The 72,089-nt window shown below is 36.5% G+C and overlaps 4 protein-coding genes across 6 annotated transcripts in view; all 4 read left to right on the top strand.

Annotated features, from left to right (window-relative positions):
• LOC127968568 (tether containing UBX domain for GLUT4) overlaps positions 1 to 10,142 on the top strand; it is a 15,128-nt gene extending 4,986 nt beyond the window's left edge. Inside the window, exons 5-17 of the mRNA XM_052569856.1 lie at positions 1,017 to 1,074; positions 1,645 to 1,718; positions 1,801 to 2,284; positions 2,894 to 2,953; positions 4,499 to 4,635; positions 5,149 to 5,230; positions 5,299 to 5,365; positions 5,505 to 5,567; positions 6,555 to 6,607; positions 7,153 to 7,204; positions 7,487 to 7,556; positions 8,932 to 9,110; positions 10,037 to 10,142. Coding sequence (XP_052425816.1) covers positions 1,017 to 1,074; positions 1,645 to 1,718; positions 1,801 to 2,284; positions 2,894 to 2,953; positions 4,499 to 4,635; positions 5,149 to 5,230; positions 5,299 to 5,365; positions 5,505 to 5,567; positions 6,555 to 6,607; positions 7,153 to 7,204; positions 7,487 to 7,556; positions 8,932 to 9,110; positions 10,037 to 10,047 — 1,390 coding nt within the window. The 3' untranslated portion in view covers positions 10,048 to 10,142. The remainder of the gene's footprint in view (positions 1 to 1,016; positions 1,075 to 1,644; positions 1,719 to 1,800; positions 2,285 to 2,893; positions 2,954 to 4,498; positions 4,636 to 5,148; positions 5,231 to 5,298; positions 5,366 to 5,504; positions 5,568 to 6,554; positions 6,608 to 7,152; positions 7,205 to 7,486; positions 7,557 to 8,931; positions 9,111 to 10,036) is intronic.
• A 6,187-nt stretch (positions 10,143 to 16,329) lies between these two features.
• LOC127968558 (myeloid-associated differentiation marker-like protein 2) lies at positions 16,330 to 17,493 on the top strand. The gene has a single exon (XM_052569839.1). The coding sequence runs from the start codon at positions 16,409 to 16,411 to the stop codon at positions 17,333 to 17,335; it is 927 nt and encodes a 308-aa protein (XP_052425799.1). The 5' UTR covers positions 16,330 to 16,408; the 3' UTR covers positions 17,336 to 17,493.
• Positions 17,494 to 28,664: 11,171 nt separating this feature from the next.
• On the top strand, positions 28,665 to 34,776 carry LOC127968596 (pyrroline-5-carboxylate reductase 2). Its single transcript, XM_052569895.1, has 8 exons — positions 28,665 to 28,823; positions 29,210 to 29,295; positions 29,824 to 29,894; positions 29,992 to 30,171; positions 31,208 to 31,429; positions 32,374 to 32,466; positions 32,831 to 32,994; positions 33,949 to 34,776. The coding sequence occupies exons 2-8, from the start codon at positions 29,229 to 29,231 to the stop codon at positions 34,106 to 34,108; spliced, it is 957 nt and encodes a 318-aa protein (XP_052425855.1). The 5' UTR covers positions 28,665 to 28,823; positions 29,210 to 29,228; the 3' UTR covers positions 34,109 to 34,776.
• A 6,087-nt stretch (positions 34,777 to 40,863) lies between these two features.
• LOC127968269 (transcription factor MafG-like) lies at positions 40,864 to 65,465 on the top strand. 3 transcript variants are annotated; one of them, XM_052569346.1, is made up of 3 exons: positions 40,864 to 40,996; positions 58,125 to 58,192; positions 59,809 to 65,465. In XM_052569346.1, the coding sequence occupies exons 2-3, from the start codon at positions 58,157 to 58,159 to the stop codon at positions 60,268 to 60,270; spliced, it is 498 nt and encodes a 165-aa protein (XP_052425306.1). In that variant the 5' UTR covers positions 40,864 to 40,996; positions 58,125 to 58,156; the 3' UTR covers positions 60,271 to 65,465. The 3 variants fall into 3 exon arrangements, with proteins under 3 accessions (XP_052425306.1, XP_052425307.1, XP_052425308.1); XM_052569347.1 differs by lacking the exon at positions 40,864 to 40,996 and adding an exon at positions 41,278 to 42,225; XM_052569348.1 differs by lacking the exon at positions 40,864 to 40,996 and adding an exon at positions 57,161 to 57,899.
• The last annotated feature ends 6,624 nt before the right edge of the window (positions 65,466 to 72,089 follow it).

The raw sequence follows: 72,089 nt of genomic DNA, 5'->3' as shown, positions 1-72,089 counted from the left end.
TTGAAGCTATATTAGTGTCAAAAAACTTGCAGAAAACATTGCAGCATGAAAAATACACAGATTTTTTCATCTAAAATAAATATGCAAGTAAAATGAATTGATTTCTAGGGTTGCCTCCTAAAAGTTGACTAATCATTAGTTGTTTAAAATTTTATTAGTTACTTAGTTGCAGAAAAAATGAGTAAAGACTCTTGTGTGCACTCACAATAACATCAGAACATTGTGCTTTTGTAAAATACTGAAAACAATCAGGTCTCGGTCTCTGTTGTGCGTCAAACTCTGTGTATATCTTTGCCTTGCAGGCATTAAAAATATATCTACTTTCAAATAAACCAATTCAAAGGGAAGATTTATATTCTCAGATTATGTAATCTGTATGAAACATGCGAACAGGTGCATCCTGCGGCAATGATGCGTTGTCTAGTTCATCTCTTAAACCGAAAGCAAAAAAAACATACATTCTCAGACTATATATTCTTATAAATGTAATGCAATGATATATTCAAATACAATTTATTAATATTTAAAAAGTTTCAAAGAATTTCTAAATTTATTTATAAAAAATGGGTAAATTAATTTATAAATGTAAATGCACAGTTAATGCATTAACATGGTGAAAACATGGTTAAATTTAGTTTAACTTGAAAAATATAAAGTTATAAAATAGCGATTCTTTGGCTTCAAATGGAATCCTGGAATGGATTAAACACCTGCTCATGTTCTCACAGGCTCCTCCCACTGCTGCAACAGGCCACTCCCTCTTTCTCACTGGCCACTCCCCCTGCTCGCACACATACAGTGGGACTCCATGTTTTATTCCCATAAAAATTCATAGGAGTTTTCCCAAAAACGTAGAGAAATCTCGGCCCAATAACCTGCTGATCTCAGTCCTGGAGCTCAGAGTATATACAGTATATCTGACACACGTGTTTGTGTTCAGAGTCAGCCCTGTGTGTGTGTGTGTGTGTGTGTGTGTTCTCTCCTGACAGATACTGTGATGTGTTTCCTCCTCACAGGACGTCTGATCTGGACGCATCTGGACACACACCAGTGTGTGTTTACATGAGAGACGAGGTGAGACCAGCATCAGATCAGAATGACTTCATTTACTGACGTATTGCACGTTCCCACAGACATCTTCTTGAGAAAGAAGTATGAATATAAATAGTCTAAATATCTAAATCTTGAGAAAATCGCCTTTAAAGTTCTTCAAATGAAGTTCTTAGCAATGCATATTACTAATCAGAATTTCAGTTTTGCTTCATTTATTGTAAGAAATTTACAAAATATCTTCATGGATCATGATCTTTACTTAATATCCTAATGAGTTTTGGCATAATAGAGAAATGTATAATTTTGACCCATTCAGTGTTGGGGTATCTGCTAAATACAGCAGTGTCTATTAACAGTCAGAGGCGGGGCTTGTGAAATGTGACATCACATTGCACAGATTCAGGGAATGGCTTGTTCCGAGACGCTGTTTATGATTTATGGGGATTAAAAAAAATCGGCCGTTGTATGTTTATCATTATAAGGTGGTTGTGTACACACTATCAACACACATTTATGTTTAAACAACATGTAAAAGTGAATTTTGCATAATAGATGCCCTTTAAATTGCAGTTTCATGTCTTGTTGTTGTAGGTCAGCGGTGAGGATGCGCTGAAGAAGACGACTCTGAAGTCTCTGGGTCTCACCGGAGGAAGTGCCATCATACGGTGAGCTGTTCGCCTCAGCGGTGACATCACATCACTCTCACGTGATTATGATGATGATAACGATGGTGTATCTGTTCGTTAGTTATGTGCTGAAAGGCTCGGTCTCCTCGGGTCCTGCTGCCTCTGTGGATGCGGTCGCTATGCCAACGAATGTTGTTGTCAAGACAACCGTATCACAACCGCCTCCAGAACCACCCAAGGAGCCCGCCCCCATTCCCATGGAAACCCCAGCTCCTCCCACTGAGGTCACCGCCGCGCCGAAACATCATCCTGTCAAACCGGAAGAGGAGGAGCCAAGCTCGAGCCAAGAGCAGGGGGTGCGGCCCAAAACTGACCAGCCTCCTCAAGCCAAACTGATGCCACAGGAGGATGACGAGCGCCCTGGGACGTCCCAACAGTGCCCTGGCTCCGCCCCCTCAGCCACGCCCACTGACTTTGTGCCATTTTCTGGAAGCGGTCAGCGTCTTGGAGAAACTGCTGGACTGAAGACGTCCACGTCATGGTCATCATGTGTGTCCGGCAGTCCTCCGAAAGCCAAGAAACCCAAACCCAGCCATGCACTCAAGGTCCGTTTACTTCCTGTTTCTTCGTTTGCTGTCACACATTTTGTCTTTTTCATCATGTGAAAAAATTTCATTTTAAAACACACAAATATGTGACAAAAGTGATGTTCCTGAAAGAAGTGTTTTCTGCTCCTCAAGGCTGCATTTGATTTGATATGATCTTCAGAAATCATTCTAAGATGACACTGAAGACTGGAGTAATGATGCTGAAAATTCAGCTTTGATCTCAGAAATAAATTAAAGTTTAATAGATATTCACATAGAAAACAGCTGTTTTGTATTGCAATCAAATTTCATAATTTTTATTGTTTTCCTTTTGATCAAATAAATTCGTCCTTGGTGAGCAGAAGACACTCCTTTCAGAAACAAAACCCTGATCATTCCAAACTTTTAAAGGTGTTTTTTCCTGCACATCTTCTCATGTGTTTTGTGTTCATCTTTCCTGCGTGTCGTTCTGTTCTGTTGTTGATTCTCTGAGAAGTGGAGCCTGTGTTTTTGTTGTGTCTGAGTTCAATCGTGCATCACCGTGTTTAGATTCGATCACACAAACACCAACACAAGCTCGTCTGGTGTTTGCTGTCTCTCAGACTGGATGTTTCTTCTATGTTTCAGCGATCAGTCAGTGCCAAACAAGCGACGAGGGATGAAGAGGAAACAGATGAATTTCTGGAGGTAAAAACACATTGTGTCCCTCACAGGATCATATAGTCAGACATCAGTATACAACTTTTTTTTTTCATTAAATTCGCATTTGTGTTTTGTTTTCTAATCAGCCTGTATGCAGATCATATGTTAGTCAGTAGGTGGTGCTAATTTTATGCTTAGGGTTAAAGATATAATACTTAATAAGTTTTGTTTTATTGTCTCATTAATGTATTTTTCTTTATTACTCTAAACGTCTCAATAACTTTAAGCAATACTGCAATGTGTAGCTATATTTCCCAACAGATATACATGATACAGTATAATCTTTATTGATACACACTTTATATTATTGATCAAACATATTCATAGAATTTCCTACAGATCAGCTAAGAATGAATCGAGAGATGAACACTGATTCCACAACTTGATTCACTCGTGATGAATCAGTGACTTGTGATGAATCAGTGACTTGTGATGAATCGATCAGAGAATCATGATGAATCAGTAACTTGTGATGAATCAGTGACTCATGATGAATCAGTGAATCATGGTGAATCAGTGAATCATGATGAATCAGTGAATCATGATGAATCAGTGACTCGTGATGAATCAGTGACTCATGATTAGTCAGTATACGTGATGAATCGATCAGAGAATCATGATGAATCAGTGACTCGTGATGAATCAGTGAATCATGGTGAATCAGTGACTCGTGATGAATCAGTGACTCGTGATGAATCAGTGACTCGTGATGAATCAGTGACTCGTGATGAGTTAGTGAATCATGATGAATCAGTGACACGTGATGAATCAGTGACACGTGATGAATCAGTGACCCGTGATGAATCAGTGACTCGTGATGAATCAGTGACTCGTGATGAATCCGTGATGAATCGATCAGAGAATCATGATGAATCAGTGACTCGTGATGAATCCGTGACTCGTGATGAATCAGTGACTCATGATGAATCAGTGAATCATGATGAATCAGTGAATCGTGATGAATCAGTGACTCGTGATGAATCAGTGACTCGTGATGAATCAGTGAATCGTGATGAATCAGTGAATCGTGGTGAATCAGTGACTCATGAGGAGTTAGTGAATCGTGGTGAATCAGTGTAAGTGATGAATCAGTGACTTGTGATGAATCAGTGACTCGTGATGAATCAGTGAATCGTGATGAATCAGTGAATCGTGGTGAATCAGTGACTCATGAGGAGTTAGTGAATCGTGGTGAATCAGTGTAAGTGATGAATCAGTGACTTGTGATGAATCAGTGAATCGTGATGAATCAGTAACTTGTGATGAGTTAGTGAATCATGATAAATCAGTGTAAGTGATGGATCAGAGAATTATGATGAATTGATCAGAGAATCATGATGAATCAGTGACTCGTGATGAATCAGTGACTCGTGATGAATCAGTGACTCGTGATGAATCAGAGAATCGTGATGAATCAGTGACTCGTGATTAATGTTAATCATGATGAACCAGTCAATCATGATGAATCAGTTACTTGTGATGAATCAGTGACTCATAATGAATAGGTGAAACGTTTGTGTGTTTGTGCAGCCGGTCGACAGGGAACCGCTGGTCTTCCATCTGGACTCCGTAGCACGTCCCAATGACGACGCAGAACTCCCTGATGAGTTCTTTGAAGTCACTGTTGACGACATTCGGAAGAGATTCGCGCAGCTGAAGAGTGAGAGGTGAGAACACATGTTTGATTGACATGTGAAGTGACCAATCACAATTCACTTCTGCTGTCACAGTGCTGTTATTGTCAATAAAAACGAATACACATTATTTTCATCAACTGAAGTAACGCTGAAATAAAGTATAATATTCAATATAAAGCTTAAACTTAAAATCTTTCCTTTCCTTATATATGTGTGTGTTTGTGTTTATATTTTGTCTTCTGGGAAGCATGTAAATATCCTATGTCATGACCTTTGCCCTCTGACTCCTCAGACGGTCTCATTTCTGAGCATCAGTTATTGTGATTAAATGACTGTTCTGATGTATGTAATTAAAGCCCGCCGCAGACGCAGACAGTCTGTCTCTCTCTGTCTGTCTCTTCTGTTTCTGTCTTCCTTCAGTGACGACCTGAGCTGGATAATGAGTTTTTAACGAGTACATCATCACGTGTGTGTTTGGCGGATGTGTGTGTGTATCAGACAGTTCAGACTGGTTCAGATGGATTTGATCTTGGTGTGTTTTAGGAAGGCGCTGGAGGAAGCTCCTCTCGTGACTAAATCTCTGCGAGAGTCTCAGATGAAGGAGAAGTTGGACAGGTATCCGAAGGTGAGTGTGATCATGTGATCGGTCATGTGACTGGATTCCCGCGGTTGATTCATCACTGTGTTCATCAGGTGGCGCTGAGGGTCCAGTTTCCTGACCGCTCTGTTCTTCAGGGCTTCTTCAGACCTCTAGAAACAGGTGACATTCAATATTTTATCTAAATATATTAAATATTGTCTTTATTTTGTGTTGTGCTCTATTCTGTTGTGTGTGTGTGTGTGTGTGGTGTCTTAACATGAGACTGCATATGTTAGTGGGATCTTTCTCTGTTTTTCAGTCGCTGCTCTGAGGAGGTTTGTACAGTCTCACCTGCAGGACCCACAGATGCAGTTTTACCTGTGTGAGTCACACACACACACATACACACACACACACACTTATGCTCACACACACACACACACACACACACACATACACTTACGCTCACACACACACACACACACACACTTATGCTCACACACACAAACACACACACACACACACACACACTTACGCTCACACACACACACACACACACTTATGCTCACACACACAAACACACACACACACACACACACACTTACGCTCACACACACACACACACACACTTACGCTCACACACATACAAACACACACACACACTTACGCTCACACACACACACACACACACACACACTTACGCTCACACACATACACACACACACACACACACACACTTATGCTCACACACACACACTTACGCTCACACACATACACACACACACACACACACACACACTTATGCTCACACACACACATACACACACACTTACGCTCACACACACACATACACACACACTTACGCTCACACACACACACACACACACACACTTACGCTCACACACACACACACACACTTACGCTCACACACACACACACTTACGCTCACACACATACACATACACACACACACACTTACACTTACGCTCACACACACACACACACACACACACACACACTTACGCTCACACACATACACACACACACACACACACACACTTACGCTCACACACACACTTACGCACACACACACACACACACACACAAACACAAAGGAGAGTATATAACACACATTCTCACTCTCACTCACACATACACATGCACACACACACACACACACACACACATACATTCACAAACATGCACACGCTCACACACACACACACACACACACACAAGGGAGAGTAAAAAACACTCACACACACATAGGCACTCACACACACACACACACACACACACAAGGGAGAGTAAAAAACACTCACACACACACACTGATATGTTTTTTATCAGAGTGTTTTTTGTTTTCTAGTTGTTGCGCCTCCCAAAACCATCCTAGACGAGCCGAATGTCACTCTATTCCAGGTCAGACCGACTGTGTGTGAGAGTTTGTATGTGTGTGTGTGTGTGTGTGAGAGAGAGAGTGTGTTTAGTGTTTTTAGTTTGATTCACCCATCTATCTGTGTGTGTGTTGTTCTCTCAGGACGGAAACAAACAGGATGTGTTACTCGCTCACTTTCCGTCATGTAATGGAAAGAATGTTTTACACACACACACACACACACACACACACACACACACACACACACACACACACACACACACACACACACACACACACACACAGTGTCTCTGAGGACAGACGGCCCTCGGCCCTTTCAAACACATCGTTTTCTGTTCAAAGAGCTCTAAGAATAGAAATCAACACAGAGACGCCCCACTATAGAGACAGAGAAACAACTGACCACTGCCTGTGTGTGTGTGTGTGTGTGTGTGTGTGTGTGCGAGAGTGTGTGTGCGAGAGTGTGTGTGCGTGTGTGTGTGTGCGTGTGTGTGAGTGTGTGTGTGTGTGAGTATGTGTTTATCGTTCTCTCTCTCTCTCTCTCTCTCTCTCTCTCTCTCTCTCTCAGGCGAGTCTCTTCCCTGCTGCGCTCGTGTACTTTGGCTCAGACGTGAGGACAGGTTTGTTAACATCTCTTTCATCGTCTGTCCAAACCAATGACATCAATTTAATCTGCTTTACTGGAAGCACACAGTGCATTCTGGGTAACGGGAGCGTTGAGCCCTGCTGGTCATCTGATCGATCTGTTCCACTCACACACTTACTGAAGCTATTCTGGTGAAGTGTGTTTCTGTATGACCGACGCTCCTCACATTCACTCACTGGAACCTAGAGGACAGGAAGTGAGCTGCAATCATATCCTGTGTGTGTGTGTGTGTGTGTGTGTGTGTGTGATTCCACAGATGGTTACTTGCGCTCTGATCTTCTGGACGTCAGTGTCTCCGCCCTGCAGGCTGATGAGCTCATAGCAGGGTGAATATTTCACTGGATTACTCTTTTTTTCTTTTTTTATTGAACTGTTAAATATCAATAATAATACGATAAAACAATCATAATATATATTATAAGAATATATGCAAGAAATTATCTTCAAATAGGTAAAGATAACACTAAGACATGCAGCGGGTAAAGTATTTAACACGTCATAATTTTTCTCAGTAAATATATTTCTAAAGATCCTGTTGACATGAAATTTTCAGCAGATGTTGGTAAGAACCCCAGATATCATACATGCAAAGAAAACAAATCATGACAAATAAGTTCAGAAATTAAGTTATGTGTAATAAAATGGAATGACCCAGGGGAAAAGTGTTGAACACGTGAAGACACGCACTTACTCACTCTCACACACACACACACACACACACACACACACACACACACACACACACACACACAATCTCATGCAAGAATACTCAAAGCATACACTCAGTAGCTCACTTACTCATGCACACACTTATGCACACACATGCTCACTAACACACACGCTCACACTTACACACACTCATGCACACACACACATGCATGTACTCACATGCTCTTACACACACAAATGTCCATGCACATACTAATGCTCACACACACACACACCTGCACATTCAAGCACACACTCACACGCTCGCTTACACACACTCATGCATTCACATACATGCACACACTTAAACGTGCGCACACTGACATACACACACACACATTCCCTGTTTTCCAGAGAGGAGTGTTTCTCTCCTGCTGGAATTCCTTTGAGGTTCCATCCGATGTGAGATTCCAGCGGCTGTTTCCCCTCACATCCGCTCTAAAGATAGTGGCAGCTTTCCTAGAAACCCCCCCCAGCACACACACACACACACACACCTGTCTCCTGCTCTCCTTCATCACACACACGCACACACATCAAAGCAGATGCTTTCCTGCTGGGATCGTCACGGCAGCTCACGGTGATGTCTTCATACGAGACACACACACACACACACACACACACACACTGTACTGAAGAGGTCCAGAGTTTATCATTGTATAGATCTCAGGTCTCGTGTAAGTTTAACTCTAAGTATTAGTCATATTACATTTATTGTCATGCTGTCACACACACAGTTATTTTAGAATGATTAAATACTTTTATTAATATAGATTTTATATAAAATATAATTTTAGTAATCATTTAACTCATATTTTGGTTTAGCTTTTTATTTTTTCTATTCAAATTTTATTCAGACATTTCACTGATGCAGGAAGTCTATAAGACCTGCAGCCTCTCAGGAGGTCATGACCTCTGACCTCAGTCAGTCACATGAAAGGGGTCAGAGAGACGCACTTATCTCCACTAAACACTTCCTGTTCCTGTGTCCAGCTGTATGCCACACTCTCCTCCTCCTCCTGTCTCTGAAGACGACCCCCCTCACGCTCCCGAGTCATGTGACTCCTCCGGCCAGCGGGGGGCGACGGAGGACGGCTGTGATGCTCAGACGGCTGCGGTCAGACCAGTACAGACCGACCCCAGCAAAGTGCCTAAATGGCTCAAACTGCCAGGTGTGTTCGAGGGTTTATTCAATATTTCATACGTTTGATTTCAGACAAACTAGAGCTCTAGAGCTCAATCGTCTGGAGTCGTGAGATATTATAATATGCACGGTATTATCAGAATGATATCGGAATCGGCCGATGATGTCTAAAATTGTAAATGTTTATAAATTCCACACAGGAGAGACTTGGCGTAGTTCTCAAGCAGAATATATCGGCTATCGGCCAAAAACGTTGAAAAATATCGGCATGTCAGATATCGGTAAAAATCAAATACAGTGCATCCCTAATTCTAATGTTTTTGCTCAACAAGGCTGCATTTATTTGATTAAAAAACAGTAATAGTGTACTATACTGTAGTAATATTGTATAATAATTATAATAATAATTTATAATAATTTACAATTTAAAATATTAATTTATATTTTGATGGCAATTCTGACTTAATATTCTGAAATTCTGACTTTAGATCTTGCAATTCTGAACTGTATTTATTTTATTTAAAAGTTCAGAATTTATATTTCACAATTATGAATACATTTTTCTAAATGCAAAACCCTAACTTTATATTTAGAAATTCTGCCTTTATATTTAAGTTTATATCTCATCTAGAACTCAACTATATAACCTATAACTCCGTTCTGAGTTTATATCTTAATTATGACCTTATTTTGAAATTTCTACTGTGTATTTTGAAATATTGAATGACTTTTATTGAAATTCTGATGTTATTATGCAATTCTGACTTTATATTTCAAAATTCTGACTTTATACCTCATGAAAAAAAAAACTTAATTATGTGATCAGTTACAATTATCTTTTTTATTTTTTTATCTGGTTTAATATAGGAAAAATATATTAAAAAAATATATATGATTTTCATATATCATTTTTGATTCCTGTTTTTGTTGTTGTTTTTTCCTGTGTTTTTTTAGGTAAGAAGTGAAGAGGATGAGAGCGATCAGATTCTCCATCAGTAGATCAATAGTTTGACAGTAATCATGCAAACCTGCATCAATTAAACACATGATGATAATTGCCCATTGAGTTCTTCTCTTTATTTCTGACATCAAGTATTCCTGGTTAAATTCTGAAAAAAAATATATATATGTATATGTATTAAAAAGAAAACAAGTGAACTAATCCAGTTTTTTTTTTTTACGTCGTCTGACCCTGAGGTCACGTTTAGTTTTTGAATGAACATCTTTAGGTGTGTTTCTCCAAGCGATGGTTTTCGGCATCTGAAGGAACTTTAAAGTGTCCAGAACTTGGTCTGTTAACTAGCTGCTGACCGGGTTAATGACGTCCAGCTGTGCTCGTGTTTAACCTACAAAACACTTAATCCTCATCCTTGTCCTCGTCATCATCCTTGTCCTCATCCTCGTCCTTGTCCTTGTCCTCATCCTTGTCCTCATCCTCGTCCTTGTCCTCATCCTCGTCCTCATCCTTGTCCTCATCCTCGTCCTTGTCCTCATCCTTGTCCTCATCCTCGTCCTTGTCCTCATCCTCGTCCTCATCCTTGTCCTCATCCTCGTCCTTGTCCTCATCCTTGTCCTCATCCTCATCCCCTCATCCTTGTCCTCATCCCCTCATCCTCATCCCCTCATCCTCGTCCTCATCCTTGTCCTCATCCCCTCATCCTCGTCCTCATCCTCATCATTGTCCTCATCCTTTTCCTAATCCTTGTCCTCGTCCTCATCTTTGTCCTCGTCCTCATCCTTGTCCTCATTCTCATTCTTGTCCTCATCCTCGTCCTCATTCTTGTCCTCATTCTTGTCCTCGTCCTCATTCTTGTCCTCGTCCTCGTCCTTGTCCTCGTACTTGTCCTCATTCTTGTCCTCATCCTTGTCCTCATCATTGTCCTTGTCCTCAGTCTAGTCTCGGTACACTGCACTGAAAATACACTTCAGCTTTATTACTGTTAACTGTTTATTACTGTTGCAAACTATTCATCACTTTTTTCGTTCAGGGAAATAAAATAAAATACAAATATTAGATAAAAATGAGAAACATTGCCATGCCAGCTCACTGAAATAAAATGAAATAAAAAAAATTAATTTCTAACCATTTTATATTTTTTGTTCAACCCCTTTAATTGTAGCTTAGAGTCTGTTCTTCAATTTCATCTCCATTGTTTCATTTTTATTCTATTATTTTGAAATACAGAGCCAAAATTATGAAAACTGTAACTGTGTCCAAATTTGGACTTGTGTGTGTGTGTGTGTGTGTGTGTGTATACTGTATATAAAAGTCAAAATAATAGACTCTGAGTACTTTAATGTGTTTCTTATGTCTTATGAATAATTCATTACCACACCATACAAGGGCTATTACTGTAAACTAAAATCATAAAAAAAACATAATTACTTGAATTGAAATAAACATGAAATGAAATATATATGTAATATACTTTATATGTAAGCTTTATTTTTATTTTAGCGAGTTGCCATTGAGTAGCCTTGATTGAGTTTGAGGTTCTTCTGATGGATTTTTGTGGCTGTTTGTGTCCCTCTGCTGGACGTTTCCAGCTTTTTAAAGTGTGTGTGTGTGTGTGTGTGTGTGTGTGTGTGTGCGTGGGGGTATGTTCTTTGATGAAGTGTTTTCTTAAGATGGCAGAACAAATCCAGCTGAACTACAGCATGTGAATACACCGATCCTTCAGCTGGTGGCGCTGTTGTGTTAAAAACATCAGTTATTGGACCAGGGTTAATTATAGGGATCTAAAAATGAAACCAGAAAATCTAAGATAATATGAAATATATATTATTTTATTTATTTACCTTTTTAATTAAACAATTTTTTTTTACTTATTTTATTTCAGAGAGTTTCCAGTTGGTTTAATGTAATGTTGTTATTTTTTATTTCGTTTTTTCTAAAGATATTTATTTATTTTAAAACTATTTTTATACTCAAAAAACAAATGATTAAAAACAACCAGGGGATTTGAAAATTATTTATAATTTTTTTTGTTTCTGTTTTTTACTGCATACTTTATACTATAAAGTATATAAAAAATTATGTATTTAAAAAGTATTTAAAAATGCTGTGAGTTTTTACGGGAGGGGTTGAAAATTATTTATTAATTAATGTATGTATGTATTTATTGTTTGTTAACTCTATTTATTTAGATTTTAATTATTATTTTATTATTGAAAAACCTAAAAGTAAGTCACATTCGACTGGAGCTGCAGATACTAAAGTTCAGCTAAATACATTGCTGTCCCACATTCATCTGAATTATTTAGTCTAATTAAAATGTGTGCGCATGAATTTGGACAACAATAATGATGTAATAGCTTTGCAATGCGAGCATGAGATAAATACACTAATATTGTAGCCTACTGTGTGTGTAATGTTATTTTAATGGTTCAAGCTTAAAATGCAGCACCCAGATTAATATAAAACATAACAGGGTTCATCTGTCCGTCTCTCCATCCTTACAGCGTCCTTCTGTGTATCATGAGAAACCTGGACGTGAATGGACTTCATGTTCAGTAAGGGATTTTATCAGACTGGTGTGTTTTCCTTCAACAGAATGTTTTTGTCAAATAAACGTAAAGTTCAAAATGACGCTGGACCCCACTGACTTTCATTGTATGGACAAAAATAAATGAACACATTTTAAGAATATTTTCTTTTGTGTTTAAAAGAATAAAAAAAGTCATTCAGATCAGTGCTTTAAGTCGGCAGGTACACACCACTCAGTACCGTCACTTCCAAATATAGCTCTTGAATGTACCGCCACCTCTCCGTGTGCCCAGAACGTGTTTTTATCACACCGGTACCTTCATTTGTACATCTGTTTTAATAGAGGATTTAATCATTTGCCTGCGCTGCCGCTTTTCAGAGCGCCCTTCACAATGCATGCTTCCTAATTCTTCCTAGTTCGGAGTATGGAGCTTGAATCATTTGAGTCAGTTCGGAGCGGGTTCGCGAATCATTTGAGTCAGTTTGGGGATCGCGAATCATTTGAGTCAGTTCGAGAGTTTGTAGCGGGTTCGCGAATCATTTGAGTCAATTCGAGAGTTTGTAGAGGGTTCGCGAATCATTTGAGTCAGTTTGGGGATCGCAAATCATTTGAATCAGTTCGGGAGTTCGTAGCGGGTTCGCGAATCATTTGAATCAGTTCGGGAGTTCGTAGCGGGTTCGCGAATCATTTGAGTCAGTTCGGGAGTTCGTAGCGGGTTCGCGAATCATTTGAGTCAATTCGAGAGTTTGTAGAGGGTTCGCGAATCATTTGAGTCAGTTTGGGGATCGCAAATCATTTGAATCAGTTCGGGAGTTCGTAGCGGGTTCGCGAATCATTTGAATCAGTTCGGGAGTTCGTAGCGGGTTCGCGAATCATTTGAATCAGTTCGGGAGTTCGGAGCGCGTTCGCGAATCTTTTGAGTCAATTCGAGAGTTTGTAGAGGGTTCGCGAATCATTTGAGTCAGTTTGGGGATCGCAAATCATTTGAATCAGTTCGGGAGTTCGGAGCGGGTTCGCGAATCATTTGAGTCAGTTCGGGAGTTTGAATGCAGTAATGCAGTAGCTCTTCTTTCTTTTTCAAAATCCTTTTGCGCATTTTATTTATGTTCAGTAGTTCTTTCTAGCTGAAGCAAATCCACAAACTAATAAAAGGATTTATTATTAAGGTCGCCTGTTGACTGCTGAAAAGCCCTTTCTTTGGGAACATGCTGCACAACTCCTTGTTCAAGCTCTTGTTCTGTCCAGGCTGGACTATTGCAATGCTCTCTCTGCAGGTCTTCCAGCCAATTCTATCAAACCTTTACAATTAATTCAGAACGTGGCAGCAAGATTAATTTTTAATGAGCCAAAAAGATTACACGTCACACCTCTGTTTATCAATTTGCACTGGCTTCCATTAGCTGCTCGCATAAAATTCAAGGCATTGATGTTTGCCTACAGAACTACCACTGGCTCTGCACTCATTTACCTAAATTCGTTACTTCAGACTTATGTGTCCTCTAGAAGCTTGTGTTCTGCAAGTGAACGTCGCTTGATTGTTCATCCCAAAGAAGCACAAAGTCACTTTTACGGACTTTTAAATTAAATGTTCCCTTCTGGTGGAATGACCTCCCCAACTCAATCCCAGCAGCTGAGTCCTTAACCATCTTCAAGAATCGGCTTAAAACACATCTCTTCCATCTTTATTTGACCCTCGAACTTTAACACTCACTATTCTAATTCTATTCTTAAAAAAATCATGACAAATTATGACATTTTGGGCTGAACGATCCATTTAACATATAAATGAGCCTAAAAGATTCCTTTAAAGCAATAGTTCACCAAAAATGGATGCTCTGCAGTGAATGGGTGCCGTCAGAATGAGAGTCCAAACAGCTGATAAAAAAAGCATCTCCTGTTGTCTCTCACAGATTAGTTTAGATCTGTTTAAACGCTGCTTGATCTGTGCAGATTTCTCTCCTGATTCAGACCAGAACACTTTTTCACTGGAGGAAGTGTTATTCTGGATTATAGACTCTATGTGTTTGAGTTAAAATCATCTTAATGCTGGATGTGTTTCAGGTTTTGTCTTCTCCAGATGTTCACTGATGGACTGGAGTGCTGTGGATTATTGGGATGTTTATCAGACTCTCATTCTGACGGCACCCATTCACTGCAGAGCATCCATTGATGAGACACTGATGCAGTGCTGCATTTCTACAAACCTGATGAAGACACAAACTCATCGTAATCCTGGATGACCTGAGGGTCAGTGATTTGTGTGTGTATGTGTGTGCACTGTTCCTTTAAGAGCAGAGACTGTAGTTGTCTCACATATTTAGAGTTCATTCTTCAGAAACTCTGAGTGTCTGCATGTGTTTATATATAGAATAACTGTGTTCTTCTCACAGGTGGCATCTGACACACATTCCAGCTTCATATCTGCTCTGACACTCCCACATTCCCATAGCTCTCTCCTCTGGACGTCCACGACTGGAGACAGATCTGATCTTCTCTGTAGACTGATTCTGGTTTCTGCTTCCAGATTCTGCTGAATCACTGAGTCTGGATCTGGAAGGTAATTGATCTGATGTTAATGATGTCGCTGAGACTCTCAACAGGTTTTCTGTCTGTCTCTGGGAGAATCGAATGAGTTTGACGTGTTTGCTTTCTGACAGATTGTGAGTCAGACACTCCAAAATAGAGTCAGAAATACTTCATGCACGCCTGAGGAGGAACGTCTCGAGGAAGGAGCAGCCTCGACTCGAGCAAGACAGACAAAACTCAACATCAACCTCCTGCTGCCGGATCCACGGGTCTAGAAATACTCCATCATAATAATACATTAAATACAGTAGCGTCTGGGGTCAGTAAGAGTTTACACCAATACTTTTATTCAACAAGGCTGCATTAAATTGATCAAAAGTGACAGCGAAGACATTTATAATGTTAGAAAAGGTTTCTATTTCAAATAAATGAAAGTTCCTGAAAAAAAGAATCAGGAATTTCACCCCTTTAGTGTTTTGTTTTGATTGGTTGATTTTAACATAATTTGTTAAATTTTTTTTTTTAATTGTTAGTTTTTTATTATTATTAATTTATTTAAATATTGTATTTTAATGTTTTCTAATGTTTTATTTTGACTTATTTTAATTTTGACGTTTTTATGATTTAAATAATTTTAAGTAAGAGCTTTACTTTGATTTGTTTTCATTTTTAAATCATTTTAATTTTCAATTTTTATAATTTATTGTTTAGTGAGTGCTTTATTTAGATTTGTTTTCATTTTTAAATTATTTTAATTTTACATTTTTAATGATTTAATTAATTTTTATTAAGTATTTTTTACATTTGGTTTCATTCTAAAACTATATTAATTTGCCATTTATACAAAATAATGCATAATTCTAGTCAGTTTTATAATGTTTTCCTTTTTAATGAATTACTTTACATATTTTAAAATTTTTGTGATTTGATCATTTTTTTACTTAATATTTTTTACCAAAAAGTTCTAATCAGTTTTATTTAATTTGTTTTTTAATTATTAATAAAATTTTTACATTTCTATGATTTGATTATTATGTTTCAAGTTTTATTTTAATTGAACTGAATTATTTTATTATTTTAAGTATTTACATTTTACAATTTTATAAATAAATATATTTTTAGTAAGTGATTTATTTTTACTGGATGCTTTTGTTTCCGCAAAAAGATTATGCAGCACTTTCAACATCGTTTATAATATTTCACAAAAATAAATAAATACAATTTAAACTATTTTTGATCAAATAAATGCAGCCTTTCTGAGCAGAGAAGACCTTTGACCCCAAACATTGGACCGCTAGTGTCCCCTCTCATCATGAGCGTCTCCTCTGGATATCATCTGGACGTTTCGGCTGTGTTTTCTCCCAGAGGTGTGGCCCGTGTGTGTCAGCTGACACTGGGCTGCACGATCGTCTCATTAGTGATCCACGGCGCTGGTTACAGCGCCACCTATGGGACCTTCTGCATGGCGGTCTGGACGAGCTGCTTCGCCCTCAGTGCGGTGGTGCTGATGCTGGAGGTGACCCGTCTGCAGACGAGTCTCCCGGTGTCCTGGGAGAACCTGACGGTGACGTTAGCATCTCTCGCCACACTGCTGCTGCTCACAGCATCTGTCGCATATCCTGCATTCTTCGTGCGCGCTAACGACTGTCCATACAACAACTGCGAGGTCAGAAACTTCCGGATTGCTGTGAGCGTGTGCTCGTGGGTGGCATGTATTGCGTATGGGACAGAGGTGTTCCTGTCACGAGCCAAAGCGGGACGCAGCGGGAGCTACATGGCGACGACACCTGGCATCCTGAAGGTGGCGCAGATCTTCGTAGGATGCGTTATTTTCGCGTTGCTCACCGACAGGACAGATTTCAAATGGCATGCAGCGACGCTGTACTGCGCAGCGGTGTTCGGCGTGTGTTTGTCCGGGACCGTCCTGCTGGTGGCGCTGGTGGTGTCCGGGCGGAGCGCAGCGATACGGATGCTCCGGATGCCGTTCGAGCGGCTCGCTGTGATCTACACGTTCGCCGCGGTGCTGCTGTATGTGAGCGCTGCGGTGCTTTGGCCCGTCTTCTGCTTCGACAGGAAGTACGGCGCCCCGCTGCGGCCGCAGGGCTGCCCGAGGGGCAAGTGCTCATGGGATGTGAAACTCGCCGTCGCTGTGATGAGCTTCGTAAACCTCGCGCTTTACATCGCAGACCTGGTCTGTTCCCACAGGAGCCGTCCAGCGGCGCAGCCATCCCGGGTCTGAGCATCATGACACTGACGATGAAACTGCCGGATTACTGTATACATGATAACAACATGGAACATCAAGTCGTGGTACAACATTTCTGTGCAACTAAATAAAAACAACTGCCAGTAAAGTGTGTTGTTATAAACTCGCATTTCTGATAAAAATGTCCAAATTGTGAGAAATAAAATTCAGATTTTATAATGCGCAATTGCAAATTTTTTCTCTCATAATTGCGACTTTATATTTCACTATTCTGACTTTCTTTTTTCTCATAATTGCGACTTTTTATTTCTCAATTCAGGCTTTTTTTTCATAATTGCGACTTTATATTTCACTATTCTGACTTTCTTTTTTCTCATAATTGCGACTTTATATCCTGCAATTCTGAAATTTTTTCTCGTAATTGCGACTTTACTGTATATTTCGCAATTCAGATTTTTTTTCTCGTAACTGTGACTTTATAATTCGCCATTCTGACTTTCTCTTATATTTCATAATTGTGACTTTATAACTCGCAATTCAGGCTTTTTTTCTCGTAATTGCGACTTTTTATTTCTCAATTCAGGCTTTTTATTCATAATTGTGACTTTATATCTCGCAATTCTGACTTTTTTTTGTAATTGTGACTTTATATTTAGCAATTCTGATCTTTTTTTTCTCGTAATTGTGACTTTATTATTCGCAATTCTGACGTTTTTTACTCATAATTGTGACTATATCTTCCAATTCTGACTTTTTCTGGTAATTGCAAAATGTATATCTCGCAATTGACTTTAATTCTCGTAATTGTGACTTTATATTTCGCAGTTCTGACTTTACAACTCGCAATTCTGAGGAATAAAGTAACAGATAATATATGTATAGTTAAAATTGTGAGATTCAAACTTGTTTTATTTTTTATTTAGTTGCGGAAACATCTTCCATAGATGTGCAACAGTGCAACTCCAGCTCAATGTGTCATCTCTTAATTTTTTTATATTAATATTTTCAATTGGTTTGATTTTTTAGTTTTTTTATTTGATTTTAAATTTAGTTTTTAATTATTTTAGTTTCAGTAGTTTTAGTGCTTTAACTTAATGTATCACAAACACATTTCAAAAAGCAAACATTTGCAAACACCTTTGCCATAATATGAACTCCTGTTAGATTTGTGAGTGTTATAGAATTGTGTGCTGCATTTTGCTAAAAGTGTTTTATGAAATTGAAAACTAAGTCGAAGTCTGATGATTAGTGTATGTTTTGTAGATTTGGTTTGTGCTTCTGTTGTTGAGTGTCAGCTTTCAGAAACAAGTCACAAGTAAAGATCTTGTGTATAAGCAAGCAGTTGAAAAAGCTAATTTGTTTTTCATGTAATAGTTTATTTAATTTTGGATATTTAAATTGTGTGCATTTGTCATTTTAATAATTTTTTAGTGTTACTATTTGTTTATTTTTATTTTTGTTTTAGTTTTTATTTTCAGTTGGTACATTTTGCTTCAAATTGTTTACATTTTTCATCTAATATTTATATTTATTTGAGATTTTTGTCATTTCTGTAATGCTAATTCTTTTTTATATTTTATACACATTTTTTTATAAATATTATTCATTTTTAATTTATTTTATTTTTATTTCACTTTTAGTTTTTATTTATATTTCATTTAGTTAGTTTATTTAGTGTTTAACTGATTTCAGGTTGTTGCCAAAGAAAGATTTCTCAATTTTATTGAAAGCGTTACATTTTTATTTAATTCCAGATTTATTTACATTTTCCTTAAAGTTTCAGTGATTGTGTTATGAGCTTTGGTCATTTTTATTATTATTCTTTTAATATATATTACTATTCAGGTTTAAATTATTTTTATTTCAGTTTTGGTTTTTATGTATATCCAATTAATAATTGTAGTCCTTTAACTAAAATTAGGCAGCATTTAAAAATTTTCTTTGAAGTTTTACTTTTTTTTTATTTTATTTGAGTTTTATTTCAACTAAAAATGTGTTTTAATAGCTGTGTAGCTGGAGCAAATATTTCAGCCTGATTGATGATGCTTTCAGATGCACTGATGTTCAGCTCAGTTTATAACACTTGACCATGTTTAAATCCGTTCAGCAGATTATCTTCTGAAATAAGAGCACAAAGCATTCCTGCATTCTGCCTGGTTGACATGAATGTTGATTAACAAACCCATGGAAGCCCTGGAACTCATGAGCGGTGTGCAGCAGCTGGAGGGGTTTTGTCCGTCAGCAGATCTGAATCTGAATCTCCTGCAGGACGTGAGGCTGAAAGCAGCAAACTCAGCACATCAGCGCTGCATCTGCAGATCCTCCTTCACGCCTTCATCCTCAAACACTTCTCATCCGTTTGTCATCTAGGCACGGCTATTATTCATCCGTCCTCGACATTCATCTTTCCTGGAAAACTATAGAGGAGCAGGAGCATCAATGCTGTTGGGAGACGGAGAACAATAAAACATTCACATCAGATAAAACACTGAATCACACTGCGTTTTACACACTCGTCTTGCACAAAAGAACTATTTATTTTGCATCAGGGTTATTGTAGTTAAATGAAACTTAAACCATAAAACAATGTTTGATGCTTAACATAAAATAAACTTGAACTGAAAAATTATACATTTCATTATATGATGTTGTTTCTCCTGGGAAATGCGTAAACGAGTGTTATCAGTGTGTGTGTGTGTGTGTGTGTGTGAGAGAGAGAGAGAGAGAGAGAGAGAATGTGTGTGTGTGTGTGTGTGAGAGAGAGAGAGAGAGAGAGAGAGAGAGAAAATGTGTGTGTGTGTGTGTGAGAGAGAGAGAGAGAGAGAGAATGAGTGTGTGTGTGTGTGTGAGAGAGAGAGAGAGAGAGAATGAGTGTGTGTGTGTGTGTGTGAGAGAGAGAGAGAATGAGTGTGTGTGTGTGTGTGTGTGTGTGTGTGTGAGAGAGAGAGACAGAGAGAATGTGTGTGTGTGTGTGTGTGTGTGAGAGAGAGAGAGAGAGAGAATGAGTGTGTGTGTGTGTGTGTGTGAGAGAGAGAGAGAGAATGAGTGTGTGTGTGTGTGTGTGTGTGTGTGTGAGAGAGAGAGAGAGAGAGAGAATGTGTGTGTGTGTGTGTGAGAGAGAGAGAGAGAGAGAGAGAATGAGTGTGTGTGTGTGTGTGTGTGTGTGAGAGAGAGAGAGAGAGAGTGTGTGTGTGTGTGTGTGTGTGTGTGTGTGTGTGTGTGTGTGTGTGTGTGTGTGTGTGTGTGTGTGGTCGTCCTGAAGTACATCCCCTTCAAAAGGTGCTTACTGATAACACGCTCAGAGACTGCTGACTCTGTGATGTAGATAATCACACTCATTTTTTTTTAAGGCTGTCGTAGATTTTTCTGCTTATCTCATCTCTCTCTCTCTCTCTCTCTCTCTCTCTCTCTCTCTCGGTTTGTTCTTGTCACAGACAGATGGGTCTATGTGCGTCTCAGGTGATGTTGCTGTAATGTGTGTTTTTCTATCATCATGAGGACCTCACAGTGACTTCTGTTGGTTTCATACAGAGCTGATCATATTTTATGAGCCAAACACCAGGGGTTTGTGCCTGAACCACAGGGAGTTAATGAGAATTTAATAGAAATGCCAGTGATCAAGTAAATTAAAATTTTAATTCATAATTAGCATGATATTGTGTAAAATTGAATCTTACAACATAATGCACTGAAAGAATTATGCCTAAATTATCATGAATTGTTTCATGGGAAGGCGGTGTTCACAGAGGACGTGTCAGAATGTCGACTGATTTCAGGTTTTCTTGTCTTTGTAAGGAACGCTTGATTATAAAGATATTCAGACCTGATCCTCTCTGTTATCTCTGAGTGTGCCACAGTCTTCCTGTTTCCCATCATCCTCTGGGTGGCTTAAGGCCAGTGACATCAGCGTCATTCGTTTGTCTGAGACATCGACAGTCTGGCAGGAATGTGTGTAAGAGTATGTGTGTGTGTGTGAGAGAGAGGGAGAGAGAGTGTGTGTGTGTGTGTGTGTGTGTTCCTCAGGGTGTCTCGTTCGTCTTCAGATTCAGTGGAGCCGAACACCGCTGAGGTTTCCTTCTCCGTATCCATGACCAGTGTCTAGATCACGTTATGGTCTCTGCCTGCATCTTCTCAGCGGGAAACATCACAGTCTGAGTGAGATCAGCAGTGACAGCTGTCAATCATTAGCTAGAGACGCGTGTGGCTGCGGGGAGCTGCGCTTTACTGTGTAAAGAACCTTCCTGTCAGGAGAGATCAGTGTGTGATGTGCAGAGATGTAGCCAACCATCCCTGCTACTTCACTCTCATCAACTAACCACTGTTTAACTACAGTATTTGCAGTAAAACCATAGTACCAGCTGATGAAGTCACGGTGAATCAGAAATAGCAACAGATCCTTTCTTTCAATCATTATTGCTCTTAAATTCTACTCCTGCAAGCTCATGCTCATCTGCAGACACTTTTGACAGCCACGCCCACATCTCAACATCCAATCAACAAGTGATGCACAAAACCAAGCCACGCCCTGAATTTTTTATTTTTTATTTCTAATCCATTTCACTCATAAACTTTTCATGTTACAAAAGAAATGTCTGGCAGGATGAGAAATTAACTCACAATTCTGAGAAAGTTAAGACGGCAAGATATTATCCCGCAATTCTGAGAAATAAAGATAAAACAAGCTATTATCTTGCAATTCTGAAAAATAAAGTTAAAACAAGCTATTATCTCGCAGTTCTGAGAAATAAAGTTAAAACAAGATATTATCTCGCAGTTCTGAGAAATAAAGTTAAAACAAGCTATTATCTCGCGGTTCTGAAAAATGAAGTTAAAACAAGCTATTATCTCACAGTTCTGAAAAATAAAGTTAAAACAAGCTATTATCTCGCAGTTCTGAGAAATAAAGTTAAAACAAGATATTATCTCGCGGTTCTGAAAAATGAAGTTAAATCAAGCTATTATCTCACGGTTCTGAAAAATAAAGTTAAAACAAGATATTATCTTGCGGTTCTGAAAAATAAAGTTAAAACAAGATATTATCTTGCGGTTCTGAGATATAAAGTTAAAACAAGATATTATCTTGCAATTCTGAGATATAAAGTTAAAACAAGATATTATCTCGCGGTTCTGAGATATAAAGTTAAAACAAGATATTATCCTGCAATTCTGATAAATAAAGTTAAAACAAGATATTATTTTGCGGTTCTGAGAAATAAAGTTAAAACAAGATATTATCTTGCAATTCTGAGAAATAAAGTTAAAACAAGATATTATTTTGCGGTTCTGAGAAATAAAGTTAAAACAAGATATTATCTCCTCGGTTCTAAGAAGTAAAGTTAAAACAAGATATTATCTTGCGGTTCTGAGAAATAAAGTTAAAACAAGATATTATCTTGCAGTTCTGAGAAATAAAGTTAAATCAAGATATTATCTCGCAGTTCTGAGAAATAAAGTTAAAACAAGATATTATCTCCTCGGTTCTAAGAAGTAAAGTTAAAACAAGATATTATCTTGCGGTTCTGAGAAATAAAGTTAAAACAAGATATTATCTTGCAGTTCTGAGAAATAAAGTTAAAACAAGATATTATCTTGCGGTTCTGAGAAATAAAGTTAAAACAAGATATTATCTTGCAATTCTGAAAAATAAAGTTAAAACAAGCTATTATCTCGCGGTTCTGAAAAATAAAGTTAAAACAAGCTATTATCTCGCAGTTCTGAGAAATAAAGTTAAAACAAGATATTATCTCGCAGTTCTGAGAAATAAAGTTAAAACAAGCTATTATCTCGCGGTTCTGAAAAATGAAGTTAAAACAAGCTATTATCTCACAGTTCTGAAAAATAAAGTTAAAACAAGCTATTATCTCGCAGTTCTGAGAAATAAAGTTAAAACAAGATATTATCTCGCGGTTCTGAAAAATAAAGTTAAAACAAGCTATTATCTCGCAGTTCTGAGAAATAAAGTTAAAACAAGATATTATCTCGCGGTTCTGAAAAATGAAGTTAAAACAAGCTATTATCTCACGGTTCTGAAAAATAAAGTTAAAACAAGATATTATCTTGCGGTTCTGAGAAATAAAGTTAAAACAAGATATTATCTCGCGGTTCTGAGATATAAAGTTAAAACAAGATATTATCTCGCAATTCTGAGATATAAAGTTAAAACAAGATATTATCTCGCAGTTCTGAGGAATAAAGTTAAAACAAGATATTATCTCACAATTCTGAGAAATAAAGTTAAAACAAGATATTATCTCGCAGTTCTGAGAAATAAAGTTAAAACAAGATATTATTTTGCGGTTCTGAGAAATAAAGTTAAAACAAGATATTATCTTGCAATTCTGAGAAATAAAGTTAAAACAAGATATTATTTTGCGGTTCTGAGAAATAAAGTTAAAACAAGATATTATCTCCTCGGTTCTAAGAAGTAAAGTTAAAACAAGATATTATATTGCGGTTCTGAGAAATAAAGTTAAAACAAGATATTATCTTGCAGTTCTGAGAAATAAAGTTAAAACAAGATATTATCTCGCAGTTCTGAGAAATAAAGTTAAAACAAGATATTATCTCGCGGTTCTAAGAAGTAAAGTTAAAACAAGATATTATCTTGCAATTCTGAGAAATAAAGTTAAAACAAGATATTATTTTGCGGTTCTGAGAAATAAAGTTAAAACAAGATATTATCCCGCAATTGTGATAAATAAAGTTAAAACAAGATATTATCCTGCAATTCTGATAAATAAAGTTAAAACAAGATATTATCTCGCAGTTCTGAGAAATAAAGTTAAAACAAGATATTATCTCGCGGTTCTAAGAAGTAAAGTTAAAACAAGATATTATCTTGCAATTCTGAGAAATAAAGTTAAAACAAGATATTATTTTGCGGTTCTGAGAAATAAAGTTAAAACAAGATATTATCCCGCAATTCTGATAAATAAAGTTAAAACAAGATATTATCCTGCAATTCTGAAAAATAAAGTTAAAACAAGATATTATCTTGCGGTTCTGAGAAATAAAGTTAAAACAAGATATTATCCCGCAATTCTGATAAATAAAGTTAAAACAAGATATTATCCTGCAATTCTGATAAATAAAGTTAAAACAAGATATTATCTTGCAATTCTGAGAAATAAAGTTAAAACAAGATATTATCCCGCAATTCTGATAAATAAAGTTAAAACAAGATATTATCCTGCAATTCTGATAAATAAAGTTAAAACAAGATATTATCTTGCAATTCTGAAAAATAAAGTTAAAACAAGCTATTATCTCGCGGTTCTGAAAAATAAAGTTAAAACAAGCTATTATCTCGCAGTTCTGAGAAATAAAGTTAAAACAAGATATTATCTCGCAGTTCTGAGAAATAAAGTTAAAACAAGCTATTATCTCGCGGTTCTGAAAAATGAAGTTAAAACAAGCTATTATCTCACAGTTCTGAAAAATAAAGTTAAAACAAGCTATTATCTCGCAGTTCTGAGAAATAAAGTTAAAACAAGATATTATCTCGCGGTTCTGAAAAATAAAGTTAAAACAAGCTATTATCTCGCAGTTCTGAGAAATAAAGTTAAAACAAGATATTATCTCGCGGTTCTGAAAAATGAAGTTAAAACAAGCTATTATCTCACGGTTCTGAAAAATAAAGTTAAAACAAGATATTATCTTGCGGTTCTGAGAAATAAAGTTAAAACAAGATATTATCTCGCGGTTCTGAGATATAAAGTTAAAACAAGATATTATCTCGCAATTCTGAGATATAAAGTTAAAACAAGATATTATCTCGCAGTTCTGAGGAATAAAGTTAAAACAAGATATTATCTCGCAATTCTGAGAAATAAAGTTAAAACAAGATATTATCTCGCAGTTCTGAGAAATAAAGTTAAAACAAGATATTATTTTGCGGTTCTGAGAAATAAAGTTAAAACAAGATATTATCTTGCAATTCTGAGAAATAAAGTTAAAACAAGATATTATTTTGCGGTTCTGAGAAATAAAGTTAAAACAAGATATTATCTCCTCGGTTCTAAGAAGTAAAGTTAAAACAAGATATTATATTGCGGTTCTGAGAAATAAAGTTAAAACAAGATATTATCTTGCAGTTCTGAGAAATAAAGTTAAAACAAGATATTATCTCGCAGTTCTGAGAAATAAAGTTAAAACAAGATATTATCTCGCGGTTCTAAGAAGTAAAGTTAAAACAAGATATTATCTTGCAATTCTGAGAAATAAAGTTAAAACAAGATATTATTTTGCGGTTCTGAGAAATAAAGTTAAAACAAGATATTATCCCGCAATTCTGATAAATAAAGTTAAAACAAGATATTATCCTGCAATTCTGATAAATAAAGTTAAAACAAGATATTATCTCGCAGTTCTGAGAAATAAAGTTAAAACAAGATATTATCTCGCGGTTCTAAGAAGTAAAGTTAAAACAAGATATTATCTTGCAATTCTGAGAAATAAAGTTAAAACAAGATATTATTTTGCGGTTCTGAGAAATAAAGTTAAAACAAGATATTATCCCGCAATTCTGATAAATAAAGTTAAAACAAGATATTATCCTGCAATTCTGAAAAATAAAGTTAAAACAAGATATTATCTTGCGGTTCTGAGAAATAAAGTTAAAACAAGATATTATCCCGCAATTCTGATAAATAAAGTTAAAACAAGATATTATCCCGCAATTCTGATAAATAAAGTTAAAACAAGATATTATCTCGCAGTTCTGAGATATAAAGTTAAAACAAGATATTATCTGACATTTCTGAAAAAAGTTACAACTGCAAGGCAAACTGACAATTCTAAGAAAAATAGTCAAATAGTTGTATCTCAGCCAAATATCGTCCTATCCTAACAAACCATACAACAATGGAAAGATTATTTATTCAGCTTTCAGGTGTTTAATTGATCCTTATGACTGGTTTTGTGGTCCAGGGTCACAAATACACATCTCTGTGATGCATGCTATCAGCAACCTGACGCCTCCTTTGTGTGAAAGCAGTTAATCCTGCAGTAATTTCAGCGTTTGCGATAAGAGCAGAAAACAGAAAGCGCGGGAAAACTGTGAGTGGGCACCTTTCTCTCTCCTTCTCTCTCTCTCTCTCTCTCTCTCTTTCTTTCTGCTCCAAATGAGCCCCTTAAGAAAAACCGTCAATCTGTGGATTTGGCATCCGTCTCCGTCTAATCACAGTGACAGAATTCGTCGTCCGCGCTTCGCCTGGATTCCTTTTCAGACAGAACTGATTCATGTATTTGGGTATTTTTAATAAATCTGAGGGGATTTGAGGGAGAAAGCCAATGAGTGTCGGTACGCTCCGCCGGGCAAAGAGAGGCATATTGTGCCCACGCCGTGGGACTTTAATTAACTTATTAAAAGAGGCAGACGGGCAAAGTTTGGCTCACTCGAACTTTCTGTCAAGAAGCGCAAATGTTTCCCGCGTTTCGCCCCGAGGTGAGGCACTCGCTCGCTGGCAGACAGACGGTAAAAGTGGCGGAATGAACGCTGGACAGATGAGTGAGACAGCAGCTGTCTGTATATTTAGCACACAGGCATGAACACTATTCAGACACATTCTCTCTCAGCTGCTCACTAAAACACAAGCACATGATCGGGGCGGGGGGGGGATTAAGATGGTCAGGGGCCCCTAGGCTGCTCTTTGTGTGAGGGCCCCCCTTAATCATTATGCTTTTTATTTAGTGCCATACGTGGTCCACACACACAAACACACACACACACACACACACACACACAAACACACACACACACACTGAGACAGCCGTCCTACAGTGTTTCCTCTACATTCCCAGTGTCTCCACAGGGTTTTGTGCACTGGTTCCTCTAATCAAGAGGGTTATGCAGATATAAGAAAATTCAGTTCATTTTAAATTTAAAAGCATAAATCAGGTGCATTTTGAAAGCAGAATCAAGTTACTATATCAATGAAGAATGTGCTCTTTCTAAGTCGTAGTCATTTATTTAGTGGTTGCATAGATATGAATGTGATGGTAGGGAACAATTTAGACTATAAACATTATTATAAAAGCTACCAATGCCGTTCTGTCAAAATCAGGGAGTGATTTTTCTCCTCGCCTTTTGTCGTTTGATTATCATTAATGGCAATGCCGACACTTAACTCAAGACATGAGACGAGATTTTTACACATTTGTAAAAAAAAATTCAAAATAACTTTAACTAATCAGCTTGTAATAAATTCAACTTTCTGGGTATGAATTATTAAATGTAGTAAAAACAACAACACTCAAGCACTGCAACAGGTTTTTCTCGCACGTTTGACCTCATAACTGAACGCCTTTTAACAAATTGAAAATAGAAATGAAAACAGTTCTTTCTTACTCATATTAATAGCGTTTATTGTATTAATTTTGAAATCTGATTATTATTTGATATGTCAGGCTTTACAGGGTTAATAGTCATGTTCAACTGCTACTGAGTCTTTTGTCTGTAAACCGTGAACAAAACAAACCTGAATCCTTTTAATATTTAGAAAGGGAATTTCGAGTTACTCTCCTGGCTTTGGATAAACATACTTGAGGTTCTTTTATAATCGTCTTAAGTTGATGGAGAGCGTCTGTGCTGAGGGATGCAGTCTGGGCATGCATGACCTCTGACCTCTGACCTGAAGCATCATCTGGGGTTCAGCGCTGCTGTATCACAGACAGAACTCTGATTTTCACGTGTAACTGGAGTGACAAAAAATCCTAAAGGAATGCTAGTGGAATTTCAATCATAATTTTGGACCAATCCTGTTTTAGAATTATTATTATTTTTATTTTTTTTGAGCATTTGTCGTTTTTATTAGCGTTTTTATATATATATATATATATATATATAATTACATTTAGATAAAAAAATATTGCAAGTTTAGTTCTATTATTTACATTTTTATTTATATCAGCTAGTAATTTTAGGACTTCAGTGTAAGCTTATTTTATCTAGTTTTATTTGATCTAATATTTATATTTTATTCTGTTTCAAATTCATGTCAATTAACAATTTTTAAAATCAATACTTGAAATAACATTTATTGCAACCTCTGTTAGTTTAATAAAAGGTTCTGAACAATATTTATCTTTGTTAAAGTTATATTGTTATGTAAACTACTGTAAATTCATAAGTATTATGGTGCCATTGTAATATGTGGGAAGGATTTTATTGTTTTTTAACAGTTAATTTGTACATCGTGTCGTGTGACGTGTCTACACACACGCACAGACGCACGCACACACACACACACACACACACGTCCATCCTTTTGTCTACACAGGAACTGATGCAACAAGAGCGCTCCGTTGCAAGCCCCGCCCTCGTTGATATACTGCGCTGATTGGTTTAACGCCACAGCATCTCGTCTCTCATTGGTCGGTTCGCGCGTCACTCAGAGTCCGTCCCGCTGCACATGTAGTGAAGGAAGCCACGTTGACATCAATTAGTGTTTTTTTTTTTTACACAGTTTGATCAACTAAAACACCGAACCGGTTCTTCCGTTCCCCGTGAATCTCGGCGGAGGTGAGAAAATGTTCCGTTTCTTGAGATGATGAAATACTTAGACAATCTTGATAATGATGTGTCAGGCTGCAGCATTATACTAACAATAACATTAATAGACTGCATGTCTCTGTGTATGATAACAGAATTACTGTAGCTGATGTCCAGTGAAACTAGACACATTCTGCAAATGTTCTGATGACGTTCTGATGTCGCAATGTAGCAAATAACACGAGTGTGCTCGATGCTACAATGTAACAAGTTTAAGCGCGCGGTTGATGTTGCACACAAGTTGCATTGTTTTTTTTTTTTATTCTCTTCCAGTTGTGTTGCGACACAGTATTACGTCAGTGTCAAAGGTCATGGTTTTGATTTTAAAATGAATTGTGAATGTGATGTTTTGTCAGGTGTGTGGTCTTCATCAGGATGAGTGTGGGCTTCATCGGAGCGGGTCAGCTGGCACATGCCCTGGTCAAGGGCTTCACAGCAGCGGGTCAGAACTGGGTCAACATGACCTTCTCTAATCAACTGTAGTCTCACGACTCCTCTGTAATGTGTTCACATACACTACTGGCCGGAAAAGCTTGAAGAAGTCTCTTCTGCTCAGCAAGGCTGCATTTATTTGATCAAAAACGCTGTAGAAAATTGTGAAATATTAATGCAATCTAAAACAGCAGTGTTCTATGTAAATATCTGTTAAACTGTAATTTATTTCTGTGATCAAAGCTGGATTTCTGAAGACCATGTGACACTTGAGTAATGATGCTTAAAATACAACTTTGCTTCACAGAAATAAATTACAGTTTAACAGAGATTCACACAGAAATCAGCTGTTTTAGATTGCATTAATATTTCACAATTTTTACAGTATTTTTGATTAAATAAACCCAGCCTTGGTGAGCAGAAGAGCGTATGTTTTGACGAGTGTATGTTGTATTTCTGAGGATATAAACCACACAATTAAAGTGACAGTGTATTAATTCCACGACTTGTACTTGATCCTCATTGGTCTGTTTTTCAGGTGTGATCACTGCCAACAGAATCACAGCAAGTTCACCAGACACAGATCTGCAGACAGTCTCCGGCCTGCGGGTGTGTGAACCTGAACCTTTGTGTGTGTGTGTGTGTGAGAGAGTGTGTGTGCTTTTCTAATAAGAAGTGTTTCTTCTCTTCCTTGATGCGTTCTCAGAAAATGGGCGTCAATTTCACTACGAGCAACAAGGAAGCGGCGCACAAGAGTGACGTTCTGTTCCTGGCCGTCAAACCACACATCATCCCGTTCGTTCTGGACGAGATCGGTCCAGATATCGAGGAGCGTCATCTGATCGTGTCCTGCGCCGCTGGAGTCACCATCAGCTCCATCGAGAAGGTGATTAACCTGTCCACCAGTGAAGATGAAGTCCCTCACATCATCAGAGATCAGGAGGAGTTTGTTTCTTCATCAGATGCAATGCTGCATTTCTCCAAACCTGAAGAAGAAACAAACGAGTGATTTTCAACCTGTCATCAACATCTCATTAATTATGCTGAAGCTCGTCTCCCTCCGGTTATCTGTTTTTCTCTTTTATCAAACACATGAGCGTTTCTTCCTCTGTATTGTTCTTGGCTCGTTTCGCTTCTGTTTTGATCGTCTCTTATTTTCTACTTCTGACTAAATGCAGTTTCTTCATCGCTTCAATTATTTTGCGTGGACGTCTGAGGATTCTGGAAGTAGAAATCACATATTTTTTTCATCGAGGTTTTAAACAATAACATTTTACACGTAAAGTGTACGTTTGAATTTGTTTCATTATTTATCATTTATTTTTTGTTTAATTTAGACTTTTTTGTTTCTTTTTCATGTTTTCACTTTAATTTTAGTTGAAATTATTTATGAATAAATTTGACTTTATATTTTTCCCTTTTTTTTCTAACATTATTTTTTTTTTTTACCATTTCACTACACAATTATATTTTTTATATATTTTTTTATTTTATTTATAGTTTAGTTTTGTATTTCAAGGTTTCACTTTAATTTTACTTCAAATTAATTACTAATACATTTTTTATTACCCCCCCTTAACATTTCTTTCATTAAACATTTTTTTCAATTTATTTTTTCATACATTTTTTAAAATAAGTGTATATATAATTTTATACCTAAATCAGTTTATTTCAGATCGTTGTTAAGGCAGCATTTCTCATGCAGTGTTTTAAGATCGAGATGCAATTAATTATGGTTTTGGGTAATATTCTGAATTGGGTTTTATTTTTTATTTTTTCTGCTTTCATAATAAGTTTGAGTCATTTTTTTTTTTTTTTTTTTTTGTCATTTGTTTTAATCAGTTTTTTATTTTATTAATTTTTAATTTTTATAAATAGTCATGAATGCAGATGAATAATCGTGTGTGTGTGTGTGTGTGCAGAAGCTGCTCCAGTACCGCGCGGCTCCTAAAGTGATGCGGTGTATGACGAACACGCCGGTGGTGGTGCGCGAGGGGGCCACGGTTTACGCCACAGGAAGTCACGCCGAGGTGGAGGACGGGAAGCTCCTGGAGCAGCTGATGGCCAGCGTGGGCTTCTGCACCGAGGTGGAGGAGGATCTGATCGACGCCGTGACGGGTCTCAGCGGCAGCGGACCTGCTTACGTGAGCTCAGCTTCACACACACCGAAGGAAGAGATGCAGTACTGCACTGAGTTAATGTGGAGACACTATTGCTCACACGTTTATAAGAATGTCTCTTCTGCTCAGCAAGGCTGCATTTATTTGATCTAAAACATGTTAAAAATACAGAAATATTATTCTGATTTAAAACATCTGTTTTCTGTGTGAATCTGTGTTAAAGTGTACTGTATTTCTGTGATGCTCCGCTGTATTTTCAGCATCATTCCTCCAGTCTTCAGTGTCACATGATCTTCAGAAATCAGAATAATATGATCATTTACTGCTCAAGAAACATTTCTGATTATTATCATATTTATTTTTGTGGAAACTGTGATGCATTTTATTTTTCAGGATTCACAGATGAACAGGAAGTTCAAAAGAACAGCTTTTATTTGAAATAGAAATCATTTGTAACATTATGAATGTATTTACTGACACTTTCAATAAATTTAATGCAATCTTGATGAATAAAAGTATTAATTACTTAAATTAAAAAACGGACTCCAAACTTTTAAACAGTAGAGTATCATAGAAATATTGTGCAGCACAACATTGATAATAATCTTCATGTTTCTTGAGCAGTAAATCATCATATTTTCATGATTTCTGAAGATCATGTGACACTGAAGACTGGAGGAATGATGCTGAAAATACAGCGGAGCATCACAGAAATACATTACACTTTAACACAGATCCACACAGAAAACAGTTGATTTACATTAGAATAATATTTCACAATTTTGAACATAATTTAGATCAAATAAATGCAGCCTTGCTGTGCAGAAAAGACAAAAAAGATTTTCACTGGTAGTTTAACATTTCATGGATGTATTAAAAATCATGTATCATTAATATGAGCTGGTGTTAAAAACGAGCGAACTGTAGCCGTGTGTTCAGAGATGAAGTGAAGCTCTTGTGTTCGTCAGGCGTTCACGGCTCTGGATGCTCTGGCTGACGGCGGGGTGAAGATGGGGTTGCCACGGCGACTGGCGGTCAGACTGGGAGCTCAAGCTTTATTGGTACTTCAGGTCACATGACTCGTGCATGATGCAAACATTACACACATGCTGCATTTATTACTGGGGATGCAACGATATATTAAAACTGAAGCTGAAGTTCCTTCTAAAGAAAAGCTTGAATTACTGACAGCAAGAGGTTTAAACACAGTCCAGACTCCAAACATCTCTCTCAAGTCTAGACATTGTGATTTCTCAGGTCTCCTTTAAACTTCAGCTACAAGTCAATTCACTCACTTTACTCTGACTTCAGGTTTCTGAGTTATGAACATGTGTTCCTAATTCTCAAAGTGGACTAGATGGAAGAATGAAACTTTTAGATATCGCCTGGTGTGCTTCATACGGTCATGTCTTTATTCTGTGGTAGGGAGCAGCTAAGATGCTTCTGGACTCGGAGCAGCACCCGGGACAGCTGAAGGACAACGTCTGCTCACCAGGGGGCGCTACCATCCACGCCCTGCACTTCCTGGAGAGCGGAGGCTTCCGGAGTCTCCTCATCAACGCTGTGGAGGCGTCCTGCATCCGGACCAGGTGACCACAGACGCTCGCCCTAAACACATCACCATAACACATTCAGGGATATCAAATAATAGTTGTTTTTTATCTTCGATTTGAGTTTAATGTTTGTATTCCCCACGATACGTTATTTCTTTGTTGGCATAAATCCACTGTAAACGCTTCCGGATACAGACATAACCTGGGTCTTTATTAAAGAAGACATGCAAGACGTGAAAAATATACAAAAGTGAGGTTTACAGTAAAGATGATGATGATGTATACAGTTTATTTTAATATAAAATGTGTAGCACTCTAAAATTGCTATTAAATCAAATTCATATGTCTAACCAAGTTATGTTCCAAATCGGAAGTTATCACAGAAATTGTGGTTCCTGTGAGATTTTGTTTTTTTACACTATATATCAAACATAACCACTGTGATGTAAAATCAATAGAATTTTGTTAAACTTTACCAGTTGTTTAATGCTTTTTACAATAACAGAGCCCTATGAAATTTTTATTTTTTCAGAAATTCAGTTTTAATATTTATTAATTAATATAAATGTACTAGAAATGGCAGTAATCAAATTCATTCATAAAACTTTAGCGGTGTAATTAATATTTTAACATCTAATAAAAATTCAACAGTTTATTTTATTTCAAAGTGCACCACAACAGAGGTTATTATTATTATTATTATTATTATTATTTGAGAAGTACATTCTTCTGTGCAATAGTAATATATTTCTATTATAAGTTATAAAGTGTATTTTGGTTGGTTTTAGTAAAGACCTTTGATTTAAAGTATGGTCAGATAAACACAAACTTTAAATGAAATGCAAAGTGTGTATATTAGTACTTTAGAATAGAATAGTAACATCTTCTCTCAATTGAATGATATGCAACTTTTAATGCTAAGTAAGGTATAAAGACGCCCTTTGTGGGTTCTCCCCTGTTGTTTGTCGCTCACTCCTGTGTTCCTCTCAGAGAGCTGCAGTTTCTGGCCGATCAGGAGAAGATCTCGCCCGCCGCCATCAAGAAGACGACGCTGGATAAAGTGCTGCAGCAGCCGGGCGTCTCGTCCACATCAGTCGCCACCAAGAGCAGAGTCAACCTGTTCAACAACAGGACTGGGGTCAAGAAGTGAACACACACACACACACAGGACAATACAAGAGCTGTGCCGTCCATCCACACACACACACACACATTCAGACTGAAATGCATTATGGGTCTCCTGTTACTCTGGTACAGTATTACACCGGGAAACACAAGGCATAAATATTATTAACATTAACTATGTGCACCTTCATATCTATAAAGTCCATGACAATTCAAAGGGAATAATGTAAAAGGTTTCTGTAGTATTAAAATAGACACATGATGGACGTTTTGCTTACATGAACAGTCAGACTTGTTGATTTTGCTTTGGTTAATAAGATATCAGAACCCCCTCTAGCAATGCCCTGGATAACAACTTTTATTTTGCTTTTTAAATTGGATTTACCTGTAAAACCTGTAACTTCTTTGTGAAGCATTTTATCAGGATGTATTTGTTGTTTGTTCTTTTTAAAATTCTGGAGAAAATCATGAATGTCAAACGGCCAAAGTGTTTTTTAAACCAATTATCAGGCGTGAAGCATCTTTCTGTTTGTCTGTTCTGTGTATTTCTATCGCAGACTATGAAAACTGCATAAACGGTGCTGAAAGTTAAAGAAAAGCTGTTTTTGCTTATGTTCGTGGTTTTATTTCCGTCTGCTTCATTGATGAACTGTGTACAGACGTGTAATTAAAGAAAGCGCAAACTATGAATAATTTATGTTTCTTTAAGCAAATTAGCTGAAGGTTTTTCTCTGAAAGCCATTACTCAACTCTAGAGAACACACACTTCAGGTGCTGAACACTGAAACCACCAGCATTGTGCAAGTCTTCTCAGTAGTTGCTTGTTCCTTGTGCTTTACAGTAAACTGTTTCTCCATGTGATTGCGAAAGGATTTCATGATTCTAGACTAGTTATCATCATAGTCAAAGATGGCACTTAATCAGATGCACCATTTTCTCCTGCTGACCCATAAAACAGGTGAAGAAATCCCACAGGTGAGTTCTAGAAATGCTAAAAACAGACACCTTAGCAACTGCATGGCAATGTGTTAAAAAGTAATTCTTGACACCTTAGGAACCCTATAGCAATGCACTGGCAACAACTTAACATAGCAACCTCCTGGTACCAAAACAAACAACCTAACAACAACTCACAACACCGTAGCAATGCTCTGGTAACCACTAAAAATACTGTTGCAACGCCATGGCAACAACACAAAACACCGTATAGCAACACCATGGCAACAACTCAAAACACTGTATTGCAACACCATGGCAACAACTCAAAACACAGTTTAGCAACACCATGGCAACAACTCAAAACACCATTTAGCAACACCTTGGCAACAACTCAAAACACTGTATAGCAATGCTATGGCAACAACTCAAAACACTGTATAGCAACACCATGGCAACAACTCAAAACACCGTATAGCAACACCATGGCAACAACTCAAAACACCGTTTAGCAACACCATGGCAACAACTCAAAACACTGTATAGCAACACCATGGCAACAACTCAAAACACTGTATAGCAAAACCATGGCAACAACTCAAAACACTGTATAGCAACACCATGGCAACAACTCAAAACACCGTTTAGCAACACCATAGCAACAACTCAAAACACTGTATAGCAACACCATGGCAACAACTCAAAACACCGTATAGCAACACCATGGCAACAACTCAAAACACCGTTTAGCAACACCATGGCAACAACTCAAAACACTGTATAGCAACACCATGGCAACAACTCAAAACACTGTATAGCAAAACCATGGCAACAACTCAAAACACTGTATAGCAACACCATGGCAACAACTCAAAACACCGTTTAGCAACACCATGGCAACAACTCAACACTGTATAGCAATGCCCTGGTACAAATTTAAAATACTCTAGCAACACCCTGGCAACAATTTAAAACACCCTAGCAACGCTCTTGACAACCATGCACAATGATTTACTTAGTAGCAGGGATCTGATCCAGATCTAGGAACAAAAACAAATACTGGAAACGAAAAAACATTTAGACAGAAACAGAGACTAAATCAAATTGTATAGTTCTGAACAGAGATTAAAAATTTAAATTGCCATTAAACGGCAACTTTAGACATTAGAGTTTATCCAAGAATAGTGTAAGATGTATTCAACAGACACACATCTGCATCGCTTCTGTGAACGGAGAAAACAGAATAAAGCGACGCATGAGAGAGGTAGGCATCAGTTTCACCTTAAATTCATTTTACTTTTGGAATGGCGTTTTTATAGCTTAAACACATAGCCTTAAGTATTAGTCTAACATTAGAAAGCATGTTATTCTTGAATACAGCTTTAGTGTGAATCTGGTCCTCCAGCTCTGAGTCAGTCGGGCTGATGTGAGGAACGCTGGAGGCTCAGGCTATTTCTAGAGTTTCTCTGCTCAGCTGGCATGAAGATGAGTGTGTGTCACTCTGAAGACACACACCAGTTTTAGAAGCGTCAGGGTCACTTATGAAGCTGCTCTGACCGACGGGTCAAAGGTCATGCAGGGGAGACTAATGTCAGAGAACCAGCAGAGCAAACACATGAAGATCTGCCTGAACAACGCTGCAGAATCACTGAGAACAAAAATGCCTTCTAAGAGTGTTGTGCTAATGTTCCCGTTAAGTTATATCTGAATGTTACTTGGTAAAGGTTTTTCTTAGTTATGCAACTGTTAAAGAAACATTCCATTCATTCTCTGAATGTTTATTTCAAATGTATCATTTTGCATGATACAATGATACTTTTGAACTTTTGAGTGTTCTCTAATGGTTCTAAAACAAGTGATAACATTTAAAAAACATTAGATGAACATCCAACTAAAACATTTCAGGAAAAAAAAAAAACGTTTCATGCATGATGTATAATGATGTGTTTGTGCTTAAGTTTTGAAAACATTATTAAATACCAGATAACACACACTCCATTAATGCCACTGGAAGAATGTTTGTTAGAGGGATAGTTCACAAAAAAATGAAAATCCTGTCATTAATTACTCACCCTCATGTCGTTCCAAACCCGTGAGACATTCATTCATCTTCAGAACACAGATTAAGATATTTCTGATGAATTCTGACCCTCCCATAGACAGCAAGGATCCTTACATTTTTTTAATTTTCATGTTTCAACTTTGAGAGAATCTTCTCAGGATGTTGTAAGAATGTTTAGTCAAGATAACTGCATGTGTGAAGGCAGGTTTAAAGACCTTCACCATGTGATCCTGCTGGTTTTATTCTGTATTGCAGCCACAATGATCAAATCAATATGAAATCGTCAACATTTAGAAAGATTTAAGTTGAAAACCTTCTGTTCTTTATTTCCTTGTCACCATGTAAAGTCTAAAGGTGAAGTGAGTCTGACTGGAGCAGATTCCTGATACTTCCTTCAATTACAACACAGGCATTTTCATTTTGACCACATTTGAGAGTTGGAGTTGATTTGTGTTCCTCGGTGTGTCTTCAGGGGCAGGGACAGCAGGATTAGTTCCAGAGCTGCTCTTGTGTTTGTGTTTCTGGCGGATGCTGTTTATTTGTGTCTGATTGGAAGTTAAGGAGGCGCTGAAGTGTTCCCTAATCCTCCTTTTATTCCTGAGGTTCTCCCTCGGTCATCCCACCGCTCTCAAACGCTGATAAGTCAAACGAATCTTACGCTCCTGTTATTCCTCTGGAAACACGCAGGACGCCGTTCATCATTTTCTGATGATATTCCACCAACACAATCAACCGTTTTCACCGTTCCTGAGTTGCTCAAACTAGTTTCTTCAAAAGAGCTTTTGCCCATTGAGAAACCATTTTTTACTGCTTCAGATTAGTTTTTGAGTTTTTGTAGTTATAACAGGATTGTTCATCTGAAAGTACAAATAATGACTTGCATCCTGGCCTGTTCCTCACACTGAATTATCATTAGTAATTTAAACTACTTTTATGTTGCTATTTTGTCTTTTTTTAGATTGACAGCCAATTACAGCTTGTATGGAGTAAGTTATAAAACTAATATTTAGTATAAAGCTAACCCCAAATTATGTGAGAATGTTGTGCTACTATGTTATGGAAAATGTATTTTTGAATGTTCAGTTTTTATAATGTTTATTTACTTTTCATTTCAATCTTCTCTGAGTTTCGTAACATTTAAAAAACATAAACTACTCAAGCTAACAAAAATGTTTTAAAAACATTGTTCACATTAATTTATAGAAACATTATTTCTGATGATTATCAAAATGTATCGATTTTTAAATGTTTCAGTTTTTTTTTGTGTGCTTATGTAAATTGTTTAAGGAACGTTCCATTCTAGCATTTTGCAAACATTTTAGAAACATTAATTTAAATGTTACCTGACCACTCAAGTACAAATAATAAAAAAAAAAACTAAAATGTTTTAGAAGAATTTGTTCCATGAACAACATGCACTGAAAATAAACAATAAGTAAAATGTACTTAATTTTTGTTTTGCAAGTTTTTGCTCACATATTTTAATTAAAATTTAAGTATGGAATTAAGTAAAATCTATTTATATTAAATTAGCAATGGAGATAAGTAAATTTAACATGACCAGTTATAGTTTGATGAATAATTTCTACTTAATTATTTTAAGTTCACACTGCAAGTTTCTAAACTTTACTCAGACAACATAGCACTGAATTAAGCGTGTTTTACACTTAAAAACTAATACATAAGCGAGTAGATTGCTTCTTATTCTTTCTAAGATAATATGTTGACTCTATTGACCAAAGCAACACAAGAAACCTCAATACTTAGCACATGATACACAATGATGGTAGCAATCAGTGAAAAGTGTTTGAGTATGAATGGGTCATTTTGAGAAGAAAATGCACTCTAGATGTCACAAAACAGCAAGTTACTAAATGTAACAAAAAAAGCAACCATAAAACAGTTTACCTTATTAATTATTCATGCCCAAGTGCATGATGGGAGCAACAGGATCATTACTTTGATAACAATTCCAAGGAAAATATAAGTTCAAAATTTAAATTCTACAAGATTAAACTGATTAGTAATAATGAATTTACTCTTTTTGTTTTAATCCTTAACAAAATTATTTAATGTAGAAATTACATTTGTTTTTCTGTATTATTTACTTCACCACAAAATCTGTTTTATCAAGAACTTTCTGCTCCTAAGTTACTGAAACTTTATTTCCGAATGTTCAGAAAGTCTGCTTTATTTAAATATTTCAGTATTTTATGTTATCTTTTTGAGCTTGGCAGTCCATCTGTTTTGTTGTGCACAAAAGTGCAGCTCAGAATAAATACGGGTTTAAAAACAACATATTTGGGTAAACTGTTGTGATACCAGTGCTGGTTTCATCTGGCACAGAATATAAGCCATTTTCCTGAGCGCTGTCTGGAAGTGTCCATTAGATACCACAAATCTATCTTGATGTTCACTCAAAACCACCTTACGTGCTGCGGATGCATTTCAGCTCTTTATTTGTGTTGGAGCTCTGAAAAGAGCTGCTGGGAAGGAGTGTGAACAGACTGAATACACACTGCAGAGAGAAAGAGGAAGATGTGCTCTGGTTCTGGCGGTTCATCTAAACCACAGTGAATCATCAGGTCAGCTTCCTCCAGTGTGAACAACTGATGCACTTCTGATGGAGGTCAGTGTGGCTTCACCTGAGATCTCCATCCAGCACCACACCTGCTAATCTTTCATTAAATATACATATTCCAGTTTATTTTAAAGCGCTGTAGTGGTGTTCTGATTAAGTGTTCTTGTTCTTGTGTTTACTCCAGCTGAACGGGATATATTTCAACTAATAAATATCACTATTGTTTCTTAGTTGATTGATTACAAACTTATTTTTAGTTTTCTGAAAGGTTGTTTAAATATACAAATTATGCATTATCTCCTGAAATGTGCACTTATTTGCATTCATTTCCATAATATTAAAATGAAGACTGGATAAAATCAGGTTCAAAATGATTGTATGATTTTGTTGCCATATTAGAGTTTTTTTCCAGAGTGGAATTTTCTTTTTATCACTCCATAAAATTAGGAAATACTGTTTATAACTAAAATGTTGTATAAATCAGTGTGAATCAAATATGAACAAACCCCTCAGTAAAACTTCAGAATATAGAGAGGAATAAAACTGTAAAGTTTGGTGTCTGTAAGTGCTGCTGAAGTGGAGATAAAATAGATAAAATGCAATAACATAAACACTTTAAACTACTCTGAAACAACATGTTATGTAAATCCAATCAGCCCAAAATATTAAAACTGACCAAAGTATAAAAATAATTATAATTATTATTATTGCATTTTTTTATTATTAGGTTATTATTTTATTATTTTGTTTTTGTTGTTTGTTTTTTTTGCTTGTAGCGATGATCTAAAATTCTCTTACATTTATTTAATTAGAATTAGGCAATGAATACATTTTTATTTATTTATTACATTTATTTAAAAATATCCATGAGTTGAAATCATGAAGAAGAATAATTCACCAAAGCAACAGTTTTCTTGAAAGGAGACGCGCTCTTGTAACCATAGCAACAGCAGCCGTTTCCGATATCTGATGCATTTCAGATGTATTTAGCCTTGCTTTACCTTAGAAACAAAACACTCACGCTCATTTAAGCACATTTTAAGTAGCATTTGTAAATATGTTGTGCTTAATGTATTTTGTATCAAACATGCTGGCAACATGTCTGAGCGATCAGCATGCGCGTGTTCCTTTAAGAGTCGCGCTGGCGTTGCGTAGATCCTTCATGAATGAAACCACATGACCAAAGCAAATCATATGACGCCTGGCTTCAGAGCGAGAGAAAGAGGATCAACACGGTCACAAATTCACTGACAATCGCGACAAACTCGCGCCGGATTCTCTTCGGTTCCACCGTTCCCATCATCCGCTGCTCCGGACGGTTCCTGACGCGTTCGGTGAGTGCGTCGTTCCTCGCGGCGTTTCCAAACGCGCTGAAGTTGCGCTCGGAGTGTTTTGCTGAGTGTGCGCGACACTGCGCGTGTGTGTCAGTTTCTTTTTATAGTGCAGAACACGAACCATTTACAAATACATTCAACACACGAGGCACTGAATACAGAATAACATTCAGAATACTAGTGTTAAATTATAATAATTTAGGAATTATATTATTTTAGATTTTGTTCACAAAATTAAACTGTCAAGAAAGGTATGTAGGCTATTTAATTATCATTATTTTTTTTCATATGTCAGCGATTTACTTTTTGGTTAAATTTTTTGCAGCGTCACAATATTATGCATCACTTCTTGTTTATGTATTGCGTGTCAAAAGAAGTTCTTAGCAATGCATATTACTAATCAAAAATGAAGTTTTGATATATTTACGATAGGAAGTTTACTGAATATCTTCATGGAACATGATCTTTACTTAATATCCTAATGCATAAATTAAGAAAAATTAATAATTTTGACCCATACAATGTATTGTTGTCTATTGCTACAAATGTATCTGTGATACTGATGACTACTTCTGTGCTTCAGGGACACATATGTCAGCGTTTTACTTTTTGGTTTCATTTTTGCAGCATCTCTAGTTTATTTATTGCAGGTCAGCTTTACTGTTTAATTATTTATAAATATCTCATTCCCCATTGTACTTAAGTAGATGTATGTTTAGCCATAATAACGCAGTTGTGTTAATATTACATAAGTTTATTAATCTATATATTGTTTACTGCAAGCATCAGCGCTCGTATGTGCGCGCGTTTGTCGTCTGTCTGGGAAAGCGACGTGACGCTTCGCGTGTGTTAAAGCGGGACACGCGTTTTAAAGAGCTCGCGGTGCTGATTCATCACGATCGGGGCTTCCTCACACACACACACACACACACACACACACAGCCATGATGACAGCGAGCAGACAAAGGGCTCTTCGATACACACTCACACACCCCGATCCGTGATCAGTCGCCGGTTCTGATCGGTTCTCATCGGCTCTGATCGTCGCTTTCCATTTGAAACGCTTGCAGAAATCATTCGGCTCGCGTTATATTTATAGAGAGAGAGTGTGTGAGTGCGTGTGCGTGTGTGTGTGTGTGTCTCCTCTAGTCAGCCAGAGGTTACACAGCCACACAAACGCGCGGATCCGTGAGGAACCGAACCTGCAGGTTCATCGGAACCGGATCGAGGTGCGTTAATCTTTCTCGCTTTTGTCTGTTTTTCACCCTTAGTAAAACTGTACCATGATGGTATCAGGTGGTAAAACCGTAGTACTTTTGACAAATACCATGGTGTTGTGTCATGTGTTCACGTACCAACATCATTTTAGGCACCTGTCACGTTCCGAATCATTCCATCGTTTTGCTGTAGAAAGTACAAAAAGTACTAAGGTATGGTGCAGCAATATTTTGATTACCTATATATATTTACGATGTTATAGCCTACTTAAGATAGTTTTATTTTTATTCAGCATTAGTTGTTTGTTTATCGCTTCATCTGTAACTGACAGTTGATGGTTGACGGTTGGATTTTGTTCCCGCGCGCGCGCTTTGAATCGCTAAATGGGCGCGATTTCAAATTAGCGCCACGCGAATAATCGCATCAAGGGCATTAAGAAGGGAGATGCTGATTCATCAGTCGCTGAGATTAGCTTGACGCGAGCCCGTTAACCGGGGCGTCATGGCAACACGGCACACCGGAGGGCGCGAAACCGGGCAGCTTTCGAGGCACGGAGAGAGCGCGGGCATCGGTGACGGTGATGGCTTTATCATTGCACTGATGCTTTCATCTTACACAGACGAATAACAGAGATTATTTTTAATATATAACGCGTTTTTCGAATGTTTGAAGTTGAGTGCATTTATCAGCATCTTTGCTCTTATTCAGGGAAGAGGATCATTTTGATCTTTTGGGAATAGCTGATTTTTTTGTTGCTTGTGTATTTATTGCGGGCTTGTTCCGAATCAGCAGCATTTTTGTCCATCTCAGATAAAACGTACTGACTTCATATGAAAATATTTTTATTAAAGTGAGAACTTTGTTTTGGATTTTATTGGAATACTTATTTGTTTATTTTTATTTCACATTTTGCTACATTTTAACTTGATTTCATGAAAGATAATAATTTAGAATCATATTTTTCTATATTTTAACCTGTTTTTTTTTTTATTGAAATTATTATTTTTTCTATAATACAATATTTGTTCATCTTAAGCCAATTTTTCAAGGAAGGGCACCTTTTTATATCATATCTTCCTATGTTTGAATCTGATTATTCATGGAAAATAAACTTTTTTTTCATATATCATTTCATAATTCATTTTGTTTTTAAGATTTTTTTTGTTAGAAAATATTTTGCTACATTTTAACCTTATTTTTTAATTTAAGCTTTTTAAAATTAGATTTTATACCATATTTTGCTACATTTGAACCTGATTTATTATGAAAGATATTTTGTTGTTGTTTTTTCTTATCATATTTTGCTACATTTAACTAGTTTTTTATGTATTTTATCACATCATGCTTGCTCAATTTTAACAGATTTTTAATGAGAGATTAACTTTTTTTTTTTTTTTTTTTTTTTTTAATGTTCTGCATTTTAGCCATTTTTTGTATTAAAAAAGCTGTAGTAGTTGGCACAGCATTAAACAAACAATAATATTCCAATGTAGAAACATGTCTAGGTGTTCAAAACTGCTGCTGTTTGTTTATCATATTCATATACAGATACACACTGCTGCTCCTAGTGAGATTTGTGTAACCATGTAAATCCATTTAGACCCTTTTAAGAGCCTGTTTACATCATTAACCGGAAATCTCCCAATAACAGTTCCAGCTAATTGTGATATTTGTGCAATTAGAGTCTGAAGCGCAGTGCTGGAGCAGTGTAATCTGATCAGGACTGAGCATGGGCTCGGCCTGCTCTTAAACCAGCTCATGAGTGAAATCTGCTGATGTCGAGAGCGAACCAGAGCGGGATTGAAGTTGTGGTGAACGGGAGAGTTTTTTTGTCTTCAAGGCATTCTGTGAAAGTGCTGAGACGACCAGAAACAGCCTCCCGTCTGACAGATGGTGTTTGCTCCAGTTCCTGGTGATCTTGGTGCTCTGAGAGCGTCGTAATGCCACGATGATGATGCTGATGTCAGAAGTGACTCGAGATGCGTTGGCCTCGGGTTACTCTTTAAGTGAAGGTGTAAAGAGATGGTTTAAACGGTGTGATGATGAACGAGAGAGGGCTGAATGCTGCACTTGCAACTTTTTTTCAAATGCGAGACTTGCATCACCAAAAGAAATGCGATCGTTTGCATTTACAGTAAATGTTTTGCAACAGATTGCAGTTTCTGTTCTTCCTCTTTTTTTACTAACAGGTAGTTTCTCTCCTTTTTTTCTTTCTTCCCCCAGCAGAATACTCTTCCTCTTATTCAGAGCGATGCGGCTGCATTAGCTGTGTGTGTGTGTGTGTGTGTGTGTGTGTGTGTGTGTGTGTGTGTGTGTGCGTGTGTGTGTGTGTGTGTGTTGTAGAGAAGGCTGAGCTGCGTTCTGTGTGTTTGAGGACGATGTTCATATCAACCCTGTTTGTGTCTGTTTGATCACATCAGTTTCTCTGAACAAAAGATCTATCCATCCTCTTAAGATTTATGTTTTAGTCTGAAGGGCATTACATCTTTTTATTTTATTTTATGCATTACAGTAAAGGGAGTTAGGTGGAGAAATGCACTTTTTACAGTGCAGTAAGTTATTTAACAAGCTTTTTAATGTTTACAATGTTTCATTCATGGTGTAAGATTACAGTAAAAAATCAATAAAAAAATCAGAAGAAAATTATAAATAGTAATTTTCATTTTTTTTACATTTATTTAGTAAAAAAATATGTAAATTTAAAATACATATTTTTAGTTTTCTTAATAATTATTTATTATTTATATAAATAAATTGTAGAAATAATTTATATTATATATATATATATATATATATAAAACTGTGTCTAAATTTAGCTCTGCGCATGTTCTTGAGAAGCATTATGAGATTCACCACATTCGTGCATCTCAACAGGAAGTCAATTACATCTGTTCTGAATTTGTCCTATTTTGTGCAAACATCCTTAATTTATCAGAGACGGATATTTTTAACAGGAAGTTGTCAGTGTGAGTGATGAGTGTGTGTGTGTGTGTGTGTGTGTGTGTGTGTGTGCTGAGGACAGGTGTCCTTCAGAAAGTCTCTATCTCTCTCTCTCTCTCCGTTCCTCTGTTTAATAAATATCTCTCGCTCAAGCTTATGAGGACAAATGAACAATGTTCAGTATTCAGTGCAGGAGATGAGCCTGAGATTTATTACCTTCTGTGGGGGAATCGGTGAGCTCTCACCACACACACACACACACACACACACACACACACGCATGCATGCAGAGCAGCAACAGTTTGATGTTTGTGTTTGCAGGTTGAATTCACACACATTAGCCTTGATGTGTGTGTGTTTGTGGGCAGATCTGGGTGGAGGGTTGATGAAACTCCAGGAAAGACGTTGAGCTGTATTTGTGTGTGTGTGTGGCAGGTGCTATAGAGTAAACACAATCGTGATCATTAACCACTGCATGCATGTGTGTGTGTTCAGCTTTATGAGTGTGTGTAATAGCGGCGGTCAGACAGAGAGAGATGAAGGTTATTTGAGGTCAATGTGTGTGAATCTACGAGCTCCACACACACACGGTTTTCTCAGTTAATGTAAAAAAGAGGCAAAAGTGTGTGTGTGTGTGTGTGTGTGTGTAGATCAATGGAGTCTATTTTTAATGGCCTCTTTGAGCAATGATGAAATCCGCTGTAAGATACAGCTCAAGTATAGTAACGCAGCGCCTCAGAACAGTGGCACAGTTAAAGACAGACGCGGCGGGAGTCACACACAAACCACTGCAGTCCGAACGCCAGAGAACAACAAACCCTTCACACCATTACAAACAGATATGAGTGTATATACGTTGCTGTTTGGTTGTACAGTGGTTCTGCGGGTCCTGCTTTAATGTGCGTCTGTCAGCTGGATTTTTATCCATATTTAATCTAGTTTAACTCCTGCTGCATAATGACCAGTCGCAGTTATTTTGCTGGAAAAGCACTGATCATGATTGTCATCTTTCGAGAAATTGCATCAGAATTATTGTACTTTGACCGATGCTTTATTTGACTTCATCTAGTGTTCAGATTCTTTTTATATGATCAGAAATATAAACACAGTCTCTCAAAAGCAGAGATTGAGACATTCATAATAATAATTCCTAATTATATTAATGTCTTTCTATTAAAACAACAACAAAAGGCTTTGTGTTGTGACACAGAAGTGCATTTATTCAGCAAACACTTCATGTTTAGATTTATTATTACAGCTCGTCACGACAAGGTTTGATTGTGAAGATAAATGCAATGTAGAAAATATAGATTAAAGAGAGAATCTCTGATGTCTGGTAACCATTAAAATAATTCATTTTTAAAAAACACTCTTAATAATAAAGAAGAACCTTTCTGTCTGAATGGTTTTATAAAGAACGTTTACGTTTCACAAAAGGTGTCTCCGATGCTTTGTGGATGTTTGATTTCCCTGCAATTACAGATTTCGCAAATAAAGTTTGTAAAGATAATCATCAAGGCTTTGCATTCATAGGAAAGTTTTCTTGGAAGCGTGTCTGCCGCAGTGAAGTATGGATATTCATAATGTCTCTCGCACTCTTTCCTTCAGTTGATGGCGTTCTTGGTTTGCCTGGAGTTACACGCAGGACGATGTCTTCCAGTTGCATCATCCGGCTGCGCTTTGCTGCAGTTTTTACCTGCAGTGTTGAAGTGTTGCTCGCTCTTGCAATCTCCACACGCCCCAAACGAACCTCCGAAACAGTGAAATCCAGACAGGAGACGAGAAAGAGCGCTTCTTTTGAGATTCACCTGTTTGGGCAGGTGTGGCGTTTGCTCTGAGCGTTTGTTTGAAAGCTAATGGCGTAAAGATGAAGCGCTCATCATCTCACACTAATGTGTCTTTACACAAACACTCCAGAAGGGCACAAGAGGAGGGAAACGAGCTCGTTAGTGAGGGCGAGACGGCCGTCACACCTGTCCAGAACGCAGTGAGACGAGTCAAGTGTCCCAAATGTGAAAAACATCCTGACACGTCGTCGTTTGTGTTTTGCTTCAAAACGAAATGCTTCATATATATGTATATAAATGTGTCCCTGGAGCACAAAACCAGTCATATTTGTAGAAATAGACAACAATACATTGTATGGGTCAAAATGTTTTTTGAGACATTGTGTCATTGCTAAGAACTTCATTTGAACAACTTTAAAGATGATTTTCTCAATATTTAGATTTTTTTGCTCCCTCAGATTCCAGATTTTCTAATAGTTGTGTCTCAGACAGATATTGTCCTCCAAACAAACCACACATCACTGAAGAGATTATTTATTCAGATTCAGATGCATAAATCTCATTTTCAGAAACCCTTTTGACTAGTTTTGTGCTCCAGGGTTATATATGTATTAACTTACAGTTGCACAAATGGTTGTGAGTGGATGCATTAGTGAACTCGACTGTGCTAGTCATAAAGATATAACTCTGTGGAAGCATTCTTTCCATAACAACGCTCTGAAACATGGCATATCTGTTCTGCACATATCGTCCTTAGTGGAACCTTCCTGTTCAGATGAAATGAACTGCCCCATGAATGCTGTTTTTAATATAAATCACTAATATATATAAACAACATCTAATATATAACAATATTTCAAGTAAATAAATGAATAAATAAATAAATCTTAGAAACTACAGAATCCAACAGTAAAAAAAAAAAATTATTAGGTCAATAATTATGATAATTTAGGTCAGATCATTTCTGATATAATTTCGTAGATTTTGGGGTGTACTACTAACCCTTTAATAAAAAAGAAGGCCATATTTATTTAGATTTCAATTTTCTTCTTATGGAAGTACATAGATTTTCTCTTCATATTTTAATATGTTTCTCATCATAAAGATAGCTGCAGTAGCTTGTGTCACGTTCCCTTTGCGTGTGTGTCTCGCTTGTGTCTTGTGTGTGTCTTGTGTGTGTCTCGTCTGTCTTATGTGTCTCATCTGTCTTATGTGTGTCTCCTCTGTCTTGTGTGTGTCTTGTGTGTGTCTCATCTGTCTTGTGTGTCTCGTCTGTCTTGTGTGTGTCTTGTGTGTGTCTCGTCTGTCTTGTGTGTGTCTCTTCTGTCTCGTTTGTGTCTCATCTGTCTTGTGTGTCTCGTCTGTCTTGTGTGTGTCTTGTGTGTGTCTCATCTGTCTTGTGTGTGTCTTGTGTGTGTCTTGTCTGTCTCGTCAGTCTTGTGTGTGTCTCATCTGTCTTGTGTGTGTCTCGTGTGTGTCTCATCTGCCTTGTGTGTCTCATCTGTCTTGTGTGTGTCTCATCTGTCTTGTGTGTCTTGTGTGTGTCTTGTCTGTCTCGTCAGTCTCGTGTGTGTCTCATCTGCCTTGTGTGTGTCTCATCTCTCTTGTGTGTCTCATCTGTCTTGTGTGTGTCTTGTGTGTGTCTCATCTGTCTTGTGTGTGTCTTGTGTGTGTCTCATCTGTCTTTTGTGTGTCTCATCTGTCTTGTGTGTGTCTCATCTGTCTCGTGTGTGTCTCATCTGTCTTGTGTGTGTCTCGTGTGTCTTGTGTGTCTTGTGTGTCTCATCTGTCTTGTGTGTGTCTCGTGTGTCTTGTGTGTCTTGTGTGTCTCATCTGTCTTGTGTGTCTCATCTGTCTTGTGTGTGTCTCATCTGTCTTGTGTGTGTCTTGTGTGTGTCTCATCTATCTTGTTTGTGTCTCATCTGTCTTGTGTGTGTCTCGTGTGTGTCTCATCTGCCTTGTGTGTCTCATCTGTCTTGTGTGTGTCTCATCTGTCTTGTGTGTCTTGTGTGTGTCTTGTCTGTCTCGTCAGTCTCGTGTGTGTCTCATCTGCCTTGTGTGTCTCATCTGTCTTGTGTGTGTCTCATCTGTCTTGTGTGTCTTGTGTGTGTCTTGTCTGTCTCGTCAGTCTCGTGTGTGTCTCATCTGCCTTGTGTGTGTCTCATCTCTCTTGTGTGTCTCATCTGTCTTGTGTGTGTCTTGTGTGTGTCTCATCTGTCTTGTGTGTGTCTTGTGTGTGTCTCATCTGTCTTTTGTGTGTCTCATCTGTCTTGTGTGTGTCTCATCTGTCTCGTGTGTGTCTCATCTGTCTTGTGTGTGTCTCGTGTGTCTTGTGTGTCTTGTGTGTCTCATCTGTCTTGTGTGTGTCTCGTGTGTCTTGTGTGTCTTGTGTGTCTCATCTGTCTTGTGTGTCTCATCTGTCTTGTGTGTGTCTCATCTGTCTTGTGTGTGTCTTGTGTGTGTCTCATCTATCTTGTTTGTGTCTCATCTGTCTTGTGTGTGTCTTGTGTGTGTCTCATCTGTCTTGTGTGTGTCTCGTGTGTCTCATCTGTCTCGTGTGTGTCTCATCTGTCTTGTGTGTGTCTCATCTGTCTTGTGTGTGTCTTGTGTGTGTCTCATCTGTCTTGTGTGTGTCTCATCTGTCTTGTGTGTGTCTTGTGTGTCTCATCTGTCTTGTGTGTCTCATCTGTCTTGTGTGTGTCTTGTGTGTCTTGTGTGTCTCATCTGTCTTGTGTGTGTCTTGTGTGTGTCTCATCTGTCTTGTGTGTGTCTTGTGTGTGTCTCATCTATCTTGTTTGTGTCTCATCTGTCTTGTGTGTGTCTTGTGTGTGTCTCATCTGTCTCGTGTGTGTCTCATCTGTCTTGTGTGTGTCTCATCTGTCTTGTGTGTGTCTTGTGTGTGTCTCATCTGTCTTGTGTGTGTCTTGTGTGTCTCATCTGTCTTGTGTGTCTCATCTGTCTTGTGTGTGTCTTGTGTGTCTTGTGTGTCTCATCTGTCTTGTGTGTGTCTAGTGTGTGTCTCATCTGTCTTGTGTGTGTCTTGTGTGTGTCTCATCTATCTTGTTTGTGTCTCATCTGTCTTGTGTGTGTCTTGTGTGTGTCTCATCTGTCTTGTGTGTGTCTTGTGTGTCTCATCTGTCTCGTGTGTGTCTCATCTGTCTTGTGTGTGTCTCATCTGTCTTTTGTGTGTCTTGTGTGTGTCTCATCTGTCTCGTGTGTGTCTCATCTGTCTTGTGTGTGTCTCATCTGTCTTGTGTGTCTCGTCTGTCTTGTGTGTGTCTTGTGTGTGTCTTGTCTGTCTCGTCAGTCTCGTGTGTGTCTCATCTGCCTTGTGTGTGTCTCATCTGTCTCGTCTGTCTTGTGTGTGTCTTGTGTGTGTTTCATCTGTCTTGCATGTGTCTCGTGTGTGTCTCATCTGTCTCGTGTGTGTCTTTTGTCTGTCTTGTGTGTGTCTTTTGTCTGTCTTGTGTGTGTCTCATCTGTCTTGTTTGTGTCTCATCTGTCTTGTGTGTGTCTTGTGTGTGTCTCATCTGTCTTGTGTGTGTCTCGTGTGTCTCATCTGCCTTGTGTGTGTCTCATCTGTCTCGTGTGTCTCATCTGTCTCGTCTGTCTTGTGTGTGTCTTGTGTGTGTTTCATCTGTTTTGCATGTGTCTCGTGTGTGTCTCATCTGTCTCGTGTGTGTCTTTTGTCTGTCTTGTGTGTGTCTTTTGTCTGTCTTGTGTGTGTCTCATCTGTCTTGTGTGTGTCTTTTGTGTGTCTTGTGTGTGTCTCATCTGTCTTGTGTGTGTCTTTTGTCTGTCTTGTGTGTGTCTCATCTGTCTTGTGTGTGTCTTTTGTGTGTCTCATCTGTCTTGTGTGTGTCTTTTGTGTGTCTTGTGTGTGTCTCATCTGTCTTGTGTGTGTCTCGTCTGTCTTGTGTGTGTCTTGTGTGTGTCTCGTGTGTGTCTCATCTGTCTTGTGTGTCTCTTGTCTGTCTTGCGTGTGTCTCTCGTATGTATCTTCCGTCCCGTGTGTCTCGTCTGATCGGATCGTGTCTCTGTGGTCCTCTTTGTGCTTCTCTCCTCTCTCTGTGTGTTATTTATGTGTCTGTGTTTGTGCTGACCTGCAACAGAGCAGGAGGGGAAATAAGATTTAGTTAACTTATCTGTGTGTGCCTCCAGAACCAAATTAACCCACGAGTCTCTCTGCTGGAAAAAGCCCTTACTGTAAGAAACGGGCCTTGTTTCCTGACAGAGCAGTTTTTCTGCTGCGGTGAGGAGATTTCTCTCACACTACCTGAGACTCTTTCTCTCCTCGTTCTCTCGTCTTTCACTCGTCTAATTACACCTTTGAGTTTTCCTGTCGCTCTCACGCTGATGCTTTTACTTTTCTTCTCTCCCTCTCAACCTCTCGTAGAGTTTCTCGTTTTAATGTTTGATACACAGGTGTACAATTGTAAAATCACAGGGTTGTCACTTAGACCTCTGTGGAGAATTTTGTCCTTCTGACCACTTACACTTACCTTTATAGTAATGGTAATAATTTTTTATGTTATATTTTTTAACTACATATTTACTGACTTTTTCACAAAATACAAATTACACAAAACTCCAACCCTAACTTCACAGCGTCTCTCACCTGTGCTCCTCCAGTCATGTGACTCGCGTCAGTCATGTGACCACACCCCCGCGTCACTGCCGTCCACCCGCAGACCTAACATCACATCAGCCTTCATGCAGAAGTAGGTCAGAGCGACAGAGACCCAGTTTCTGATCAGCCGTCATGCGCTGCTGCTGCATAAAGACGGTCCAGAGATGCGCACTGATTATCATCAAATCTGTGGAGGAAGGGAGTACTTAAATGTATATATTAAATTAATATTTATAATTTGCTTTTAAGAAAAAATTTTTGTGTGTAAAATATTATATAAGCATTTTTTTTACCTTCAAGGGAATCATTATTTCAGCTAGACGGTTATTGTAATCAAATAAATGATGTAGAATAATAAAATTTAATAAATAAAACATTTTCCCAGTTTTTAAATAAAAGCAAAGAATAGTCATATTTAAAGATATATTACACCCGAAATAAAATTTCTTTCCTCTGTTGAACACAAAAGCAGATATTCTGGAGAATGTGGGTAACCGATCAGTTTTGGTTCCCGTTGACCTTCAGTGTGTTTTTTTGTCAATATTACAGAAGTCAATAAGAAACTAAACAACTAGGTTACTGACATTATTCAGAATATCTTCCACAGAAGAAAGAAAGTCACTCAGGTTTGAAAATGCATGACAGTGAGTTAAAACAAGATAATAATATTTGGTTGGAATAGCCCTTTAATGATGTGTTTAGGGATCGTAATGAACTGCGTCTGCGAGCTGCTGAAGCTCCTGCTGCACAACTTTGTCTAATTGCAGGTTTTCTTGCGTCGGCTGCTGAGTTCGGTTCCCTAGCCCCCCCGCCCTCCGCTCAGATTCACAAATGTGTTGAAGAGGCAGTTTAGACCCCAACAATCTCTCTCTCTCTATATATATATATATATATATATCTCGTCATCCCTTCTTTTTATCACTCACAGTTTGGTTTCTCTGGTTGTTTTCAGACTGGTTTGTTAAACTATGTGATTGCAGATGATTAATATATAATAATACGAATACTAATAATAATAAATATCCTGGATGTTGTGATGATATCTGTGATACTCTCATGGCAAACACAATAGCATACAGAAGGCTTAAATAATATAAAGCTACAGGGCTCTTTGACAAGGTTTTTCTTTAATCTTTTTTAAAAAAGAAATCTATTTTGGCTATTAAGTTTTGCACATGGCTGCAACTGATGACTTGCATTTATTATTTATTTATTTGTTCATAATTGTTTTAATTAAAATAATTTTGGCTAATTCAACTTTGCATGTGGCCTTAATGCATAACTAGTTTTTATTCGTTTAATATTTACATTATTTATTTATTTACCATTTTTTCAAGCAGAATCACTCAGATTAAATCTGATAGGTATTGCATTCCGTGACATTTATAATTTAGTTGGGATAGAAAATAGAAATTAAATTTTCTGTTGATTGTGTGTGTGTGTGTGTGATTGATTTCTGTACTGACTGACAGCTGTATGTGTGTGTGTGTGTGTGTGTGTGTGTATGTGTGTGTGTGTGTGTGTGTGAGGGAGCTGATTTGATCCTGGAACTTTCTTTCTGTCTCTGCTGTCTTTGGGTCATTGAGGAAGAATCCCCCATTGCCACAGCAAGTGCACCCTCCTCACACACACACACACACAGTCGGAGGACGGCGTAAGTCCTTTATCAGAGGTAATGTGTTTTGTGCGTCCAGCAGCGGGTGTCCTCTCGTCTCGTCTCAGATGAATATTAAACAGACTGTGTGTGTCATTATATTAACCTGCGTGTCCTCTGAGGAACTTCAGCTTGTGAAACCAGTCAGCAGACGCCCTTCACACACACACACACACACACACACACACACACACACACACACATATATACACTCACACACACACACAAATGATGAAGCACATTAAACACAATCATCAGATACACACAGAATCTCAAAGCTCTTCACGCCAAACCACTAAATTAAAGGTTTAGTTTAACTTGAGGAAATTATGACAGAAATATATTACCATTGCAACAATAATTTTTTTTTATAATAAAAAGTACTTCCTATAGTGATAATAATAATACAATTTAAGTAATTAATAATAGTTATAATTAAAATGGAATCCAGAAAAATGTAAATGGGGAAAAACTGAATTTGGAGAAAGGTAAAGCTGATTTTATGGGACAGCACAACATTAAATGCTGGAACTCGCTTATATCTTCTAAAACATTTTTTTCTTTTCTGAATGAAATCTTCAGTCTTCAAATACAATGATGCGTCCAATCACAGCAGGGCGTCCTCCATGAGCACACGTGATTGGTGGACACAGTGACGGGGGAGGGGAATCACAAACCCCGCCCTCACATTCACTTTAATGTGTGTGTGTGTGTGTTTAGCTTCCCCCGCTGATGTTATGATGTGACTCTATTCAGAGCGTAAGGATTCATGAGGGGGTCACTATCCGTCTACATTCCCTGAGAGCTGACTGTCCGTCTGTCTTTGTGTCTGTTTCTCTGTCTGTTAGTCTCATCACTGACAGGACTTCAAATAGAACTGATTTCATAAGGGGCCCAAATATTGCATAAACTGTTGAAGTTTTATAACTAAAATTTTATTAAAACAATGCAGAAAAACTTAAATGGGGAAAAATAGAATTTTGGGGTGCAAAAATTATTTCATAAAGTCTAAAGTTTGAATAATCTTTTAACTTTTTATGAATTCAGTTGACTTTAAGATCTTTATTAATAAAATGTAATTAAAATGAAAAAAAAAAGAAATTTATTTTAGGGCAAATGTTGATTTAGAAACCAAAGATTTTATATTTTGTTAGTTTAATGAGTTCAAATTATTTGTTTTTTTTCATGACTTAAATTTAGTTATATCAGAATCCAGAAAATTTACTAAAAACAAATATGGAAAAAACAACACTGATTTCTCATGGCCCAAACTTTAAATAAATTATTAAAATGTAATGAATTCTTTTGTATTACTAAAATGTAGTGCTGTCAAAGATCGCATCCAAAATGAAACATTTTGTTTACATAATATATGTGTGTCTTGTGTATATTTATTATGTACATATATGTAAATACACACACATGCATGTATATACTTAAGAATTTTTTTACATTTGTGTATGAAATATATTTATATATAATATCAATATAAATATATACATGTAAACATTTTCAATATATATTGTATGAGTGCATTTATATATAAATAATAAATATACACAGTACACATGTATTATGTGAACAAAAACCTTAATTTAAGATGTGATTAATCGCGATTAATCATTTGACAGCAATACTAAGATGTAATTAAAAAGGAATCCAGATTTTTTTTTTTTCAAAATAAATACATTTCAGGTTAAAATAAAATTTATTTGAAGTTTTATTAAAGATTGACTAAATTACTAAATCTGTCTCAGGAGGATTCTCTAAATCAACTTTCAGAACTGTGTCTTAAACCCACACACACACACACGGGTCAGGATGGTTAACTAGTCTTAGTTTATTTATGTTTATTAATTACTTGAATAATGAATCCTAATTATACAGGGCTTCCATTGATTTAATTTGTTCCAGTGATTGTTGTTCAGAAAAACCACTGACTAGGTGATTTTTAACTATGGTTTGCATTTCTACAGAATGCATTGGGGTCTGATGCACTTTTATTTTTGCGTGCTGTGAAGTTCACATCTGATTCAGGATCAGATGAACCGCTGATTCGCTGAGTTCAGGAATGTGCAGAATCACACTCTCCGTATCCCATGATGCTGCTGAGGGACAATGACGACCCTTCATCACGCCTCACAGCACCAGATGCTTCAATGAGAGCCGATGTAGAACTGTGTGAGAGAGAGAGAGTGAATGTGTGTGTGAGAGAGAGAGAGTGAGTGTGTGTGAGAGTGAGAGAGTGTGTGTGAGAGAGAGAGAGTGAGTGTGTGTGAGAGTGAGAGAGTGTGTGTGAGAGAGAGTCGAGTGTGTGTGAGAGAGTGAGTGAGTGCGAGAGAGTGAGTGAGTGTGTGTGTGTGTGAGAGTGAGTAAATGTGTGTGAGAGAGAGTTGAGTGTGTGTTAGAGTGAGAGTGGGTAAGTGTGTGTGAGTGAGAGACAGAGTGTCTGTGAGAGAGAGAGAGTGTGTGTGAGAGAGTGAGTGTGTGTGTGAGAGTGAGTAAATGTGTGTGAGTGTGTGTGAGAGAGAGTGAGTGTGTGTGTGAGAGTGAGTAAATGTGTGTGAGAGAGAGTCGAGTGTGTGTGAGAGTGAGTGCGAGAGAGAGTGAGTGTGTGTGTGAGAGTGAGTAAATGTGTGTGAGTGTGTGAGAGAGAGAGTGAGTTGAGTGTGTGTGAGAGTGAGTGTTTGTGTGAGAGTGGGTAAGTGTGTGTGAGTGAGAGAGTGAGTGTGTGTGAGAGAGTGAGTGCGAGAGAGAGTGAGTGAGTGTGTGTGAGAGTGAGTAAATGTGTGTGAGTGTGTGAGAGAGTGAGTTGAGTGTGTGTGATAGTGTTTGTGTGAGAGGGGGTAAGTGTGTGTGAGTGAGAGACAGTGTCTGTGAGAGAGAGAGTGTGTGTGAGAGAGAGTCGAGTGTGTGTGAGAGAGAGTGAGTGAGTGCGAGAGTGAGTGTGTGTGTGTGAGCGAGAGAGAGAGTGAGTGTGTGTGAGAGTGAGTGAGTGTGAGAGTGGGTAAGTGTGTGTGAGAGAGAGAGAGTGAGAGTGTGTGTGAGAGAGAGAGTGAGTGAGTGTTTGTGTGAGAGTGGGTAAGTGAGTGTGAGTGAGAGAGAGTGTGTGTGTGTGTGTGTGTGAGTGTGAGAGAGAGAGAGTGTGTTATTCAGTGTTTGTGTGTGTTAGTGTGTGTGTATAAGTGAGTGTGTGTGAGATTTAGTCAGTGTTTGTGTGTGTGTGAGTGTGTATGTGTGTGTGTAAGTGAGTGTGTGTGAGATTTAATCAGTGTTTGTGTGTAAGTGAGTGTGTGTGAGATTTAATCAGTGTTTGTGTGTGTTAGTGTGTGTGTAAGTGAGTGTGTGTGAGATTTAATCAGTGTTTGTGTGTGTTAGTGTGTGTGTGATCAGGGTTTCTCTCCATCATGTTGAGTTATCTGATTATGAATGACGTATAAAAACACTGATGTTTACAAATGAGTGAATGTTGCTGCAGATCTTATCAGTGCTGGACAATGTATCAAATACTAACTAGATAATGAAGTTTGTAGACCAACTTTCTCAGGCTTGCTTGAGAAAACTTAATCTGAAAGTTTAAAATAGTTTAAGAATCTGTAGGTTTTAAGATTTAAATTTCAAGTTCATCAATCATAAAACTTATTTTTAATCTTTGGGCCCTTTGAAATCATATTAATTATTTAACAAATTCCAATTTTCTTTTTCAATTTTTTTTTTCTGGATTTGAAAAAAAACTCAAATATTATGTTAAATGTTATAAAATTATCAACTCAATCGAGGTGATAAAACTTTAACAATTGATTCATTCTTTAAAGCCCACTGAAATCAGTTTGTTTATTTTCTATCTTTGTAAAATTCAAAATGTTCTTTTAAAATTTTAACTGGTTGAATTTTAATTCAGTTTTAATCATAAAAAATAACATGAACTCAATTGAATTCATAAAACTTGAACAATTTATTCAATCAGTGGGTTCTATAAAATTGTACTTTTCTCAATTTAAATGGTTCTGGATTCTGTTCTTGATTCCATTTTAATTCAATGTATTTAATTTTACTTTGCTAGGAGGTTGCTGTACAGTGGGTTGCTAAGATGTTCTAGTGAAAAAATATATATAGGTAAATATTCCTGCTTATTATCATTTGTGCATACAAAGGAAAATGATTAAATATTAAAAACATGGCAAACTGTTTTTTTTTAAACTAAATTGTTACTTAAAATATTAACATTTAGAATTTATTTGGCTTCAAACTCATACATATATGCTGAGATATATATGGAATATCATTGAATCAATAGTGAAATAAGATTTTTTAAAGCTATAAAGATCTGTTTTTATGAGACCTTTGCTAAACTCTGATGGCATTAATATGAGGCGTCGTCAGTATTTGATGGGTTTGATTCAGTATGTCATTGTCGTTCATTGCGGTTTGATTCCTCGTGATCCAGTTTTCCTCTCCGAGCGCCGTATCGCTGTCTGCTCGCCCTTCATCGTTCTGGTAATCCCCTGGACCGCGGCCCAAGCCACACTTCCTTCTCAGCTCTTCTCCTTCCTCTTATTGGCTCTTCAGCAGCCTATCAGCCTGCAGCGAGGCTCAGATGCAGAGAAGGTGTTGTAGAGCATTAAGCTCCCAACCGCCACGACCACAGAGGAAGCGTGAAACAGGAAGTCGTGGGTACAAAGTTATCACTTTCACTAGTCCAGTTTTTTTGTTGTTTTTTTTTCGGAGTAAAGTGACTGGTTCCTTTCACACGTGGCAGGAGATATCAAAACTCTTGCTTTCACTTGCTGTTTCTCATTCTTGAGCTCAAATGAAGCTCTGTTCCATGATTAAACGAGTTTCGTCCTGACCGGATTCTAGATTCCCAGTGTCCCAGTCTAATACGTGTTTGTTTTGTAGATCTGCGTGGCTTGGCAGCGGTTCCTCGTGGCATGACGACCACTAACAAAGGAAACAAGGCCTTGAAGGTGAGCGCAGTCTGCTTTTAAAGGGATATTCCTCCCAGAAATCAAAATTCTGTCATTATTCACTTATTCCAAACCTGTATGACTGACTTTCTTCTGCAATTCTATTTTGAAGAATAGGAATTGCAATGGAATTTAATGGGAACTGTTGATGACATGAGGGTTATTAAATAATGAAAAAATTGCCATTTTTGGGTGGACTACATCCAAGTAATTAATGATCATCATTTACTCACCGTCATTCCAAAACTGTATAAACGCAAAAGGTATTTTAAAAAATGTTGGTTCCCATTCACATCCATAGAATTTTTTGTCCGTATAATGGAAGTCAATGGGAACCAAATGGTTTGGATTGCAGCATTGTTTAAAATATTTGGAAGACATTTAGAAGAAGATATAAGAAGATATTTTGAAGATTTTGGTTCCCATTAACTTTAACCATTTAACTATTAAGTGCAGTGGAAGTCAATGGGAACCAAAACTATTTGGTGAGATGAGGACAAAAGTGTGGGTAAATTATGACAGAATTTTCAGTTATGAGTGCACTACTTTCATTTACTCACCATTGCGTCGTTTCAAATCTGTGACGCTATTTTAAAGAATATTGGCAACCAAACGGTTTTGGTTCCCATTGACTTCCGTTGTATGTATTGTCCATTTATAAGAACAAAAAGTTGATTTTTTTTAAGCATGTTGGTAACAAACCATTGACTTCTATTATACGGACAAAAAATACAATGGAAGCCAATGGGAACCAAACTGCTTGATGACATTAGTGTGAGTAAATAATTTCAAAATGATTTCATTTTTGGATGGACTACTAGTTTTATTAAAGATCATTATTTAGCCAATAATTTATCTTCTCAAACCTGTGTGATAATAGAATGTTGGGAACAGTTGATGGTCCTAATTGTATTCCATATTTCATTTTCCATATAGTGAAAAATGTTTCCCAACATTCTTCAAAATATTTAGAGAAAATGTTGAAGAATACAAAAGATGTTTTTTAGAAGATATTTAGAAGAACACAAAAGGATTTTTTTTTTAAGAATCTTTTAGTTTTGGTTCCCATTGACTTACACTGTATTTTTGTCCATATAATGGAAGGCAATGGGAACCAAAACTGTTAATATTTAGAATATAGACATATAGAAGAACACAAATTGTATTTTGAAGAATGTTGGGAACCAAACAGTTGATTTTCCTCGTTGACTACCATTTGTATTGTTGTAAATATAATTGAATCCAATGGGAACCAAAACTGATTGGTAAACCAACATTCTTTAAAATATTTAGAAGAACACAAACAAAGATATTTGTTTGGATACTTCCGTTGGAATTCATGTCCATATAATGGAAGCCAATGGCTACCAAAATGGTTTGGTTACCAACATTCTTTAAAATATTTAGAAGACAATTAGAAGAACACAAAAGAAGACCTTTTGAAAAAAGTTGGTAACCCAAACAATTTTGGTTCCCATTGACTTCCATTATATTTTCTGTCCATATAATGGAAGCGAACGGGAATCAAAAAGTTTGGTTCCTAAGATTCTTCAAAACATCTTTTCGTGTTCTTCTGAATAAGTTGGATGTTAACTAACGCTCTCCTGGACTCTCAGGTGAAGAGGGAGCCCGGTGAGAACGGGACGAGCCTGACGGACGATGAGCTGGTGTCCATGTCGGTCCGCGAGCTCAACCAGCACCTGCGCGGCCTGACCAAAGAAGAGATCCTTCAGCTGAAGCAGCGCCGGCGGACACTGAAGAACCGGGGCTACGCCGCCAGCTGCCGCGTCAAGCGTGTCACGCAGAAGGAGGAGCTTGAGAAGCAGAAGGCGGAGCTTCAGCAGGAAGTGGAGAAGCTGGCTTCAGAGAACGCCAGCATGAAAGTAGAGCTGGACGCGCTGCGCTCCAAATACGAGGCTCTGCAGAGCTTCGCAAGAACTGTGGCCCGAGGGCCCGTGGCCCCGGTTTGTAACCCCCGCGGGCCCTTGTCCTCCGTCATCGGGCCCCTCATTCCCGGGAAGGTTGGAGCCACCAGTGTTATCACGATAGTCAAATCGAAAACCGACGCGAGGTCTTAGTAGCGCACAGAGAGCAAGGGTTGGTCAGTGCATGAGGGTTTAGGTGCGGGATGCTCGTTTCACAGCAGACTGATGGAAAACCTCTTCGGTACTCTCTAATGTGGGCTTCTTCTGGGTTACGAAAGAAGGAAAGCACATCTAGGACGGTCAATCCACTTGGGCTTCCAAAAAGATCTCCAAATTCCGAATCGAAAACCATGCAGCCAAATTTTCCTGGTGGATGTGTGTTGTATTGCTGTGAGATTTGTAATTTTGTAAAATCATCGGCGACTTTCTATCGTGCGTTTCACATGGGGTCCAAGTGTTTCCTTTGTCATTGTAATATTGTACTTTTTATACAGTGTTTGTGTTGATTTCCTCTTCGTATGTGCTGTTATGCGCCATTTTTCCGTCCTTTTGTTTTTTTACGGACTGCAGGCACAAAACACTTTAAACCGTTCAGACTTCCAAACTCTTCCGCCGTCTGAAGGAAAAGCTTTCTGAGGTAGGAGAGTATCAGCCAATGAGAAGCTCCCTTTACCTGAGCCTCATTATGCACTGACCAATCGCTGACGGGCAGGAGGAGAGGAGGCGGAGTCAAATCAGCTGATGTTGTTCATATGGTAGCTATCAGAATATCTGTCACCAGTTTATGTGCTCCAGTCGTCCCGTTCAGGACAGAAGATCGTTTTATTGGCAACGCAGTAACAGGTTTATGTTATGTGATGTATTATGTTGTTTATTTCACGCTGAAGTTGATCATGTCTGTCGTTATCTATAAATCCAGAGAGATTTAACTTTTTGTGTTCTGTGCCAGACTAAAAACAAGAGAAAAACCCCAAGTTTCTGTTTTTGAGGGACGGACTGTTGGGTGACATAAACTGGTGAATCCCACAAGCTTTACCATAACTTTGTTGCTGTGACATTGCGTAACGTATTCTAAGAATCTTTGTCTATATGGTGGAGTCTTGAATTTATATATATATATATATAAAGACAGAGTACCTTGCATTATTTATAAAACATTTAAAAAAGAAATATAAAGTTGTTTGATAGCTCTCTTTTTTGCAATTGTACCAAAAGTGGCTTAACTATTGAAGTCAATAGCTTTTTCTAGTGGCTAGGCGCGTCAAACTGTGGACTAGCGCGTGTGGTGTGATTTGTACTGGTGAGGTGGCGATGTGTTGTTTACGACGTGGATGTGATGCTCTTATCTTCTGATTTCAGTCGAATGCGTGCGATGAGCGCCGCTTACCCAGAATCCCCTCTGAGCGTTTGTGTGCTCCATGTTTAAGTGGACGGGACACGAACACGGGGATCTCTGGGACGCGGCCACATCGCCTGCGTTTGAGTCCTTTTATGTGACGTGTGTTTATATATTTTTGGGTGTAAAACGTTTTTATGATATATTTGTTGGTGTTTTTTTCTTCTTTTTCTGGTTGTTTTCTTTAAATGCCAGGGAAGTGACTCTGTCTGCACTGGTTTAAACCAGCGATGTGCTTCACGCTGGGACGCTGCTCAAAATATTACTTTTCTCAACATTTAAAACTAAAAAAGAGCTGTCCGGAAACATTTCAGGATGCTATCTGCGCTATTATTTTTCTTCTTTTTTTGGCCAAATTGTTTGTCCATTAATAAAAAAAGTAAAGCTCAGAGCTGTTGTAATGGTGCACTCACATCTCTATAGAATTACTGTAATTATTAGACCGTTACAGTTCGCAAATTGCAAATTGCAATGCATGAAGCTAAAGAAATATGTGGTGCCTCGCACAATCAGTCAATCAGTTAAATTACAGGAACACATGAACACGAGCAACATTTCAGTCAACTGATGTCCCTCAGGCTTACAAACCATCAGTTAAATTCAGTGCAATCAGCTGCTAGTAACACATCGCCATGCCTCAGACTAAATTAAACACATTTACAAAAATCCACATAAAAAAATAAATGTAACTAAGCTGATTGTACTCAATTCAAGTGACACCTTTGCATGTTTTGTGAGCCTGGGAAAGGTTGATTTGCCAAAATGTTGCAAAATTTCCATGATTATGCAAACTTGAGTAGTGTGCATGATTTATGCTTTTTAATTTATAATGCATTTAATGCTAAAATGAATCTTTGTGTTGCTTTGTTATTGTTGTGGTTGCAAAGTGGTGGAATATTTCCTGTACATTTTTCGAAAACGTTCCAAAAAACTGCTGGATAGTTTATAAAATGCATTTAAATTTTGTTTATAAATTTATTTAAAAAAAAATAAATAAACATTTTATAAAATATCCAGCATTTTTTAAAAACTTTTTTTAAAATGCATATAAATTTTGTTTATACATTTAAAAAAAAAACATTTTATAAAATGCTGCTTTTGCGCACAACTAGACTCTAAATGATATTTTAAATGTGTTGCAGAATCTTCTATTTTGCCTGTTTCTTAACATGACGTCGCAAAATCTTTAGTAAAGATGTGATGTTTGTCCCTCCGAAGCTGATATTTGCAGTAATATTTAAATATGATGTGAACGCAACATTAATGCTCTGAAAAATGATTTATTACCGCACGAGGTTCTTTATCGTTTCGTCTAATCTTGACAATCTGCACTGATCTGGCATTTTAAGAACGGATTCGTTGTAGGTATATTTGTGCGACTTTTTTTACTTATTTCTCGATGTAAATCAACAGAAATATCTTCCTCTGACTGGCTAATCTGTGAAATCGTTTCGTAACCAAGTCTTCGGCATTGCTTTCGTAACCAATGGTAGCGTTTCTCCTATCGGCTGTGGTGGTTTTGTGGCGTTTCTATAGGCGATGTATCGAACGGTTTTGAAGACAAAAAAATGTCTAGCTTCCTCTCAAACGATGATGATGATGATGATGTGATTATCGTTGCGTGTCGGTGTGTCAGGTAGCACTAATGCCCAATAATGATGCTCCTGATCATGTGATGAACTTCTCTTCCACGAGGAGCGGCTCGTTCACGTTTGTTGTCGTTATGGTCGTCGTGGTGCTTTGGTGTTAAAAGTGAACTATATGCAAATCAGATGGCGGTAGGGAGGGGTCACGACCTCTCGGTAGGAATCTAGTTTTCTGTCCTTGAAGATGTCGTCCGTGAATAATCGCAGCGATTGATGATGAGCGCTAGATTTACCCAACAAGAGCTCTGAAACCCAGCGTTTAGAAACAGTGCCATGTCCCACGAGGCCAACACACTGCAAAAAATCACACAAATATGTCCCTGGAGCACAAAACCAGTAGAAATAGACAACTATACATTGTATGGGTCAAAATTATACATTTCTCTTTTATGCCAAAAATCATTAGGATATTAAGTAAAGATCATGTTCCATGAAGATATTTAGTAAACTTCCTACCGTAAATATATCAAAACTTAATGTTTGATTAGTAATATGCATTGCTAAGAACTTCATTTGAACAACTTTAAAGATGATTTTTCTCAATATTTAGATTTTTTTGCTCCCTCAGATTCCAGATTTATAATAGTTGTATCTCAGACAAATATTGTCCTCCGAACAAACCACACATCACTGGAGAGATCATTTATTCAGCTTCAGATCATGTATAAATCTCAATTTAAAAAAAAACTGAGCCTTATGGGGTTTTGTGCTCCTGGGACACGTATTAGCTTAAATACTTCAGTGACTTGGTTTTGATATGTCTGAAAATAATGCTTAAAATTTTAAGTGAGTTTATAATTAAGACATGGACAATTAGAATACCAACTTAGTTTAAAGAAATAAGTACATTTTTAATTCACTATTGGCAGATATTTTATTATTGTTTTAAGAATAAACTCACTTAAGATTTTAAGTCTCATTTTTAAAAAACAAAAAACAAAATTAAAAGTTTGAGATAATGTTTTTCTTGTTTTAAGCATAAACTCACTTAAATTTGATGAAAATAGAAAATAGGGCTCCAAATCTTAAGTGAGTTTATGCTTAAAACAAGAAAAAATTAGGTAGAACTCTTAATTTTTGCATCTTTTTTTATAAAATGAAACTTAAAAGTGAGCTTAAAACAAGAATGATTAGAAAAATCAACTTCTTGTTTTAAGCATAAAATTACATAATTTTGATACATTTCTTACAAAATAAGATACAGTTTATGGAGTTTATGTTTACAACAAGAAGAAAAAAGCATAAACTCATTTAATTGTATGATTTTTTTCAGAAAATAAAACTAAAGCACTTAAGTGAGTTTGTGTAAATCAAGGACTCGTGTGTCAAGAGGGTTGGAAAAATAAACTTAAATCAAAAACAATTTTTTTTGGTTTATGCATAACTCACTTAATTTTGATGTGGATAAAAAAAAAATAGAAGTGAGTTCATGCTTAAAACAATAAAATAAAAGGTCAGACTCTCTTTTATTTTTATAAAACCGTTTTTGGTTCCACAAAGTTTAAAGAAGCATCTCTTTTAACGTTTTATAATCTGAAGAACCTTCTTCCTCCACAATGAAGCTCCCGTGAAACAGAAAGGCTCTTCAGATGTTAAAGGATCTTTATGGAAAAAGCCCGAACTTCCTTTGAATCCGTGGCTTTGTCCTACTTCTCCCCCAAACTCTCAGACTCCACATTATCTTGACTTTTATTCGTTCTTGTGTTCCTGCTCATTCTCTCTCCCGAGCCTCGTGGGATGTGCGTTAAACCTTTCAGTTCAGGTTGAAGAAAGATTAGTGTAGGATCTTCTTCAGAGCTCTTCATCTGCTGCTAAACGCATGGGTTTCAGTCACTTTTCCTTGACTCTGATCAATAAAATGAGGAAAGAGCACTGTTTAAGATCTCTTAAGGTGAAATAACATTATCTTAGATGTACTTCAGCTTCTTAATATTCTCCAATCAAACTTTTCCCCCTTAAAAAGCTCTCGGTCAAAAATATCAAGCTATAAATTGCTGTGGATTTTTTTGTCTAAAAAAATAAAATGATTTCTTCTGTTGTTTTTCTGTATGGGGTGTATTAAATTAAGATATAGTTCTTCGTATGGGAAATATAGATGCCGTGAAAGTCCATTTAATTGTAAGTATTTATCAACTAAGTTATTGTACTTTGTAGATAAGTAATATAATGTATTGGTATATAACGATGAACTTAACTGTATCAGTCAGTCTGGGGCGTCTTTAATTTATTGATGTATATACTGTATGTTTGTTGATATACAGCTTACTTTATTTTGTATATGACTAATAAATACATTTTGAAAAACAGCTGGTTTGAGTATGTGGCATTAATGACCTCGTTTAACACGCTTAAGAAATATCCCTGAATTGAAGGCTTTTTTTAGGTGTGCCTTGAATAGCATTGCCACATTTTATTTTATTTTATTTTATTTTCCCCGGCCCCTGAGCGAGAGAAAGAAAGGTAGCAGATGACCTAGTTTGAAGCAGCTCTCAGTGGCGTATTTTTGGCCTGACATTAGTAAAACACGACCGAGTCTTGAGGGACGTCTGGAGACTGATCCCTGTTTCTGACCCTCGTCTTCATCTTCATCTTCATCAAGGTCTGCTCTCTTCAGTGTGCAAATAAAATGAAGATTTATGGTTTTCCTGATATCTTCAGTTCCTCCAGAAATACCGTTGTGCACAAAATTAACATAATATATTAAAATATTTATTTACAGTTATTGCAATTTTAATATTTATCAAAATAAATATTATTTTATATGTATTTATATACAATTATATATATTTATATTGTACTATTAAATCTTCAATCTAAGGAAAATATATCTTCTTTTTTCCTGAACTCAGTTTTGGTACTTGTACTTCCATATAAATTACATTTATATATATATATATATATATATATATATCAATAAACTGAATTAAATATTTAAATGAATTAAAACTTTTCCTCAAATTGTTTGTGAAATGACAGTTAAATGATAGTCAGTTTTATCAAATGGGTTTACAGAGTTTGCTCATTTCGTACAATCTGAGACACACTAATGTTAACACACTGTTATATATCAATAATGATGATTATAATATTCAGTTATTATCAGAGCTGCGCCCTTCTGATCCTGTAATACCGTCATTATCCGCTCATCCGGGTCTCTAGGGGGCGCTAGAGAGACTTTCCCGCTCATATCAGCGCTTGAAAGGCGCGCATCATCACGTTCAGTAAAACATGGATTGGAGAATAATCTGCGGAGTAAGATTAAAATAAAATAGTCTTGTTTACAAACTAAAAAGAGATATTTAATAGCATAATATATATATATATATATATATATATATATATATATATATATATATATATATGTCTTTAATACTTCTGCTTTATTCTGTTAGAAACTTTAATAAAGTTATTTGGTGAGGCGTGTGTTCAGTTCTCAGCTGATTTTAACAGATGTCACAGATACATTTGTAGAAATAGAGTCAAAATTGTACATTTCTCTTTTATGCTAAAAATCATTAGGATATTAAGTACAGATCATGTTCCATGAAGATATTTAGTAAACTTCCTACTGTAAATATATCAAAACTTCATTTTTTATTAGTAATATGCATTGCTAAGAACTTCATTTGAACAACTTTAAAGATGATTTTCTCAATATTTAGATTTTTTTGCTCCCTCAGATTCCAGATTTTCTAATAGTTGTTTCTCAGACAAATATTGTCCTCCTAACAAACCACACATCAATGGAGAGATCATTTATTCAGCTTGACTTTTGACCCTCATGATTGTTTTATGCTCAAGGAGTCACATGTGAGTCTGATATCGTGAGATGTCAGTATCTTGATTTCTGTCAGTATCATGTGTTTTTGTATGCGTAATATCATCTGCTGTGTTTCAGTGGCATGGAGAGTTATTTAGATTCTATCCAGAGACAAACGATGATGAAGATGAAGATGGTGCTGATGAAGATGACCCACAGACCCTCATCACACCTTCATCAGTGATCGTGTTTCATGGAGCTCGAGTTCTTCTAAATGCCTTCTAAACCTACTCAAGAAATCCCAGGAATCCCGGTGGTGCCAGCTTTAAAGGAGACTCGAGCCAAGTCAAGTCAAATCACCTTTATTTCTATAGCGCTTTAAACAAAATACATTGCGTCAAAGCAACTGAACAACATTCATTAGCAAAACAGTGTGTCAATAATGCAAAAGCCTCTTTTTATTAGTGATCTACTGTCTCAGATGACACTCACACTGGGCTTTGAGGAAGACAAACTCATTACAAGAGAATAATAAGAACACTACAGTAGAGAAATCACAATCCTTCTTCTTTTTATATCCAAAGTGACACAATTATCAAATTAAGTAATATATTTATTTAGCAATTCTGCCTTCCTATCTTGCAATTCTAAATTAAAACCACCAAATTAAAATAAAAAAACTGAATTATAAGAAATGAACTCTGAATTATGATATAAACTGAATTATGATATATAAACTGAATTATGAGATATAAATGCTGAATTATGATATAAACTGAATTATGAGATATAAACTGAATTATGACAAACTGAATTATGATATAAACTGAATTATGAGATATAAACTGAATTATAAGATATAAACTGAATTATGAGATATAAAATCGGAATTATGATATAAACTGAATTATGAGATATAAACTGAATTATGAGATATAAACTGAATAATGAGATATAAACTGAATTATGATATAAACTGAATTATGAGATATAAACTGAATTGATATAAAATTAATTGATATAAACTGAATTATGAGATATAAACTGAATTGATATAAAATTAATTGATATAAACTGAATTATGAGATATAAACTGAATTATGACAAACTGAATTATGATATAAACTGAATTATGAGATATAAACTGAATTATAAGATATAAACTGAATTATGAGATATAAAATCGGAATTATGATATAAACTGAATTATGAGATATAAACTGAATTATGAGATATAAACTGAATTATGATATAAACTGAATTATGAGATATAAACTGAATTATGATATAAACTGAATAATGAGATATAAACTGAATTATGAGATATAAACTGAATTATGATATAAACTGAATTATGAGATATAAACTGAATTATGAGATATAAACTGAATTGATATAAAATTAATTGATATAAACTGACTCATTATATAAACAAAATTATGATATAAACTGAATTATGAGATAAACTGAATTATGATATAAACTGAATTATGATATAAACAGAATTATGATATAAACTGAATTATGATATAAACTGAATTATGGTATAAACAGAATCATGATATAAACTGAATAATGAGATATAAACTGAATTATGAGATATAAACTGAATTATGATATAAACTGAATAATGAGATATAAACTGAATTATGAGATATAAACAGAATTATGATATAAACTGAATTATGAGATATAAACAGAATTATGATATAAACAGAATTATGATATAAACTGAATTATGAGATATAAACTGAATTATGATATAAACTGAATAATGAGATATAAACTGAATTATGAGATATAAACAGAATTATGATATAAACTGAATTATGATATAAACTGAATTATGAGATATAAACTGAATTATGATATAAACTGAATAATGAGATATAAACTGAATTATGAGATATAAACAGAATTATGATATAAACTGAATTATGATATAAACTGAATTATGAGATATAAACAGAATTATGATATAAACAGAATTATGATATAAACTGAATTATGAGATATAAACTGAATTATGATATAAACTAAATTATGAGATATAAACTAAATTATGAGATATAAACTGAATTATGATATAAACTGAATTATGATATATAAACTGAATTATGAGATATAAACAGAATTATGAGATATAAACAGAATTATGATATAAACTGAATTATGATATAAACTGAATTATGAGATATAAACAGAATTATGATATAAACTGAATTATGAGATATAAACTGAATTATGATATAAACTGAATTATAATATAAACTGAATTATGAGATATAAACTGAATTATGATATAAACTGAATTATGATATAAACTGAATAATGAGATATAAACTGAATTATGATATAAACTGAATTATGAGATATAAACTGAATTATGATATAAACTGAATTATGAGATATAAACTGAATTATGATCTAAACTGAAAAATGAGATATAAACTGAATTATGATATAAACTGAATTATGAGATATAAACTGAAAAATGAGATATAAACTGAATTATGATATAAACAGAATTATGAGATATAAACTGAATTATGAGATAAACTGAATTATGATATAAACTGAATTATGAGATATAAACAGAATTATGATATTAACTGAATTATGATATAAACTGAATTATGAGATATAAACTGAATTATGAGATATAAACTGAATTATGATATAAACTGAATTATGATATAAACTGAATTATGAGATATAAACAGAATTATGATATTAACTGAATTATGATATAAACTGAATTATGAGATATAAACTGAATTATGAGATATAAACTGAATTATGATATAAACTGAATAATGAGATATAAACTGAATTATGAGATATAAACAGAATTATGATATAAACTGAATTATGATATAAACTGAATTATGAGATATAAACTGAATTATGATATAAACTGAATTATGAGATATAAACTGAATTATGATATAAACTGAATTATGAGATATAAACTGAATTATGATCTAAACTGAAAAATGAGATATAAACTGAATTATGATATAAACTGAAAAATGAGATATAAACTGAATTATGATATAAACAGAATTATGAGATATAAACTGAATTATGAGATAAACTGAATTATGATATAAACTGAATTATGAGATATAAACAGAATTATGATATTAACTGAATTATGATATAAACTGAATTATGAGATATAAACTGAATTATGAGATATAAACTGAATTATGATATAAACTGAATAATGAGATATAAACTGAATTATGAGATATAAACAGAATTATGATATAAACTGAATTATGATATAAACTGAATTATGAGATATAAACTGAATTATGAGATATAAACTGAATTATGAGATATAAACTGAATTATGAGATGTGAACTCTGAATTATGAGAAACTCAGCATTTTGAGATATAAACTAAGAATTATAAGAGAAACTCAGAATTGCAAGATATAAATGCAGAATTGTGAGAAAAAAGTCTGAAATGTGAAGTAAAAAGTCACAATTACCTTTATTTGCTTTATTCCGTGATCAAAACAAGCTTTCATACTAAGCAGCTTCACAGTAATAAAGAGATTGACCACTTCATCAGAATGGTAAGAACAGGATCTCTCAATGACCCGTTACACTGATGTTTGACAGCTGTTCTGTCCCGAGTCTCTCGACACACAGATCAGACCTGAAATCTCCCAGTGTTTCTCCTTCAGGTCCTGTAGCGGCCCGTGATGTATGCATCGAACAGCCTTTAATGAACAGCCAGTGTTTTATATTAACGAGCGTCTGTGTGTGTTCACTGTGGGAAGTGACACAGAAAATGAGGATAATTGTGTTTAATTCATGCGCTACTGAACACACCTGTCTGGCGTCTCAATGACCTTGGTCTTATTTCATCCTGACTCTCTCTCTCTCTCTCTCTCTTGCTTTGATCTGTATTCTCTCGCTCTCGTTTCAGTGTTTTACTGTTGGCATGGCAGGATTCTTTCTGTTGCCAAAACTATAAAATCTGAATCACAGAAGCTGAACTCAATGACTCTCCTGGTTACAGTGTGGGAAGAATTCATGCTTTTGAAAAAAAAAAAGTCTCTTCTGCTCAGCAAGGCTGCATTTATTTGATTAAAAATACAGTAAAAATGTGAAATATTATTCTAATGTAAACATCAGTTTTCTGTGTGAATCTGTGTTAAAGTGTAATGTATTTCTGTGATGCTCCGCTGTATTTTCAGCATCATTCCTCCAGTCTTCAGTGTCACATGATCTTCAGAAATCATGAAAATATGATGATTTACTGCTCGAGAAACATTTCTGATTATTATCAGTGTTGAACACAGTTGTGCTGTGTTCAACAATGATGCTGAAAATACAGCGGAGCATCACAGAAATAAATTACACTTTAACACAGATTCACACAGAACACAGATGTTTTAAATCAGAATAATATTTCACTATTTTTACAGTATTTCTGATAAACTTAATGCAGCTTTGCTGAGCAGAAGATACTTCGTTGTGTCTAAAACATTCCTAAATCCGCACACGTTATCCTGCTGCTTCATGTGTTAGTTAGTGCACTGCTTGTGTTGTGGTTGAAGGATTGATATGTTTGTAATACTGTCAGTCTCTAGTGGAGCATGTCCTTCCCGTGTCCTGGCACAGGCTCACGTCTGGAGGACACACTGACCTCCATCTGTCTGCACACACACACACACACCTCACGGGTAACACACACATCATGGGTTCATTCCATAATGGGTTTTCTATCCTCTTCCTAATCCTACCCCTCACAAAACCTACAGGCATTTTAAGATTCTCAAAACACTTCATACTGCATGATTTATAAACTTGTCCCCACACAGTCCGAATATACTGGTATTACTGGACTTATGCACAATTACTTCCTGGTTTCAGAGAAGCGTCTTGGTTTCTCTACATCATTCATTCACAATTTTGCTGAAAAGTTTTGTTTGTCTAAGAGGACCATTCATCCATGTGTAGCGTTTCAGGAATGACGAACGCAAGTGAATCCGGTAAAACATTACTGTGATTGAGCCGGTGTCAGAATGATTCAGAATAACTGATGTGTCCGTGTGGAGCATCTGATGAGAGGATGTTAAAGCATCATTCTGGGCTCTGTTTCAGGATAATGGAGTGAAGACATCTCTCTCTGCTGCCAGCAGAAACTCAT

Source organism: Carassius gibelio, chromosome B11 (genome assembly GCF_023724105.1).
Source record: "Carassius gibelio isolate Cgi1373 ecotype wild population from Czech Republic chromosome B11, carGib1.2-hapl.c, whole genome shotgun sequence".
Lineage (NCBI taxonomy): Eukaryota > Metazoa > Chordata > Actinopteri > Cypriniformes > Cyprinidae > Carassius > Carassius gibelio.
Note: the sequence above shows the minus strand (reverse complement) of the source record. Positions and strands in the feature narration are given on the sequence as shown.

Excerpts from the sequence above, each read along its gene's own strand:
- LOC127968269 (XM_052569346.1), top strand. The coding sequence starts at position 58,157 with ATGACGACCACTAACAAAGGAAACAAGGCCTTGAAG. Across the intron at positions 58,193-59,808 it reads AAGGAAACAAGGCCTTGAAG|GTGAAGAGGGAGCCCGGTGA; the intron begins GTGAGCGCAGTC and ends CTGGACTCTCAG.
- LOC127968596 (XM_052569895.1), top strand. The coding sequence starts at position 29,229 with ATGAGTGTGGGCTTCATCGGAGCGGGTCAGCTGGCACATGCCCTGGTC. Across the intron at positions 32,467-32,830 it reads TGGGAGCTCAAGCTTTATTG|GGAGCAGCTAAGATGCTTCT; the intron begins GTACTTCAGGTC and ends ATTCTGTGGTAG. Across the intron at positions 32,995-33,948 it reads GCGTCCTGCATCCGGACCAG|AGAGCTGCAGTTTCTGGCCG; the intron begins GTGACCACAGAC and ends TGTTCCTCTCAG.
- LOC127968558 (XM_052569839.1), top strand. The coding sequence starts at position 16,409 with ATGAGCGTCTCCTCTGGATATCATCTGGACGTTTCGGCTGTGTTTTCT.